This window comes from Protobothrops mucrosquamatus, unplaced genomic scaffold (genome assembly GCF_001527695.2).
Source record: "Protobothrops mucrosquamatus isolate PMUCROS unplaced genomic scaffold, P.Mucros_1.0 scaffold1156, whole genome shotgun sequence".
NCBI lineage: Eukaryota > Metazoa > Chordata > Lepidosauria > Squamata > Viperidae > Protobothrops > Protobothrops mucrosquamatus.
This window is the reverse complement of record NW_015387371.1, coordinates 513,518-566,439: the sequence shown is the minus strand read 5'-3', so window position 1 is coordinate 566,439 and position 52,922 is coordinate 513,518. Positions and strand designations below refer to the sequence as shown.

The 52,922-nt window shown below is 37.8% G+C and overlaps 1 protein-coding gene across 1 annotated transcript; it reads right to left on the bottom strand.

The window, feature by feature from the left end:
- Positions 1 to 680: 680 nt before the first annotated feature.
- Positions 681 to 26,843, bottom strand: LOC107291630 (acyl-CoA (8-3)-desaturase-like). Its single transcript, XM_029284975.1, has 13 exons — positions 26,837 to 26,843; positions 26,060 to 26,556; positions 24,264 to 24,374; positions 22,926 to 23,123; positions 20,402 to 20,503; positions 16,916 to 17,044; positions 14,328 to 14,376; positions 13,169 to 13,242; positions 5,768 to 5,865; positions 3,860 to 3,956; positions 2,964 to 3,043; positions 2,669 to 2,794; positions 681 to 914 (listed from the first exon to the last, which is right to left on the bottom strand). Exons 1-13 carry the CDS (start codon positions 26,841 to 26,843, stop codon positions 806 to 808), a joined length of 1,677 nt encoding a protein of 558 aa, XP_029140808.1. The 3' UTR covers positions 681 to 805.
- Between the last annotated feature and the right edge of the window lie 26,079 nt (positions 26,844 to 52,922).

Here is a 52,922-nt window from a genome sequence, read left to right as displayed (position 1 = left end):
TAATCCTTACTAATTGAGAAGAAGTGATAGAGGGAGTTGAAGTTGCCGGAACCTGGGTGAAAGTGACCATGTCATGCTGAAATTCAATATAATGCAAACACAAACAATAGAAAATAATCCAACCAGAGTCTTAAACTTCAAAAGAGCTGATTTTAACAAACTCAGAGAGAACCTAGGAAAGAGTCCATGGATGAAAATCCTAAAGGGGAAAACAACCCAAGAAGCATGGGAAACATTGAGGAGTATGATCATAGAGGCCCAGTCCAGGGCAATACCACTGAAAAAGAGAAACAAGAAATTCAAGAGGAAACCAGCATGGCTGCACAAAGCTCTCTCTGACAAACTGAAAGACAAAAAGGACAAGTACAAAAAATGGAAAGAGGGACACATAACTAAGGCTGATTATCACCAGACAGCCAGAAAATGAAGACAAAATATGGAGTGGTTTCTTAGCATCTTAGGTATGTTTTGTATCTGTTGATGTGGCCTAGTCTCATTCTCTAATCCAAGATCCATTATAACAGCTATTAGGTTTATTTTCCTGACCATTGCAAAAGAGGCATAAAGTGTAAAAACAGCAACAAAGCAATTCAATGAACATTTTTGAGAAGCCTGCATCTTTATGATGCATTCAAGACCCAAAAGCAGGAAAGAAAAAAAATGTGTTGCTTGCAATGTTTATATTTATTAGGAAACATGCCAAAAGTTCAGCTGAGACCCAAAGTCTCTCCAAGCTTTCTGTTTTATCCACAAATTACTTTAGATTTTCTATCCCTGAAGCCTGTCAGGTCCATCTCAGATCCATTCATGTCTCTTCACCCTCCTTCCCTTGTTGAAGGCAGATTTTAGAATTTGGTATTTTCTGTTCACAATGATATGCTTTGAACCAGATTTCACCTGCAACCTTCAAGGAACTGAAAAAAACAGAAAGTAAGTCCTGCTTCATTGCTATGAGAATTAAGACCTATTCAGAAAAATCATGCTTGAATTCAGAACAAGTGCAGTACATTGAGGACAGAGTGAGCAGCACAAAAATCTCTCAGTGATTGCTACATCTTCTTTTAGGTATTTGACAAGTCTTGACAGTTATCTCTAGTTTGCATTGATGCTTTATGGACTTATATAGCATTATCATAAAGTAGCACTTTATCCAAGCACCCAAATTGAAAGGTCATGGTGATAGGGAGAAGGCAGACTCTGCCCATCTTCAGGAGGCCACCTGGGTATGTAATTTTCATGCTAGCCATGTGGAAATAGTTTGCCGTTGCCTGCTTCTACAGTTTTTTTTTTGTTGCAACTTTACAGTCTATCTCAGCTTCTCCTAACCTTTTGGGCACCAGGGACTGGTTCCACAGTGAAAGGTTTTTCCGTGGATTGGAGGTGTGTGGTTTCGCATGCTACCTGCATCTCGTGGATGGGGCTTTGCTTGTTTGTGCAGACTGGTTGTTGGCATGGTCCAACCAGGTGTGGTCTGTGGACTGGGGGTTGGGGACCCCTGGTCTAGCTTACATCTTTTTCTTGATGGCTCCTATCAAAATACTACCAACTTAGATGCTGCTTATCTTTTTTCAAGATCACCCAAGTATTGTTGAGAGCTACCACATACAGTATGAAAGACTCTTTGATGTTAACTGATAACTAATTTTTAATTATAACTAATTTTATGAAACAAGAGTGTAATAGAGCACATGCTTAATGATTAACATTTCTCTCTTTCTGATACTAGAGTTGTTGTTTTTTCTTAAAGGATCTACATCCAAAATCTTTATTCTCATTAACAGTTTAATACTTTGCACAGCAGATCGCTTTTGAAGCCTCTACCCAATGGACTTAGTGTTCAATTGACATCTTCACACATATATCAAGCTATTTTCCAAAGCGTCTGAAGACAGGACAAGAAGCAATGGATAGAAACTAAGCAAGGAGAGAAGCAACCTAGAACTAAGGAGAAACTTCCTGACAGTTAGAACAATTAACCAATGGAACAACCTGCTCCAGAAGCAGTGAATGATCCAACACTGGAAGTTTTTAAGAAGAGATTGGATAGCCATTTGTCCGAAATGGTATAGGGTTTCCTGACTGAGCAGGGGGTTGGATTAGATGACCTCCAAGGTCCCTTCCAACTTTATTATTTTTATTATTATTATTTTTATTATTTTTATTATTTTTATTTATTATTTTTATTTATTATTTTTATTTATTATTATTATTATTATTATTATTATTATTATTATTATTATTATTATTATTATTATTATTATTATTATTATTATATGTCTATATCATTGCAAGTTCACCTTTCTCATGTCCTTAAGAGCAAAACCATGCAGATTTGTCTAAAGAGATTCTCAGTCATCCAAATCATGGTTATCCCAAAGGTGCTTTTTCAAAAGGCAACTGGACTTTCTTGTTTTTCTTTGAAAATGTTTCACTTCTCATCTAAGAAGCTTCTTCACCTGTGACTGGATGGTGGGGAATGGAATGGATGAGAAGCGAAACGACTTCAAAAACAAACAAGAAAGTCCAGTTGCCTCCTGAAAAAGCACTTTTAGGACAACCATGCAGATTCTTCATTTGATTTGCTGTTTGGCTAACCTTTATATATTGAATGTTTCCTAGATGCCCAAATCTTCTTCTGAGCTGATAGTCTTTGCAGTCTGATACTTACTGCACAATGTCAGCAAAGCCAGTGAAGAGGGGTTTTGATTGATATTCAATACCATGTTTGGCACACATGGATTTCACCAAAGGAGTCGCCTTCCAAAAGTTGTGCCGAGGCATCGTAGGGAAGAGACTATAGGCAGAAAGGAAGGCAAAGAATTATGATCTCTTTACTTCTTCTTCTTCTTGTGCCATATCCGTTATCGGACGTTCGCGATCATGTTGGCAATCCTATATGAACTATGAAGCAATTTTTCACTGATACCTTAAAATGTTTCTCATTGCCCTAAATCTGTACTCACTGGTGCTCAATTTGACAATTCAGGTGCCCCGTTACCCAGTCATTGAAAAAAGATTGATTCACATTGCATGTTGCCTGAAGCTGGGAGAAGAGAGAAAGAGAGGTTTTAGTCCAGACATACTCTGAATGATAGAAGAACAATTTTCAGGCAAATGTCCATGATTTATATTCATGTATGTTTGTATGTATGTATCGGTATATAATTTGTATTTCTAGACAAATATATTTAATTTTGGAAAGCTTAAATTATATTAGTTTAAATACTCATTTGGTATCAAATCTGATAGTCCCCACTGTACAGTTTTGAAAATATGGAGAATTAAAATGTAATTCTACTAATATGTTTATTTTCATTTTGTGAAACATTTTTTTTCAACAGTTACTTTCAAATCTTCTCATTACTTATTCCAGACTGAACCAGGTTGTCTGGTAAGATTCGAACTCACAAGCCTCCTTTTCTAAAAAGAATGTCCTGATCTTGATGAAAACCTGATGCTGAGAATGGAAAAGAGAGAAATGATTTCTGCACTGGCCAGTTTCTCTTTGGTGCTATTATCTTAAAATGAGCCCAAACAAGTTATTTATTCTGCTCATCTCATTTCTATTTTTATAAAGTCCAAACAAAAATGAGGGCAATCATAACCTTTAAGAAAAGGCATGGTATTTCTAAACACACTTCAAACTTTACCATTACATAGAAAAAGTACTGTCAAAATAAATAAATGAAAATAACTTTCGAAAATGAATATAGCTTTCACATGTGCAAATTATAGTTTGAAGCTGTGGTAATTGGATTATTATGGTTCTCTGAGTTATTGTGCATATAATAAAATCACACAGACAAGCTAAAGTTTAATCATGTGCAGCCATCAATTTTATCTTTGAGATCTTTCTTACCTGTGTAGAGAACCAATCCATGTTTTTATCGTGATCAATGTGCATAGGAAGATGACTCATCTGCGATATCCATGTAAATACGATACTCTCAAGCACCCTGAGAGACAGAAATGAGGCAAAGTCAGAAAGTGAAACTATATCTACACAAATCAACCATTAAATAGAACAGTGGGACAATTTGTTGGCATTCACTAGACCAGGGGTCCCTATCCCCTGGGCTGTGGGCCGATACTAGTTCATGGCCCGGTTGGGAACCAGACCAAGCAAGTGGCGTGTGAGAGTGCGAAGCTTCATTTGCACATGTGCAGGATTACGTTGAGCGCACGAACCCATCCCCTCTCCCCCCACTGCCACTACAGTATTGCCATGCACAGCCTCCAGGCACCACCACTGGTCTGTACAGCCAAAGAGGTTGGGGACTGCTGCACTAGACCTCATGATGCCTTTCTGTGGAAACCAATTCCTGTCCAACTGAAACAATCCGAATGACAATACAAGGTTTTAAGAAGACTTTTGTTAAATTCCAGTTGGTTTGTCATTTGCATTTCATTTTTAAATTTTAAAACCTCAACCAGTTTCTTTTGAAGATCCAGTGAAACATCCTTTTCTAACTAATTCTTTTGGTCTATCAGTTGTAAATCCAGTTTCAATACTATCTCCATCTTATCAAAATTTGTTCTAAAAATGATATTTCTTTGATAACATCCTTTGGACATTGTTTAAACATTAAAGCATCATCATTATGACATTATTGATATGGCTACTATTTTCTAATTCAGTTCTTTTCCTTCAGTGTTTTTATTTTCATAACATTTTGTACTATCTTGCAGGCCTGTATATCTTTCCTCTACTTAAAATCTTTAGTCCCCTCTTGTGTTCAGTTTTTGAAATCATGAAATTATTTATCTGTATTACGTTCTATAAAAACCAAAACAGGATCTATTTCCCATAAGCTCTTTGTACTTTATAATTAATTCCAAAATCTTATTATAAAAATTTTACTATTCCAATTTTATGTGGACCTTTAGCCTATGTGTTACTTTCTAAGATCAAAATCATATTTAACTTTTTGCTGATTATTTCAGATTCTTAAGCTTAATAATCAAAACTTTCTTCTGTTCTAGGTTGAAAGGCAAATTTATCCTGCATTTTCAAACTTGTCATTCTAATAGCTTAGAAGTAGTTAATCAACAATTTCTGAAAGTGATTAGAAAGTGCTGTTTGCAAACTTAGTATTCTTTGAAAATTCTGCTGCTATTGGGAGACAGGTGGCTAGTCCTGTTGTCTCCGGGTACTCAAGCCTGTGGAAAATCACTGTCCTGTGAGGTAGACAATTTAATATGGCACTTAGAATTGAGGACTGCTTCACCTCATGGAGTTACATCAAAATGGCACTTCATCTAAGGTTCAGTCAAAATAAAGAACTGCTTTGATTGATTCACATATGCAGATTGTAAAAAAATGTATGCTGCAGTCAGAAAGTGATGAATGCATGTGCACCAGTCTTCAACAGGAAGAAAATGTGTGTGTGTGTCCTAAAAATAGGGGGGACTTTTTGGGATAACTTCAGAACAGCCTTCCACAGCCTGGGCACTCAACTCAACTCCCAGAATTCCCCAGCCAACAAAGCCATTACTGCCAATGGTAGAACTGAAGCCCACACATATGGAAGTTGGCAAGTTTGGGAAAGGATAATCTAGAGCAGGGGTCTTCAGACTTGGCCCTTTTATGACTTGTGGACTTCAACTCCCAGAATTCATCAGCCAGGCATGCTGGCTGAGGAATTCTGGGAGTTGAAGTCCACAAGTCATAAAGGGCCAAATTTGAAGACCCATGATCTAGAGAATAGTCAGGGTCTGTGAAGGAATGGTGAAACACAAAGAAAATAGTACATATGATGAACAGTACCTCAAAAGAACGAGGTATCCCAGAACACCCTTGAATCCCAGTATGGGGTTGAAGGCAATAAAGAATTGGATAAAATATGCAAATGTCCATGCCATTTCCTGCAGAAGAGAAGAAAAGGAACAGACATTAGAATAGCATCTTCCCTTGTTCCAAGTAGGCACCCTACATTGAATCGTAATGTGTTCTAGATATGTATCTTCTGGAAACTCTGCTCTGTTTACTGCCACTTTGACAGAGCCATTTTCTACCCTGGCTGCTTTTTTAATGGATTGACAGATTTAACAGATTGAAAAGGCCCATAGAAAAATTCACTAGACAAGATTGAGTACGCTTGTTTTTTANAGAAGCTGTGTCCAGACCCTCTTCAGAAGAGCCAGGACACACTGCAGTACCACAACACTAAGAAAAGCAGAAGAGAAATGGCTGCCTGACATCTTTCTCCGCAACGGCTATCTAAAAAACTTCATATTCCGACACACAGCAGCCAAACCACAATGCACCATACAGCCAATCACCACGCAAAAACAAATCCTACTATACAGAAAAGGGGTGTCAGAAATGACAGCCAGAATTCTCCAGCCTCTAGGAATAGCAATAGCCCACAAACCCACAGCCACATCTCGCCAGGAATTATCCAGAGCCAAAGAAAAGATACAGAAGGATGAAAGAAATAATGTGCTTTACAAAACCAACTGTAACAATTGCAACTAATTCTATGTGGGACAAACATCATGTCAATTGAAAACCAGGCTCCATGAATATCAGCTGGCAGTCAAACGCACCAATCCCAAATCCCTAATCTCTACCCACATTGACACCAAACAGCACCAATTTGATTGGAGCAATACAGGAATCATTGACCATGCTACCACCCACCTCGATCGCGGGTTTATCAAAGCCTGGCACTCCACAAACAATTCCATCAACAGACACATCAATCTACAACCAGCCTATGAAACCTGAGAATTCAAATCAACCGCACAACCAACCAGCAACAGCACTGACTGTGCTGGACCGGATTGTAGCCAGCTAGAACTGTGTTAGAGTATTTAGCATTTACAGGGTTAATGTTGTATCCTTGAGAGAACTGTACGTAAGAACAGGTAGCATTTAAAGGGTTAAATGCCATTTCCTTATGAGATGGCTTCTGGGTAACGTAGTTCAGTAGATAGCTAATCCTATAGCTTATCTAGACAGTGGGAGGAGTTAAAAAGTTATTGCAGGACATCCTGTTACGTGTCAGGGTTGTAAAATCCCTTTATGTAATCAAGCATGTGCATGCATGGATGGCATCTGTAACTATGCTCAGCTGATATGGAGAATTACCGCCTTTTTACCTATAAAAATGGACAAATATGCAAAGACCAGACGTATCTACAGCATAGTAAGTCTCTGCTTAGAATTCCTGGACAATAAATATTTGTTTTAAAATCATTTTCGTTGAGTTTATGCTATCTGAACCAGAACTACAAGGCATCTTAGTTCAGGTTCCAGAATACTGACCTTCAACCAACCCATGAAACCCCCTCCCCAACCAGCACTTCACCTCCCAATGACTCTGACCTGATGTGACCTCCCCATTACAGGACTCATCATAATTGTGACCACACCTGACCCGTCACAAGACCCTGATGTGACCCTCACTTGACATGAGCTCACAATCACAAGATCTACTGACCACCTGAAACCCTTACAAGCAGAAGAACACCAACAATGCCATCCCTAAACTGTGCTGAAGATGTTACCTAGCCTGGTAATGAAACGTTCAGAAACTAGCCCACAAGCTCGGAGAATGAACCTCCACCCTTGTTATTTTCAGTAACTGACATGTTTACATGATATCAGGTGAAAATGTAGAGATTTTATTTTTAGCTTTGGTTATCCCACAAAATTTCAGCCATTTTTAATTAGTGTGCTTGTCAATAGTGCATGGCAAATAAGGCTGGAAAAGTCTCTTTTGCCATCATCTCTATTAGCAAAAAATAAGTCCACCCCAATTTCCAATCCCCCTAGATCAGTCGTGGCAAACCTTTTAGAGACCAAGTGCCCAAACTGCAACCCAAACCCCACTTATTTATCGTCGGGTGCTGGATGGGCATGGCCACTGGGTTGGCATGCCCTACTGGGTGGGCATGGCCTAATGGGTGGGCATGGCTGGCATGGACATGGCCAGCTCGACGTCACTCGTGTCAGGGGCACTTGTGCAGGCCTGGGCTGGACTGGGGCAGATCTGAAGGTCTCCGGCAGAGGGGTGGGTGGGACTGGGACGAGTGCCAGGGCATGGTCCACTGGAGGAGCCTCACTGAGCCTCAGGCCATGCAGGGGGCCCCTGGACGGTGGCATGGACTGCCTGGAGCCCTGGGCAGCGAAGGTCAAGTGTCCAGCCCAGCCCTTGAGCTCCTATGACACCAGACTCCACAGCCCTGCCTACTTCCCTGAGGGGGTGCCCAGCTGCATTTACCTCCTCCTCAAGGTTACTGCTTCTGTGCTCGCTCTCCTTGGCCAGGTTGCTCATGATGGGTGCAGGAGGGCAAAGTGCGTAGGTCAGAGGGAGGCCCACTCCCTCTCCATGTGAGGAGACCTGGCTTTGTAACCAAAGCATCCTCAGCAATAGGATGGGAGACCACTAGGGGATGGCAAAAGGGCAACAGGGCTGCTGGTGGCCAAGTGCTAAGGCAGGACTTTCCTCAGACCCTCCTTCCCTCTTATTCCAATCTCCTTCCTTCCTTCCTTCCTTCCTTCCTTCCTTCCTTCCTTCCTTCCTTCCTTCCTTCCTTCCTTCCTTCCTTCCTTCCTTCTTCCCTCCCTCCCTCCTTTTCATGCCCATCTCCTTCCTTTCTTCTTTCCTTCTCTTTCTTTCTTCCTGTTTCCCTCCCCTCCTTCCTTCCCTCCCTCCCTCCCTCTGTGCCCAGAAAGGGATGAGGGGAGGGGGAGAGGTTGGCAGTGCTTGTCTCAAAGAATAAGAGAGTTGGAAGAGACCTTTGAAATCTTTAGTCCAAGCCCCTGCTCAAGCAGGGGACGTATACCATTCCAGACAATGGAATATCCAATCTCTACTTAAAAGCTCCAGTGATGAAGCATCCACAACTTCTGAAGGCAAGCCTTTTCACTGGTTGTTTTCACAAGTCCTTAGTTCTAGGCTGGTTTTCTTCTTGATTAGTTTCCATCTATCATTGCCTTCTGATGCTTTGGAAAATAGGTTGACCCTTTCTTCTCTGTGGCAGCCATCAAATATTAGAACATTGCTATCATGTCACCACCCCTAGTCCTTTTCACTAAGCTAGACATACCCAATTCCCACAAACATTTGTCATATGTTTTAGCCTCCAGCTCCCTAATCATCTATGTTTACCATCCATTTAGACCAGATGGTCCCCCTGGTTTGGTTTATAGAACAGTGGCCATGAGCAGAGCCTTCTCAGAGACAGCACCCCAATTATAGAACTTTCTTCAAGGAAAATATGAACAGTGCATCCCTCACCCATTAGAGGCAACTCCAAACACTGTTCAGCTAGGCATATGTAGAACAACACCACATTTTATGGTCAAACAGCACTAAGTAAATTACTACTAATATTTTTCTTTCTTAAAATACACACTTTTAATATTGTTTTAAGCAGTGCTGGTGATGCTTTACAATAGCTGTTTTTGAGAGTTTTTTTTGTAAACATCCTGGATTTCTCAGAAACATTTAATTTTGAATTAGATGTTGATTTAATTAGGCAGAAGAAATAAATGTTTAAATACATCTAAATCCCACAGACCTATTGCCTCCTAGGTGCATACTGCAGAGAAAATAAGGCATTGCATTTCTAGCCAGCATAGCCACAGGATTATGGGAACTGTGGTCCATGACACCCAAAAGACATTAGTTTGGGTAAGGCTGGATTAAATTATAAAAGAGCAGATGAGAGGAAGTAGAAGCAAGAAACTTTCCACGCCTCTGACAAAATAATTGGGAGGGGGTAGTTGACTTTTAACTTCCCATTCAATCCAAAGAGTTCTATGATTTTAGGGAGGGGAGGTGGCAAGAATAGACCACAAAGCCAATCTGCGAGTTTGCTCTCTCGCCTGCCTGCACACCACCTCCCCGACACAGCACATGGCTCCAAGACATCTCCCCAGAAGTCCTTTGCAGATAATTCCATATATTTCTTTCGGGCTTCTCACTTTTCTGAGAATCGCAATGCGACTAACCCGACCCCCCAAATGGCCTCACCTTCTTGCTGGCCTTCTGCAAACTGCCTGGCATCTAGTCTTGTCATCTTACTTCTCTTTGTTGCCAGTGGCCGTGCACAGGGGTGGGGAAAGAGAAGCGCTCACAGGCTGTGATACTAGGCAGTGGGCCATGGAGGTGCTGGTGGCAGGGGTGGCGCTGATCTAAACTTCGTGTTGGCCATCCAGAATGTGGTCAGTTTTAGATCCTCAGGGCTGCCCTGGAGGGGGATCAAAAGAAGGGGCCCAGCCCGCCCGCTGCCTGGCCTGTGAGATGAAAGGCAGGAAGATGAAAGAGCATGGAGGCACAAGTCGAGCATCGCCCTCTCCACCATGTGGTAAGACTGGAGAGGGGAGCACAGCATTCCCGCTGGATAAAGAGACAGCCTGGAACTGCCAGGGGATCCCCTTTTTGTAAGTTTGCTTACGCTTTCCCCACACTTTTCGCTTCCCTGCTAGCTCAATCTCTTTTTATCTTTCTCCCTCACAAACAAAAACTCCCCCTGCTTTCTCCCCCTTCTCACTCTTTTGCTCCAGCTGCACCTGAATGGAGTGGGAGGAGGTTAAAAAAAAAGAGAAGGGGGGAAGAAAGGGAGAGGCTACCCTTTTTTGTAACACCTCGACTTCCTCCTTCTCCCCTCCTCTCTCTCTCTCTCTCTCTCTCTCTCTCTCTCTCTCTCTCTCTCTCTCTCTCTCTCTCTCTCTCTCTCTCTCTCTCTCTCTCTCTCTCTCTTTCACACACACACTCACACACACACACACACACACACACACACACAGAGAGAGAGAGAGAGAGAGAGAGAGAGAGAGAGAGAGAAACCCTTCCTGCTTTCTCTCCTCCTTCTCACCCTTTCTCTCCAGCCACCAAACGTTGCCGGCTGCCAGCAGTTCCGATGGAGAGGGTGAATGGTGGAGAGGGTGAATGGGAGCTGGCCGATGCTCAGCTTGTGCCACTGCACGCTCCCATCTCTGCACCTTTCATCACACAGGCCAGGCATGCCCTGAGGCACTAGGCTAACAGAACGCCAAGGCCCAAGGGAGGAAAGATGCGGTGTAGCAAAACCAAATGAGGAGAGGTCCGGCAAAGTGGGGAATGGCTGGGTGTGACAGGCGAGGCTGGGAGGGGTGGGGCAGGGCAGGGTGAGGCAAATGAGCTGCAGCTGCTGCTGCAAATCACCCAGCCCCTGAGTGCTTGCCGTTTCCTGTGCATGCATCAGCCGGGTTTGGGTGGGCCAGGGCTCTGGCAGTGGAGGTCGGTCCCTTGCCATTTCTGGGACAGACCCAGGGAGCCAAATTTGGGGCCTTCCCAGCCCAGCTCCGGCACCTGCTGCTTTGGTGACTCTGTAGGCAGAGCTTCTCTGTCAGAGAAGAGAACTTTGCAGCTCTGCCTACAGAGCCACCAAAGCAGCAGGTGGAGCTCAGAGGCTCAGGGAAGGAGGACGCTGAACTGGGCGGTCGGGTCATTGGCAAAAGAGCAATGCGTCTGAGCGGAAAGTGGCCTCAGAACAAGTGGGGCATGTAAGGAAAGAAATCCTCACTCCCCCCCGAAATTGCCTTTCTTTCCTTACTTGACTCCCAGCCCCATGCCGCTTCTCCTTCGTGATCCGCTACCCCCATCATATGCAAGGAAACAAAGGAAGTTTTTTTTTGGGGGGGGGGAAGGTCAATCAATCAATTGCAACTTCTTGTGAAAGATCGCGAAGTTGGAATTGATTGACCTTTCCCCCCCAAAAAAACTTCCTTTGTTTCCTTGCATATGATGGGGGTGGATCGCGAAGGAGAAGCGGCATGGGGCTGGAAGTCAAGTAAGGAAAGAAAGGCAATTTCTGGGGGGAGTGAGGATTTCTTTCCTTACCTGCTCCACTTGTTCCGAGGCCACTTTCCGCTCAGACTCGTTGCTCTTTTGCCAATGGCCCGACTGCCCACTTCAGCGCCCTCCCTCCTAGAGCCTCCGATCTCCACCTGCTGCTTTGGTCAGCCTGCCAGCCCCCACCTCAATGCCCTGCCCACCGCTGCCTAGCAAGGCCGCCCTGGGGCTGCAGGGGCTGGTCTGGCATGGGAAGGGCACGCATCCCACTCTCTGGTCACCATGCAGGGTAAAGTTGCTGGGCCTGCCCCCACCCAGATGCCCTTGCTTCCCCCAAGCATTTTTTTTTTTTTTACTAACCTGGCTTTCAGCTGCATTCCATTTCTCCGTTTGCTTCTCAGCCTTCACCGTGTGTTTGTGGGACTATCCGTTAAAAAAAAAGTTCCATTAGAATAACTTCTTGAGATCTCGCAAGAAGTTAGAAAGTCTCATGGAACTTTTTTTTCGTCCCACAAACACATGGCAAAGGCTGAGAAGCGAATGGAGAAACAGAATGCAGCTGAAAGCCAGGTTAGTAAAAAAAAAAAAAACCCGCTTGTGAGAGGCGGGGGTATCTGAGCGGGGGTGGGGGTGGCAACCTACCCTGCGTGGCTTTGGCAGATGTCTGGCAGGGGGAGGGAAGCAACAGGCCCCACCCCACCCCTCACATGGAGCGCCCTGTTGTCGCCGCTCTCCCCCACGCAGCACCTTTCCAGCTCGACGCGTCACTTCCTCTGTTGCTAAAAGTTCAATCAAGTAATTCCAACTTTTTTTTTTTTGCACACAGCGGCGGAGGCCTAGGACTGGGGCGATGGCATGTGTGCCCACCGAGAGGGCTCTGTGTGCCACCTATGGCACGCATGCCATGGATTCGCCACCACTGCCCTAGATCTTTTTTTAAAAAGAAAGATGAACCATAACTTTACCTTTGTGTTCAAGCCACCATAAATAATTCCTGAATCAAAGGCCTCAAAATCACTACTTGAGAAAACTGGATTGTAATTCTTGTACATTCTTAGTTCAGCCGATGTCATTGTCCAACTCTATGCCTCCAACTTTCCCTATGCCTTCTACATGTTTGTTTCCTTAGACAAAAATTTAATGTCTTCTTTATAAAAGGCCTTTTGATAGCCAGCAATAGTTCATCTGGAAGCACTTTAGAATTGGGTGGCATTGACTTTCCTATTAACAATATCCCCATGCCAATTTTTATATGGTTCTAAAATAGTCTAGCTTTTTCATTCCCTCTTAAGGAAATAAAATTCTAAACCTAGAAACTTACCAAGGGGGTGGGGAATCTCAGTATTTTAATATTTGATATGGATTATTTGTATACTCACCCTCCAGAGTTTGCGCTGGAATATAAAGTACAATGAGTAAAATTGTATAGTTGTCGCTATAAGCAGTGGCAATGCTGTAGAAGGAAACAAGATGCATATAGCCATTAATTGTCCTTTTTAAACACAGAGGAGATATATAGAAACAGGAAGTATCAACCACACTCCTCAAATGTTTTGTATTTAACATTTTGGAAACATTATAATTGTACTTGGGAATCTCATTATAAACCAAACCCCAAAACGTATACATGGCAGACACTGCCTGAATTGTGCCACTCAAATTGTGTTGACTCCATTAGAACCAATTGACTAAAATACACTTGAACAAGTTAAAATAATCTCTCTTATTCCTGGTGATAAGTGGACAATACTGTCTTAATCTATTCAGGTTTATTTAGAAGAAAGCCCTGGTAAATCCAGTGAGATCTGCTTTTAAGTTTATGTATTCATTTATAAAGGGCACAGCTGTCCATCTTGTAAAACACAGCTCTGGGCAACTTACAAAAATATAAAACCTAAAGCAAGAGACAGGGCAAGCCACTGAGCACCAAATAATTGAGCAGTTGCAAGAGAAAGCACGGTAGCCCCTCTGGCTCCCTTTGCACTGCTTAGGCCTAGCCTGCTTTTGAAGACGTGGACTTAGACGCCTCCATCCACCTTAAATGTACAGGGGTGTCTGTTTGCTCTGAGAAAGAAAAGAATTCCTCCTCATTCTCTGCAATGTTCTGCAGTTGCTGCCACTGCTCTTGTTCTCCCCTCCTCCTCCTCTTTATCTTATTACTAATAAGACTGCAAGGAATATAAATTCTTCCATTCTCCACCATTCAGTCAGAACGGAAAAAGCTTCTTGGGTGAGAAGCGAAATGAATTCAGGGAAAAACAAAGTCCAGTTGCCTCTTGAAACCTTTGTGACAACCATGAGCTGCATGACTGAGAATCGCCATAGACACTTATCACTAATACGTAATAAGAGTTGTTATTAATCTGCACTGGGCTGGGCATTATGTAGAATGCATATATAATCTGTCCATGAGCTCATGGTGGAAAAGATAAGAGTCCAAAGATGATCCACAGCTTTTTTGTGAAAGTTGTTTTTTTACACAAAAAAAAACTTCATTTACACTTAGCTAGAGGTAGGGGGAAAAAATCAGATACTCACTGAAGAAAAAATATTTGTGCTGATAGTTATAAGGCATGTATTTCTTTTTCTGCAAACCCAACTGTAAAAGAAAGAAAGTCATGAAAAACAAATATCCTTCATTAGATAATTATACTATATATATATATAGTATTTTTATTTATATAGATTATATATATATATATATAATCTATATAAATAAAAATGTAACCGTTCGTTTGTTCAAAATCTTAAATCTCCGAAAGTTCTTCACCGATTGCTTTGAAATTTTGACACAATGTTGCATTCGAATACGTGCGTGTTTTTATATACCTACTATTATATAGATGTTACACCTGTGACAGGTAAAAACATGTTTTGAAAAACAGCGCCATCTGTTGGACGTAAAAGCAACACACGCTACGATTTTACGATTCCAACAAGCATTGTGAAATTAAACATATTACAAACGTGCACTTTCTCTTTTCTTTCTTTTCCATTTAACCAGACTGAGCCACAGCAACGCGTGGCCGGGTACAGCTAGTATATATATATTTATTAATTTTTATAATTATAAGTGCTTAATATTTTATCAGCAACATATCCTCAGGGTTCCAACATTTAACTTACTAATACATATTAAGTTCCTTTCTCTCTACCTCATTTTTCTACCCAATGATAAGGTATCCCATGTTCTAAAATAAACTGAATCTTCTTTCTCTTTCATTTTCAATGTCAATCTATCCATTTCTGCACACTCTAAGATTTATTTAATTAATTCTTCCTCCATTGGTAAATCTTCATTTTTCCAATGTTGAGTGAATTCAATTCTTGCTGCAGTTAATATACATAAAATTAAATATATACACTCTTTCTCATAATTTCCTACAATTATGCCTAACAAAAATAATTCTGGCTTAAAATCTATATGTTTTTTAATCATTTTCTCTAACCATGTATGTATTCTTAACCAGAATCTTTTAGCTTTAGAGCATGTCCACCAAAGATGATAATAAGTGCCTGTTTTTTGTTTACATTTCCAACAATTGCTTGATATATTTTTAAACATTTTTTCTAACCTCACTGGTATTAAATGCCATCTATAAAACATTTTATATAAATTTTCCTTGTATGCCACCACTTTTGTTATTTTAAAATTACTTTCCCAAAGACTTTGCCATTTAGATAATTATACTTTAAGTCTCCATTTTTATAACGTCTTTTTCCGCTGCTCTGTGAAATAAATACTCAGGCAAGAAAAAGGGAAGAAAAGTGAGATGCACACAACTGTCACATTAATAGACTGTAATTGTGGTAGTTATCTTTATTTTCAAAGTTTCCAGATGCAGAAACACATGGCAGAGTGAGGTAGCTTTTGAACTAAGTCCTACAATATACAGTAAATACGGAAAAAGCATTCTTAATTTTAGATTTTTTAGCCAGGACAGGAAGAGGTCAATTTTGGTAGCAGAAACACTAGATAAACTCTTGCTAATCTTTCCATTAGTAGAAGACCCCAAAGGAAAGCATTACTGATGGACCAGGATCTTCTGAATCCAAAGATCTCTATTGTCCCAATATCAGCTCTTCAGCCACACCATCCTATCACTGGAACAATCAATGTGCTGACTGGTGTCAGTAGGGGTGAATTAACAACAAAAAGGGAACCCAGAATTTTAGCTAAAGAGGCAGCTTCTTCATTTTGAGATTTTTATCCTCAGAGATAAAAAAATTTCTATTTCTGCCTGTGAGGCATAAGTAATTCTATATTTTCTTTGTTTTAGAACCATGGTAGCGCAGTGGTTAGAATGTAGTAGAATGCAGGCTACTTCTGGTGACTGCTGGATGCTGTCAGTTTGATTCTCACCGGCTCAGGATTGTCTCAGCCTTCCATCCTTCCAAGGTCAGTAAAAGGAGGACCCAGATTGTTGGGGGCAATATGCTGACTCTGAAAACCGCTTAGAGAGGTCTGTGAAGCACTGTGACACAGTATATACGTCTAAGTGCTATTGCTACTGTTATTTTAAGAAAGAGCCAAGGCAGAATATGCTTATCAAATCTGAAACAACCCACTGAGATAATTCACACAATAGTCAGCCCAATTCATAACATTAACCAGAGAAGGAGCAAACGGGAACAAATAAATAGATGCTTTAGCTCCATAGCACCCTCCATATTCTTTCCTACCTGAGCTGCTAGGGTTTTGGACAAGGAGACAATCTGCTACTTCCCTAAAACACCTTCTTAGGATTGCACTCATGGCCATAAAAGCTTGCTGTTTTCCTCAGAATCCTTTTGTACACACTTATAAAGTCACTCCAATGAGATAATTACCCAGTAGTCCAATTCATAATATTTATCTATAGCTGTGAGCTATAACAGAAGAATCGGTCTGGTGTAGTAGTTAAGCTATCAGGCTAGAAACTGCAAGATTTTGAGTTCTAGTCTCTCCTTGGGCAAAGCCAATTGGGTGACCTTGGCCAGTCACTTTCTCTCAGTCTTAAAAGGTGTATGGAAATTCACTTTTGTTGTGGCCACCTTATCCACACCTTATACTGTGTTCAACTCTAAACAGTACAATCTGTTCTGATCTGAAAGGCCAGGGTTCAGTAAAATCTGTTGCTTCTTACCTCCAAAGAAAGAGGTTTCCCTAATGAAAAAATAACGGGATGAAATGAAACATCTGGGTCCTTCTGGAAACAGTTGGGTTTAGCATGATGCTGGGAATGGTACAAAGACCACCAATGAGCTGAAAGTCCCTGTAGAAGAAGAGTGAAAGAAAGCATTTAGGCGCTTTTAAAAGATTAGTTGACTACTTACTACAGCAGTATTTTGCTTTGAAGAGGCAATATACTGTATTATAGAGGAGATTCCACTGAACCTTTGAATCAGATTTTGAAATAAGTTTGAGAGGTTGAATCAGCTGACTCTGAATTATCTTGGAGAGGTTCAAAAACAGTTTGAAGATTAAATGCCCTTTCCAGCTTTGAAGAATCTCAAGCATTCACTGCATATATGGACAAAGCTGGGGGAATTTGAATATTTACTGAGTTCTCTGATATTAAATTTAAGTAGGTGGCAAAGGAGTTTTATCACCTTTTCAAACCCTGTCTATCAAAGCACTGGAAGATGTGCTGCTCTGCCATTTATGTATTTAGAGAGATTTGTCTGGGGGGGGGGACAGAATACAAAATCGAGGACTAAGTTTATTCCGCTTGTCTCGCTTTTAATGAATCTTGCTCTTCCTTGCCTCCACACCATTTTATCATTATTCTTCTTTGACTCACCTGTAGATTTGTGTCCCTGTTAGATTTGTGTCCAGTATTTTCCTTCCTTATTTATCACTGGCATTTAATCAGGCTTATTGATCAGGGAATGTTATCACCAGGATTTAATCAGGGTTATCTTACAGTTGTACCAAAAGCAGGTGAAGATAACACCTGGTATGCTAATTCTCATCTGATTTCATTGCTAATGTTGATACAAAGATTTTAATAGCAGTGTTGGCAAATAGATTACAAATAGTTTGTTATTAAAATTGATCAAGCAGGGTTAATAAAAATTAGGCACGCAGCAGATAATATAGGATTAGTTATAGATATAATGGAACTAAAATAAAGATCAACTTGTAATCTCATTATTAGATGCTGAAAAGCTTTTGATAAAATACACAAACAATAAATATTTATTGTATTAAATAAATTTGAAAATCCCTTAGAATTCATAAAATGAATTAAGATATTATATCTACATCTAAAGTAAAATTTAATTTATTTAGAGAAACTAGGCAAGCTTGTGTCTATGGAGATTCTCAGTCCTCCAGGTCATGGTTGTCTCAAAGGTGCTTTTTCAAGAGGCAACTGGACTTTCTGTTTTTTCTTTGAAGATGTTTCGCTTCCCATCCAGTCAGAGCTGAAGAAACTTCTTGGATGAGAAAAGAAATATCTTCAAAGAAAAAACAGAAAATCCAATTGCCTCTTAAAAAAGCACCTTTGGGATAGACAAGGATGTTCACTTTCACCCTTGCTTTTTAATATCTACATTATTATTTAAAATAATATTTAATAATCAATTTATTTATGTATATTTAATAACTTTTCACTTGTGCTATTAGACAACATAGAATTATCTATGCAGTACTATATAACTCAGTTGAATACAAATCCCCATATTCTTTTATTTATTTCTAAACCTCATACAATTATTTTAGTATTGATGCAAAACAGCAGAATATTCTATTAACTTACACAAATCAGAACTGATTCCAATAGGTGAAAATTGGGTTACCCATCTGCTAAATATCAGTTTCATATTTGCACCAAAGCCATTAAATATATGTATCAAAGAATACAACATGTAATATAAATAAAATTGGGGGGGGGGTATTTCTTCAGATATCAATAGATGGGCGTCATTAAACCTTACCCTTTGGGAGAAAGGTGAATGCTCTCAAAATGTATGTTATTCCAAGATTAATTTATATTCTGAGAAGAATTCCAGTTTAAAAATCTGGAAAATATTTTCAGAAAATAAATTCCTTTTGTAGAAAATTTTGACAGGGTTCTTTGATTCTGAGAATCTCATTACAAAAAGGCCAATTAATGAGAGAGGATTCAGTTTTTAGAATCTGGAACTATCATGCTTACTTATTGTCAAGCATTAAATCCTGAAAGCTAATAATTGGGGTTAATTTTCCAATTTGGGCAACCTTGGAATATACATATACAGCACCTTTGGTTGGATCGTCAGTATTAGGATCTAAATATACTCAAACTCTGGTACCTCTGAAAGCAATTACATTACTTAGAAAGTTATGTAATGGAATGTCTACTTTAAAAAACGGACTGTTTTTCCCATGCCAAATTGACCTTATGGGGAAAGCCATCTTTAAAAATTGGGAGAAAGATGATGATATGGAAAAATTGGATGGAAACTGTCACACGCAAAGAATCAGGACCACACGTTAAATTCCAGTGAAGCTGTTTTACTGCTCATGCCTATACACAAACTATTCAACTAATGGTCCGCACTAAATTGTCACTGGGTAAGAGTTAATGGACTCAAGAACTTGGGTTACTTGTGGGCACATAACGACTCCAGGATGATTCCTCTCTTGACTCTGCTCCCCAAACTCTGACTCTGCTTCTCATACAGAAACATTCTTCAGTCTTTTTTTAAAAAAAACATTGTTGCCATAGCACATAGCCTGCTTTTTCTAGTTTATTAAATTTGACTAGAGTGTTTTCTGTTTTACTTCAGTATGGCTGCTCTATAGACTCTTTGTTTTGGAGAACTAAGAGACTGTGCTGCTCTTTTTCTTTCCTATTATTTCTGCCTTAAAAGAGTAGAAGAGGAATGTTTCAAAATTTATGTCAGAATTCTATAGAACCCTTTCAATCTACTCATCTCAAACTTTTCAGTTTGTCCTCAAAGGTATCTACTATCTCTGTTATTTTCATTTTATTCTGCACCCCAAATAAAACAGATATAGGCATTTTGATGCTTTTCTATTCAAGTAAAAAAACAAACAAACAACTTTCTTGAATTTATTTGACATGGATATTGATCTCAGATCTCCTATACTAGGGTTCCCCAACCCATAGGCCATGGACTGGTACTGGACTGCGGCCTGTTGGGAATTTGGCCACATAAGTGGTGGCAAGCTCACAAAGCTTCATTTGTGCATGTGGGGGATTAGTTTGCACATGTTAAACCATCCCCTCCCTCCCCACCACCCTGGCCACCGATGCCAGTCTGTGGAGCCAGGAAGGTTGGGAACCACTGTCCTATATGAATCAAGTCTTGCCACCTTCAGATCTTAAATTTGGATTGGCTCTCAGTTAATTTTGCACATTCATATTGTTTAAGTGAAATTCCATTCTTAATCTGCAGTTAGTAATGAGATAGATGAACAAATAGTTTGATTTAATGTAAGAGAGCTTTCTATGTTCTTTAAGTGGGAATGGGAAAATGGGAATCCCATTTGACACATCTGTTATAAATAACACAACACATTTGATACTTACTGATGAAACTTTTTCAGGTGTATTTGCAATATTCCATATTCCTTTCCTTCAATTCTGTGGAACATTCTAAGAATAATATAACTTACTTACCTTTAAATAGCACATCACAAATTCATGAAAAAGGTGGTTCCATTTTGGATTGCTGAAGACTGAAAGATGCCCCAAATCATGTTGTAACCAGCTTGCTTGAGACTAAAAGGAAAGGGTGATACACAACAGAAGGGCCACCTTTTGTCTCACTCCTACATCTCCTGCATGGAGCTTTCCCACTATATCCAATGGTGTTTGTAATAGCTATGAAACAATTGCTAGGATAGCTAAAATAAAAGTTCATTCTAGGATTTTTGTTTATTTAGTCAAAGGGGCAGCCCCCCAGAGAAACATTCCAAACAGGATGTGCACAAGAAAGCTTTTCTACAATATAATCGTAGATATAAACCATCTTCTACAAACGTGGTAGACAATGGTTGGTTTTTTTAATGATCTATTCCTATTCGTGTTCCATCAAGAGCCATGGTGGCGCAGTAATTAGAATACAGTACTGCAGGCTACTTCTGCTGATTGCCAGCTGCCAGCAGTTTTGCAGTTCAATTCCCACAGGCTCAAGGTTGACTCAGCCTTCCATCCTTCCGAGGTCAGTAAAATGAGGACCCAGATTGTTGGGGGCAATATGCTGACTCAGTAAACAGCTTAGAGAAGGCTGTAAAGCACTGTGAAGCGGTATATAAGTCTACGTGCTATGGCTAATGCTATTACTGTTCTTCAGAATGGGAGATTTGAGATATAAGATGAGATGGACCCAATATCCTTCTTTTCTAATGAATCATTTGTTGAGCAGGCCCATCCCCCATGATGGCATGCTTAACACATGAAATTCTTTTTCTCCCACCAACAAACAGCTGATTTTGACATCACAGCTGTTTTTTTTTTTTGGTAGCTTTGCCCTCCATTCTTTCAACGCGAGACTAGGAAGGACCCAAGAAGAACTTAGGACAATTATGCACCGATGGAGAACAGGGAGACTGGATGTCTTCAATTCTTGGTAAGGTGTGATCGGAAGGTCTGGTCTCTTCCCACATTTTCCCTTCAGTTGCTCATTTTTCTTAAGTATGCCTGGGTTTAATTGCAATTTTTGAAACTTCACAACCTCTTGATTTATGACTAGTTGACTTTGACCTATTTTATAACTCCTTGTTGGACTTTTACAAGGTTTTTTTTCCTGTTCTTTCATTGCTTATTATCAAATTTTAAACTATTTGTTTTTAACCATAAAGAAGTTGTGGTGGGACTTACATTTACACAGGATGATACTATAAATTTTGTTCCTTCTAGCATTTTTCTTTTCCTTTTCTTTTTCTTTTTTAAAATAGTGATATCTATCTCTTAAATTTTGATGGGAAAATTTCCCTTTCTTTAAGGGGGAGGGGGGAGAGAGATCCTTTCCCTGTGAAAGCTGTTATCATTTATTTGCTTCTCCTGTCCTTGAAAATAAAAGTGTTTCTCATGCCTCTAAAAGGAGACAAAATAGTTTGGGATGCAACTGAAAAAGAATGTTCTCCAACTTACAGGCTTTATTTGAAAATATAAACAAAAAGATTGATGAGTCAGTAACAGTTTGGCAAAGTCAAGATGATATCCAAAGGCAGGAAATAACAGCTGAACCCAATTTCCAATTTGAGGAATTGGAATCTGATCTGTTGCTGTGTGTGAAAAAGGAAGTGTTTTGTTTGAAAAATATAGAATTGCCAGAAAAGATTGAAAATAATAGGAATATAAGAAATTCTGAGATAATGGATATGATGAAAGATGGACTGGACTTTCTTGGCAAGAAGAATGTTGTGTTGTCAAAGAGAATTATTCAACAATGGATGTTGCAGAATTATTTACAATTATTAACTTTGAAAGTGAGATGTATTTGTTGGGATGTTGGGAAAGATGTTGGGAAAGTTCCCAATTAATAACCCAAGCAAAGGTTTCACCAAAGAAAGGTATTTGATCCTGGGCTCAGAGATAATGATTGGGGCAATTTATGATAAATAAGAAACTGTGTAGACTTTCTATGAGTAAATTACAACAATAGACTGTTAATAGAGTGCTTTGAACATTAATTTTGCTTTACCTGTTTACTATTTTTTCTTTCATATATGTAAGGTATGACAGGTCAACTGGGTTGCAAATAGATGTACAAGCTCATAAATTTTGGACCTGCTTTGCAAGTGGGGGAAGCTATTATTGTTGCAATAGTTTTGTCAGTGTTTAACCATAATATGTGTTTTTATCCTTTTTAAAAAAAAAATCCCATTTTTTCAATGTTTTTGTTTAGTTTTGTCACTGTTTATTTTTGTATTTTAACCTTTTGAATAAAATAAAATTGTTGGCAGAATCATTTGTTGGGCAAAATAAAAGTAGTTTTTTTCTCTAACTGAATTGCTTAGTCTTTTTCAACCTTCGTTCTTCCAAACAGTTCAGAGCAAACTTCAAACTGAAAATAACTGGTGTTATTTTCCTTACAGAGAAATTATTTTCTTTTAATTTAGTTAAAATATCTTGTGCTGTACGAATCCTATCTAATGGGAAGTTTAATTTTGTCTAAAAATAAAATCAAGCAAATTACCTGTGCAAGGGTCAAACAAAATGTCGCAAGAAGAAAAGGTGTAATAGATGTCCCAAAATACCACATCACAAACCAGCCAGCAGCATCCAGCAGTAAAATATGCAGAAGGATCAGGAAAAAGAAGAATTGGTTTGGCTTGAAGAGTCCCATCTTTTCAACAGTGGACACCAGCTCCCGAAAATCTTCTACTAGTAATTTCTATGGGGAAAAAAACGCAACAAATTTGCAGGTATTTTGACTCCATGAATCCTGTATAACTAGCCAGTGGCCCCAACAGTTAACATCAAGAACTCTTAAATGTAGTATTTTTTTACTGTTATAAAATATGTAGTTAATATGGATTATTAATTAATATTAAATATTTATTATTAAATATGTATAGAACTGTTACTGGTGGATGGTACCATCTATGAAACCACCTATATTATTTTTTTTCCTATATTACTGCTTTCATCACAATTACATCATTTGATGCCCATTGGCCAGAAGTCCCACCACAGGCCATCCACAGGCATGATCAGTGTTGTTTCATTGCTGTGCCCAGGCCTGAAACCTGACTGAAAAGGATCCAGATAAACCATTTTCTCCAGATTCTCTGAGGCTGCATTGCAACCACCTGCTTAATAATTTTAAGGCTGGGATTGATTATGTGGAGGCTGAGGAAGGCAACCTGAAAGAACTGGGTTTACTTGCCCAATCTTATTGCCCAGCTGCATTGCCAGATTTGGCAAAATCTGATGGGACATGAAATGAGTTTGCTCTGCATCCGGAACATGAACAGGATAAAACTATGTACATTGAATGCTACCTGGATATGACATGTTGAGATGACAGAAGCCTCATCTTGTGGGGTTATTTGGGTTCAGGTTGAATCTGTGGAGCCTAAAGAAGCAAACTGGGTTCTCTCCGTGTTATTCTCACGGATGGATCTGAGTCCTGCTTGCTTAGTGGAAGCAGACAGGGGGATGAGAGGAAGCTGAGTGTGAGTGGTAGTGAAGATATCCTTCCAATGTATTTGGGGAGGATCAAGTGGGGCTTCAGGGCAATGAGGTGGAGAGTGGAAGGGACTGAAATGGCAGGTACTAAGATAACTTCATAATTAAAAGTCTGCTGAAGGAAATGGACTTTTACTGTTTTTATAAATGCCAAGAGATTGGGGTGAAGTACAAGGGCAATGCAGAAAGATTGAGGAATACCTTATAAAAATCTCTTTTGTTGACCTTAATAGCAGATCAGTTTTAATGACCAAAGTGATCTTTGAGTCAAGCCTTATAATATTTAAGGCTTTGCATTTTAACACTATAGGCCACTACCTCAATTTTCTGTCTCCAAACTTACATTTTTACTAGGTTCAAAGCTGGGCTGATCAGGTGCTAATTCCCCAATCAAAAGTGACGCCATGTGCTTCCTTACTAGAGTCTTGTCAACATGAAAGGCTGTGAAAGGATCCTAAAGCCAAAGCATAAAGAAAAAAGAAAGATAAAAGAAAAAAATATTATAATAAAGAATCAGTTTAAAGGCAACCTGGAAGAAACATGTTTACGCTAAGTGATTATACTTGATTTTTACCTTTCTTCTTTCCAATTCAAGGCATCACAGGCATAATTCCCAGGAGGTGTTTGACCCAGGATGAAATTATTTTCCTTCAAGAAAACAGTTCAAAGTAAAGCCACTTGCATGCAGCTGTTCTGATCTCTGTCTTAGAACTGGCAAGAAATTACAGCCTTTGTCAGATCCACTAGATGGATCAGACCAAGAAATCAACTCTACAGGAAGGCTAAAACTACTTTGATTATGACTGGCCATAATAACAGATGATTCATCGACCATATGCCAGTCCCAAGTCTGAAAAAATGAGAAGAGTTAGGGAAAGCAGTGGTGAATTACCCTGCAAAAAATCTCACCAAAATCTCACTTTATGGCAATAACTTAGTATGACTCAGATTGGATACCAAAAGTGGACCCTCCAGGCTGGATGGTAGCCTGCAAGCTACTGGAGAAGAGCAAGGGCTAGCTTTTAGTAGTCAGATTTTTTGTGATGTTGTTGGAGGAAAGCCTTCAGGAAGCCCAACAATTGACAATGCCCATGATGAAAGAAGTTGCCTACACAGTACAAAGTTATTTCAAATTGGATCATGGAATGTTAGCGGCATGTCCCTTGGGAAGCTTAAAATTGTAAAAAGAGAAATGATTGGAGTGAATATAGACATCCTTGGTATCAGTGAGTTATACTGGACAGAGAAGTGATCAGTTCAAATTAGACAAGTTTATGGTTTATTTTTCTGGAAACATCAGACGTAAGCAAACAAGCGGCTAAATGTGTTGAGAATTGCATAGTACACAGTGATCACATACTATCTATCCAAATTCGAATCAAGCCATTCAACATCACCATACTACAAATCTACGCTCCAACTGTAGGCTCAAATGATGAAATGGAAGTTTTTTAAAGTAAGCTTCAATGTGCTTTCAAGCAAATGCCAAAAAGGATCTTTTGTATATTATGGGCAATTTCAACACAAAAGTAGGCCAAGGAGAAGTTGCAAGAATAGTAGACAAGAATGGAATGAAGCTGATGATTGCCTAGTGCAATTTTGTCAGGAACACTATCTCAGCACAATGAACGCACGGTTTATTCAACACAAGCAACATTATATAAATGGACAGCACCAAATGGACAACATTCGAAATCATTGTATGCCAACAACACTGGAAAAGTTCAGTTGCATCTGTTAAAACACTTCCTGGGGCTGATTGTAGTTCAGACCATCAGCTATTAGTGGCTAAACTGAAGTTCAAATTCTGCAAAAAAAAAAAAAAAGGTATCCCCCCCCCCCAAGTCAATCTTGTCATGGAGAAAATCAGTGATTATATTAAATTGGATTAGAGTATGTTAGAAAGAAGGAATTGGGGGGGGGAGTCTGTTTCCAAAAGGAAAGGAAAAATTCCATATCTGGCATCATAGATGGATTTATCCTTACATATATCTTAGTGCAATATAAATGAAATAAGCTAAAAAAGAAGTAACAACAGCAAGGAAAGGAATCCAGCGCTGACACGAAGAGTGAAAAATTCGTGCTGCAAAAAATTGGCAACACCCGACTCTCCGTCTCGCCCCCTGCCGCGCGCCTTACCGTGGCGTCCTGCCCTGCGAAGCTTGTGATGATCCGAGAACCCCCTGGGTGCCTCCTGTAGAAGCGGCTGACGTCATAGACTTTCCTGTCGATCACCAGCCAGCGCTCCTGTGGCGGGTCTCCCTGGCCAGTGCGCAGCCCGATCTCGTCCCAGGTAAACCACCGCGANCCACCGCGAAGGGCCGGACAGATCGGCCGCGGGATCAGCCTCCCTCCTCTGCCTGACCCCGGTTTCTCCTTGCTGGGAAGCCATCTCCCCCCCGACTGAGGCTTCGGGGAACCTGGCACTGTCCTTTTCAGCACCACCGGGAGGGCGGACTGGGCGGGTCCTGGCGAGGGAGATTCCCCCCTTCTCCGTCTCCGATTGGTCGACAGAGTTTCATTGCCGCTGCTCTCGTGGAGAACAAACGCGGAGAGGGAGGTGCCGCAAAAGCCAACTCGGCCGAGCCTGGGATGTTCCGAATTTCGAGTACGAAAGAGGAGTTGGCGGCTGGCAGCTTTTTTTGCAGTAAAAGGAGCAAACTCCTTTTATTGGTTTCATAGAAATCCCATTTCTCCGCAAGCAAAACGATAAGAATTAAGGTCCCTTCGGTTGATTTCAGTAACCTGGGAAACAAGTTTTGGAGTCTCTCTGGGGAGCCTCTATTTTGATTGATTTCACCAAGAAGCAAGATCTCCCCGCTTCTTTAGCCCCGCAGTCACGGGAGGCAATTCGATCACGTGCCAGCCTGCGATTCAGTCTGAAGTTAAGCTCTTCCCGAATGTCTTCGTGCTTACTTTGCATGCTCGCACCACGGATGGAGGATGCGCATACTTCTTAGAAAAGTATTTGAAAAGTTTGGGACGGAGAAGAGGGACAGAAATCCCCTGCAGTCCAGATCCATGGGGGGGGGGACTTCCCCAACTGGTAGTGATGGGGCCGAAATCAGCTGTGCCAGTATTGATTCATTTTGGAGAATAGGCTGACTTGTGATTCAAAAGATTCAGAGTTGGTTCTTCTCTTTCTGCCTCCTCTTCATCCCTGGAATGTCACAGGTTGAGAATTTCTACCTGCTGCAGAAAATCTGGCACAATCTGATAAAAGCTTTTCATTTGTCAAAGCATTACAGTGACAAATCTCACATCCTACTGGTAGCGTTAGTCTGTCATGGGAAACTGGCGGGGACTGGATCACTAATAAGTAGATTGAACTTAATAGCTTTACACATTCCAAACAGATTTTTAATCACATTATACAAGGAAGATGCTTTTTTTTGGTGCCATTCAAATCCCGGTGCCTGACTGGACAAATTTTATTGGCAATATTTCAGAAATGATTTCCCATTGCTTGTTTCCTAGCACTGGGGTAGAGTGACTGTCCCAAGGTTACTCAGCTGGCTTTGTACCTAAGGCAGAACTAGAACTCAAAGTCTCCTGGTTTCTTTTTTCTTTTTGTAAAAGTTTTATTGATTTTTTACAATAACAACCTTAGTGCCTGGTGTATAGCATGTTGTCTTGGTTCATAAATGTTTTAGGATAGATATACAATCAATAATAGTTAATTAACAATCAATAATAATTAATTTTTATATTTCCATAATTAGTATATCAATTAATAATTTATTTCCTTGATCTTCTCTTCTCCCAGTAGTATTTTCCTTCTTCAATATTAAACAAATCTAATTTTTGATATTTGATATTTTCCATATATAAATGATTAAAATAAACATTTTCTTCTATATTTATACCAACAATAACAGCGTCCATACAAAGCATTCTTTTTCTTATCAACTTATATTATTTTCGTAAAAGTCATCTTATTGATTCACCATGCATCTTATTTTCATAAATCTTGTTTATGCTCAATTTCCCCTTAATATTCAAACAATTCTTATCAATCATAATTTTCTTCGTAATTAACATTTAAATATCCAAATTTTCCATTTAAATATATCATCCCAGTATTTTCATATTTCATATATTATAAAAATACTATACTACTTATCTATTATAACATCTACCTATAACATCTTTTCTAATCAATTTACATTTCACTTCTATTTATAAAAGTTGATTTGTTAAATCACTATATATCATTTTTAAAGTTCTTATTAAGCCTAATTTCCCCTCAATATTTCAATCATTCCTTAATGCTAAATCTTTTCAAACTTAATTTATCTTTAAAATTCAAACTTTTCCTTTACTTACATCATCCCAGTATTTTTACATTTTGTATCTTATCAAAAATATTATATTACTTATATCTCTTATCCCACTTATTCTATAGCCCCTTTATAGTCAAAGTTATTTGTTTATTTAGCCATATTCAAACAAGTGTTTGCTTGTATAATATTCCATCTGGGGGCAGATCAAATCTGTTAAGGCCATCTCTGGCCTTCTTCTTTTGCCAAATAGTTTTCCAAAATAATATTTTCAACTTGTCAAACAATTCTTGTATTTTTGTAGTTGTTGTTAGGAGTAGAGGATATATAGTACATAAGATGTATGCTTTTTGTCTCCCAAACAGTGATTCTCCTAGCAGTGTCCATTTTGTTAAGTCTTCTTTCTTCTCAGGTTTATTTTGATGTTCTAATGCATAAGGTTTCTTTTCCATATTTATTGTTGTATCCAAATCTTGTAAGTTTTTTTCTTGTTTGTATTAAGTTATAATTCTAATATTTCTATTGAAAACTTCCAAAGTTAAAATAAATAACAATGGGGATAGTGCACATGCTTGTCTTGTGCCTTTTCTTATATCAAAATTCTCTGTATAGCCTCCATTTACAATCACTTTTGCTGTTTGTTTATGATATATTGTCTTATATTTCTAAATTTTGTTCAAAATCCATTGTTTTTAGTTGCTGAATCATAAATTGCCAAGAAACATTGTCAAATGCCTTTTGGGCATCTAGAAATACTAATGCCAGTTGTTTCCCTGGATGCATTTCATAATATTCCAATATGTCCATTATAACTCTTAAATTATTTGTTATTTGTCTCTTTGCTAGAAATCCGTTTTGGTCTGAATGTATAAATTCAGTCAGAATTTTTTTCAGTCTCTCAGCTATTATTGAAATAAAGATTTTATAGTCCACATTTAATAATGTGGTCTGTAGCTTTTTATCTGTGTCAGATCTGAATCTTCTTTTGGTATCAGAGTAATATTTGCTTCTATCCATGTATTTGGGAGTTTGGTCTCCAATAAAAGTTCATTACAGACATCTTTCAACAGTAAATAAAAGTTCATTACAGACATCTTTCAACGGTAGTGTATTTTGTAGCATTTCTAAAACTATGCTGGGAGCCTGTCTGGTCCCGGCGTTTTTTTTTATTTTTTTGTCTTTTTATAGCCTCTATCAATTCCATCATTGTTATTTTCTCATTTAACATGGTCTTAAAGTTTTCTGGAATTTTTGGTAGGTTATTTTTTTCCCCATATATTGAATTGTTTTCTCCCATGGAATTTCTTCCATATCATACAGTTTCTCATAATATTCTTTAATTATCTTTTTATTGCTTCATTTTTAAATTGTAGACAGCCTTTTTCATCTACTAATTTGCTTATCAGTTTTTTCTCCTCCTGTTTTTTAAGTTTGTAAGCTAGCCATCTTCCTGATTTATTTGCATTTTCAAAAAAAATGTTTTGCTCTTTTAATTTGTGCCAATTTTTCTGATTTTATTAAATTTAAGTTATGCTTTATTATTTCCATTTGTCTTTTCAGTACTTTCTTTTGTAGATTTATGTGTAGTTCTAATTCTAATTTTTTTAATTCTTCTCTTAACAGCACATATTGTTGTCTTTTTTCTTTATTCTTTTTCGTCATGTATGTTATAGCTATACCTCGAAAATATGCTTTGGCCATGTCCCATACGTTTTGTAGTGTTGTATCTTTTTTAAAATTTTCTTTGAAAAAAAAAATCCATTTCTTTTGTTGCTAATTCTGCAAATTCTTTCTCTTTTAATATGGATTGGTTCAAAGTCCATCTTAATTTTTTCTGTATTCCTTTCCATGTTATTTTTAAAGGAAACTACCTTTAAAAACTACCATGAGGCTTATGGATCTGTTTAAACAAGTGTGATTTGATTAGATGTGTTACTATTTGTAATTTCCACAAGCAAAACTAAAGCTTGGCGATTGCTCTCTTTCTCACACACACACACTCATCCCACAGTGCGTGCATTCATCTCTGTTGGAATATTCATGAGCAGGAAGAGTCATGTGGTAACTCAGTCAGCCAATGTGAAGAAAGTGCTACTGAGTCTGTGCAAAAGGTATTGAGTTAGAAGCTGGAATTGTTATCCAGTCTCAGGTCTGTCTCTGCTGTAAGAAGTCTTCATTGTGCTATGTTGCTGTAAAGAAGAATGTATGGTATTGTAAATATTTTGCTATGAATATAAAGAGTTTATTTGAATCAGCTAAATGCAGTCAACTGTGAGAGCTTCTGATTTATTTTTCACCAATAGAGAAATTAAAATTCTCTAACAGGTTATGTGCCCAGAACTTACTAAGGACTGCATTGTAATTTAAAGCTGGAAGAAATTGCCTGTGTTTAGAAGTATAAGAACAAGGCAGAATTAGCAGAATGGCTGTAATAGAATTTAAGGAAAGCTCTGTGCCTCGTTTAGGCCAAAAGAATTACATTATATGGGCTGCTAAGATGGAATGTTTGCTGAAAGCAAAATTGCTGTGGTATATCGTAGAAAATCCCCCACAAGTGTTTGCAGCTGCTGATCATAAAAGTCATGTTCAAGCAATGGCTTATCTCATCTTAAATTTAGATGATGAACAGTTTCTAAATGTTGCAAATCTAAAGACTGCAAAGGAAATTTGGTTGAAGTTGAGAGCTGTGCACGTGAATGTTTCTGCATGCAATATAGTGCAATTGTCAAGAAATCTTTACAGGGCCTGTTTGCAACCAGGTAAATCTGTGGAACAGCATTTAAATAAAATGCAAAGTTTATTTTTGGACTTAGAACAACGTGGGATTAAATTCCCTGTGTTCCAGAAGGTTTTATTGGTGTTGAACAGTTTAGATAAAACCTGGGACACAGTTTCTGCAATATCTGAGTGTAAAGAAAAGCAAGACTTAAATTTTGAGGCTTTAAAGGCATGTTTGCTTAATGAAGAAGAAAAGCACCATTTTAGGAACAGCCACGAGGAGGTCAAATTCCTGAGGAGGGGGTCCAGACTGCAAGTCTCCGGAGAAGCAAGGAGCAGATGGAACCAAGTTGCAACAAAAGAGAGATTTTGCAAGCAGAGAGCTCAGCAAGAAAAGAATTGCTACATTTGTGGTGCAAATACACATCTAAAAAGGAACTGTTTGCAGAGGAACAATTTGCAGCAAAGGACATTTGTGCAAGCAAAGGAACATTTTGGTGTTGCAAAAGTTTGCTATAGCAACAACAGAGACAAGTGGCTAATAGATAGTGGGGCAAGTCAAACAATTGTTAATGACTCTGAATTATTTTGCAGGTTTGTTCCAGTAGCACAAGAAGCTGTGGCTTTGGCAAATGGCCAGAAAGCAAAAGTCATCGGAAGAGGCGATGTAAAAACTCCATATTTGGAATCAAAGTTTACCAATGTGCTTTGTGTACCTGAGATGGAACATAATTTGTTAAGTGTGTCTAATTTAGACAAACAAGGTTTTGAGATAATTTTTGTAAATGGGAAGTGTCTCATCAAAAGGAATGGGAATAGTTGTGCAGAAGGTATAAAGGAAGATAATCTATATGTATTGCAGGGACAAAAGGTTCAATGTTCCCATATATTTAAGAATGTTGCAGAGCATGATTCGTGCGTTCATCTTCTACATAGAAGACTTGGCCATGCAAGCTTTAAAGTTTTGCAGCAAATGCAAGAGTTTGCAGAAGGGCTAAATTTGAAGGGATGCAAAACATATTTGGACTGTGCAGTATGCAAAGCATCAAAGTCAAAGGCATTCCCAGTTAGTAAATATAGCACAAGACAAACAAAAAGAGCTCTAGAGCTGGTCCATGCAGATCTGGTGGGACCTATGCAAGCCAGTTTGGGAGGAGCAAAATATGCACTGGTAATTGTTGATGATTATAGCAAATATTCATTTTGCTACTTGCTTAGAGGTAAGACAGAGGTACTACAACAATTCAAATAGTGGGTAAGTTTTGTAGAGAGAAGGTACAGACAACAAGTATGTCAATTGCAACATTTGTGCAAAAGGAACATTTTGGTGTTGCAAAAGTTTGCTATAGCAACAACAGAGACAAGTGGCTAATAGATAGTGGGGCAAGTCAAACAATTGTTAATGACTCTGAATTATTTTGCAGGTTTGTTCCAGTAGCACAAGAAGCTGTGGCTTTGGCAAATGGCCAGAAGCGGAGGAGCAAAATATGCACTGGTAATTGTTGATGATTATAGCAAATATTCATTTTGCTACTTGCTTAGAGGTAAGACAGAGGTACTACAACAATTCAAATAGTGGGTAAGTTTTGTAGAGAGAAGGTACAGACAACAAGTATGTCAATTGCAAACTGACAGAGGTACTGAATTTATGTCAACTAAATTCCAACAATGGTTGGGGCAGTTGGGGATAAGACACAGACGTACAAATCCTTACACAGCAGCAGAGAACGGTGAAGCTGAAAGAAGGAATGGTGTTTTGCAAACAATGAAAGATTCATTATTAGAGGATTCTGGTATGAGCAGGTCATATTGGGGAGAAGCCATATTGACTGCCAATTATATAGTTAACAGGCGGTGGAGTTCCTCCATTAATAATACTCCATATGCCATTCTATGGCACAGTGATGTGCCATCACTGGCACATTTGAGAATTTTTGGAAGTACTGCATGGGTACATATTCCGAAGACAATCAGAAGAAAGGGACAGCAAAAGGCAAGAAAGCTCAGATTTGTGGGCTATGAGCGAGGGTCAAAAGGATATCGCTTTAGCAATGGAAGTAAAAGAATTGTAATTTCAAGGTCTGCTAATTTTGCAGAACAAAATCGGGGCAGAATTAATGCAAATTCTGGGTATGTCTCACTTAATGACGGTGATCTGTTTAGTGACAATAACTCATCTAATGATGGAAAAATGATTATTGAAGATGTCAATGTTCAGGGAGGAGAGGCTGAACAAGACATGAAGCCAGAAAGACTTGAGACACAGGAGCAGTTAATATCACGTAGGTCAGAGCAATGTAACAAAGGAATTCCGCCTGACAGGTATTCTGCCAGCAAGGTAAAGGTTTGTAATGTGTGGTATGAGCCAAGAAGTTATAAAGAGGTGTTGGCATTACCAAAAGCTGAACAAGAAAGATGGAAGGAGGCCATGGATAAAGAGATGAAATTCAAGGGAGACCATGAAGTATTTAAATCAGTGACTTTGCCACAGGGAACCAAAGCTGTGGGTTGTAAGTGGGTATATAAGAAAAAGGTATTGCCAAATAATGATGTACAGTATAAGGCCAGGTTAGTGGCACAAGATTTTTTCACAATTAAAGAATGTGCACTAGGATGAAGTATTTGCGCCAACTGTGAAAAGTGAGAGTATAAGATTAGCACTGGCGTTGGCAGTGGCATATAAACATAAAATCTGGCACTTTGATATCACAGCTGCATTCCTTAATTCTGAGTTAGAGGAAGAAATTTATATGATCCAAGCACCAGTGTATGAAATTGCAAAGCCTAACATGGTGTATAAATTAAACAAGGCTAATTATGGGCTGAAGCAGTCAGCCAGAAACTGGAATATTTGTTTAGATACTGCTTTAAAGGGTCTTGGATTTAAGAGTTGCAAAGCTGATAATTGTATATATACTGGACAGTTACAAGGAGGGAATTGTCTACTGTTATCATTTGTGGATGATTTTTGCTTCATCGCAAAGGATGCCTTACAAGTCAAGGAATTTGCTGATAAATTAGGAAAGAAATTCGAATTAAAGAATTTGGGAGAAATAAAAAATTATCTCGGTGTAGAGATACAGAAAAATGAAAAAGGTGGTTATATTCTCAGTCAAAGGAGAAAAATTGAACAGTTATTGTAGAAATATAATATGAAAGATTGCAATACTGCTCCCACACCCATGAGTATGGATTTTTATAATAGTTTAAGTGCGGACAAAGGTGAAACCTGTGATCAAGAGATATATCACTCAGCAATAGGGAGTTTGTTATATCTATCACAGTGGTCCAGACCAGACATGGCTTGCGCAGTAAGCATTTTGAGTCGTTTTACTGCTGCACCTACAAAGTTACATTGGATGGGTGTAAAAAGGGTTCTCAGATATTTAAAGGGAACCATAAATTTGGGTCTTCAAATACAGATTACTGAGGAATTGAAATTAAAGTGTTATGTCGATAGTGACTATGCAAATGACATAAACACAAGGAAATCAAATTCTGNGTTCTTCTGAGGATAATTTGGCAGACATGATGACTAAACCATTGGGTGGTGTTCACTATGGAAAATGTATTGAGTCAATAGGTCTGATGTCTCTTCCTGTCATGAAGGGAGGAGTGTTGGAATATTCATGAGCAGGAAGAGTCATGTGGTAACTCAGTCAGCCAATGTGAAGAAAGTGCTACTGAGTCTGTGCAAAAGGTATTGAGTTAGAAGCTGGAATTGTTACCCAGTCTCAGGTCTGTCTCTGCTATAAGAAGTCTTCATTGTGCTATGTTGCTGTAAAGAAGAATGTATGGTATTGTAAATATTTTGCTATGAATATAAAGAGTTTATTTGAATCAGCTAAATGCAGTCAACTGTGAGAGCTTCTGATTTATTTTTCACCAATAGAGAAATTAAAATTCTCTAACAATCTCTATAGAGTAATATAAATATGCTTTGCATCAAAGTCCAATTTCAACTTCATTATTTTCAAGTCCAAGACCAGATTAGGCACAAACTATCTTGGAAGGCCCCAACCTATCCCTGTCCCAGAGAACCACAACCTGCAACATATTTGCGGCCTCCAGCACCCATTTTGCAACTGTAGGGGGGAAAGCAGGTATTTTTTCTCTTTAATCTACAAGAATTTATTTTATTTGGAACAATAACATCTGGAAGAATAAAGACATCAGACTCTCAGCCAAATGCATATTAGTTAAGAAAATAATTTTTCCAATTGCTATTTATGTCTGTGAAACTTCGATTCTGAAAAAAGCAGATAGGAGAAGAGTAGACACATTTGAACTGTGGTGCTGGAGATGACTATTACACAAAAATAATAAACAAAGAAATTCTAGATTGAACCTCACTAGAAACATCACTTGAAGCCAAGATCGCCAAACAGAGGCTTTCATACTTTGGTCATGTCATGAGAGCTGATTCATTTGAAAAGTCAATCATGCTAGGAGTGATCAGTGGAAAAAGGAGAAGGGATCGCCCTAATACCTGCTGGCTTGACACTATAAAAAATTACACTGGGATGACCATGGCAGATCTGAAGGAGGCAGTGTGAGACAGAATGGCAGAGAGAGTGGTGATCCATAGAATGGCTGAGGGTCAGACACGACTGAATGGTTGATGATGATGATGGAATAAGCAGGTGTACAGAAAAGAAGCAGTTTAGAGATTAACTCTTTAGACAATTTTGTTAGAGAAAATGGAGGATTGAACTTTTGGGCTCTAGATCATTCATTTCTCCTTGGCTTAAGAGGGTTAATAGCACAGACTAAGTAGATGTTTAAGTAGAATGTCAAATTGCTGGTCTTGGGAACTCTGGAAGTAGAACAAGCAACAAAGGAAGCAAATTTGAACACATTTTTATATATTTTAATTCATAATAATCAATTATGAATTAAATAATGTGGAGAGGGAGACATTGGGTATCCATATGTACAAACATCTTGGAAAAGGAAAGAATGGGGTTTGCTCTAGTGAGAAAGGAATAAACCCTGAAAAAACAGGCAGCTCTGAAAAACCCATCATCATAGATGCCAGCCAAAACTGATTTCTTTGGATGTTTCCTCCTCTTCAATTCCAGTCCACCTTAAGGAAAAAGGTAATCCATATCCAATGATCAGATGGGGATATTTGATAAAACAGGGAACAAAACCAGCAAAATCCAGTAATTATATGCAATTTATCTGCATTCAACCACTTGCAGGCTTCATTCCTCAGCAGAAAAGGACTCATCTGTTGGAACAGCACAAATTATGCTGGAAGAGAAGATATTTGGCAGGAGAAAAAGTTGTGGTAATGATGGAAAAAGCTCTGGAACATCAACCCACAGTCAATAAAAAAAACAATTTGCTGTACTTCCTTCCGTTGCCTCCCCTCAGAACAAAAGGATGATTGAGAAGTTAACTGGAGATTAAGCTGAGAAGACCATCCCCTCCATCCCCATTATGTTGAATTACAAGTCTCCACAGCCCTTGTCAGCAGAGGTGACTGCAAGGGAGGGTGGGATTAAAAAAGGCAGGATGGTAGCAGTGCCTGCACTGAAGCCTGTGCAATTATCAGAGCATGTGATTATGAGCATCATCTTTACTGTTTTCACACTAACACCATCCGTTGTGTACACCTCTGCCAGCCACCATGCTCTCTAAGGTGGATTTTGAGTCTCAGCAAGGCCTCATCTCTTTTCTTTTAAAGTGCCAGGGAGAAGTAAAGCTTACCCATTTTGGTTGTTCTAAGATTCTAGAATGTTGTCTCTTGATATGTGTCTCTTGGAGACAAATTATGTCCATTTTTAACATTTGTAGTCTAGTAAAAGTTTTTCTTCTCTTTGAGGGAGAATTCAAACAATTTATATTTATTGAAAAAGTTCCAACCTCCTCCATGACTTCAATTATATCTGGACCTCAGTCTTCTAGGGGAGCTTATCTGCCTCTGGTCTCTCGGTCTTGCTCCTTCCTCTGGATGGGTCTTTTTAGGTTCTTCCTCCTCCACTTGTTTAGGCACTCCTATAATGCTCGTTTCCTCTTGTTTCTTGGGTTTGGGATTGCCTTTTTCCAAAACGGCTCTGTGATTGTTGAAAGATTCCACTGCTTTTGCAACCTTGGCAGATATCAGCTGTGAGAAGCCCAGCTATGTTCTATACTCAGTGACAAAATTATTTTCATTCTCTGGTTGTAAAGCTTTTAATTTAACATACCACTAAGAGAACATGGATGAAGATCAGGAACAGATTCTCTTCATGTTGAAAGCAATTTACGAAACTATTCTTATAGCTTCTGATGAAATAAGAAGCTACAGAAAAGAACAAGATGTCAGCCTAGATATACAAACCCAAACTAAAGAATCAATTACACAGAATATAATAGAAGAAGTGGAACAATCAAATACTATGATAGCAGATTCAACTGATCAACAAACAGTTAACGGAAAACCTAGAAAAGGGACTGACAACACTGAAAATGGAAAACACTTTCTATATAAACCAGAAGAAACTTGAGGATCAAGAAGAAGAACAGACTGAAGGGAAGATAAACATTTCAGGACAACTACGTCGAGATGGAAAATAGAGAGACGATTTGTTACCCCTTCCAAAAAATGGTGACTTGATGGCCTCTTTTATCTCAAATAATATATATAATAACAGAGAGAGATCTATTTGATGACTTAAATGCACGGATATGGTAGGCGAGTTGGCAAAGAAAGAAAGGTAGAATAAGGCTGAAGAAAATTGGGGTTTTGACTTATTAGTGAGGATTAAAATAGAATATACTCAAATAGACAAGATGTATACTTTGAATACTAGATTTTGTTATGAACTGAAATAAAGAAAACTTTGGTCATTTAAAACTTGGAAGTATAAATATTAAAAGTTAAATTTAAATATTGATTGTTTATAAAGGTTGAATGTAAAAGTAATTAAGATATATATAAGCTAAAAATCTATTGATAAATATAATAAACATGTTTTACTTAGCTGATATAATAAGAACTGTACTAGCTTAAATATGAGATAGTAGACATTAAGAGAAAAAGAGAGGAAGTATTTGATGTTGAAACAAGAGAAATTTTGGTTACTAATTTTAAGACATTTGGACATTAATAGAAAATAAGAATGTTATACTGTATTATTAATTCAATGATGTAAAATGGTGAGAAATAGAATATATTCAAATAGATAATATGTGTATCCTGAATATTAGACTTTGTGATGAATTGTGATAAAGGGAACTTTGGATACTTAACACTTGGAAATTATAAATATTAAATGTTAAATGTAAATATTAATGGGAAACTAAAAATTGGGAAAAATTAATTAGGACATTGATTGTTTATAAAGACTGAATGTTAAAATATGTATATGTATAAGCTAAAATTATTGATAAATGTAAGGATGTTGTTTTTATTTAATTGATATAATAAGAATTGTATTAGTTTAAACATGAGACAGTAAATACTAAAGGGAAAAGAGAGGAATTTTTTAATGTGGTAGTTTGAGACTTGTATCAAAGATACTTGTATGTCATCGAATTATTGATTAACTCAGCCGCCACATTGCTTTATAAATAGTTAAATGTAAAATTAGAAAATCAATAAAACATTCTAAAAAATATTCACATAAATAGTAGAAGTACTGAATACTATCCATGTTCAAGTTTCAACAGGAATTGTCAAATGTGTTCTCAAAATTGTAAGAAAACAGAAGTTTTGCTTGGAAACCGAGGGGGAGAAAGAGAAAGGGAGCCCATTTCTGGTAGCATCACAGGAAGAAGATGGTCCTGACTTTACATCTAATGGAAAAGCTTCTGGAGGAAGGTCCCCACCAGTCTTTACTTCTTCAAATGAATAAGGGCAGGCAGTCATGAGAACTCAATGAACCACTGTCAAGAAATGAAAAAAGACTCATTAAAGAAATTCAGATTAGAAAGTGCTTCATAATGATTGCTGATCATTACACAAAGTTGGATCTTGCAAAGTATAATTATTTCTAACACCAAATTAGAGTCGTGGTATCCCACTGGAATGACCTGGGTGGGTGTATGACAGGTGCAGTCAAATAGGGCCCCTAAAGAGATGGGAACAGTAGGCAAGCCAAAAGAGTAATTGAATGCTTATCAGCTCCTTTGTTAATGTTCCCACCTACTTAAACAAAACACTCTTTGTGTCATTTCCCTTTCCCTTTTGCAATCAATCAACACAAAGTGAGAGTTCCCAAGAGGTTCACCAAAACATCTTTCCACTCAGGCCCCTGCTTGTCTCCCATTCATAAATGGTGATACACATAGGTGATCAAATCTTGATGTCTCTGCTAAAGAAGGGGAACAGAGAGGTGATCAATTCACTATTAGAAATATCCCATAGTTACTGCAATACATCTGCAAAAGCTGTGAGGATGGGCTTGCACACATAGTGAATACCATGCTTGGCACACAGAGATTTCACCAGAGGAGCCACCTTGTAATAATTGTGTCGAGGCATGGTGGGGAAAAGGCTGCAAGATGAGAAGAGAAGAGAAGAGAAGAGAAGAAAGAGAAGAGAAGAGAAGAGAAGAGGGTGTCAGGTGACTATCCCAGAACTTTTGGTAGCTTCATAACATGGCAGCCCTGCTTAAATTGGCCACTTTCCGGTCTTATTTTTTAAAATGTTCTCTTCCTTTTTTCTTTTTCTTCTATCAAATTGTGTTAACAATTGTTCTTGGACCCTCAAAATGTGCATGTCTGGCCTGTAAGATTGCAGTGCCAGTCTCTTAGCCATGAGGTTACTGTACAACGTACATTGTCTATTAGAGCTGGCCTGAGTTGACCGGAAAGTAGGCATTTATCTTTAGTTTTAAGAAACATAAATGAAAGTGAGCGCCAGTTTGACGTAGTGCTTAAGGCATCAGATTAGAAACCAGAAGACTGTGTTCTAGTCCTGCTTTAGCCACAAACCTAGCTGGATGAGCTTGGATGATCATTTTCTCTCAGCCTTAGGAAGCAGGCAAGGCCAAACTACTTTAAAAAATACCTAACCAAGAAAACTGTGGGGAATTATCCAAGTAATTGCCAGGAGTCAAAAGTGACACAAAGGCACCCACAGACACACACATATACAGAAACACAAATGGAATGAAATAAATTGTAGGTTTTGTCCTGATTCCTGCCTACAGTTTTTGAGGTGGCATTCAGAGGCAAGTGTGAATATCAGCCCATTCAACAATGTTATTGGCAACTGTACTCTCTATTTCCACCTAACAGCTTGTTGACCACTAGGACAAATGGCTATAGATAAGAAGAACGTTTTTCACCTGCTGCCTCTGTGTCTCTTTCTTTCTCTTTTTTAACTTTTTATTAATTTTCCAATGTTACAATTATATCTTTGAAAAGCAACGTGGTGTCTGAGTTACAATAATTCCATTACATACAGGTATTATTAATACAAATCTCCAACTATTACAGCCAATATTTCCTCTCTCTTTTCCCTTAATACATACTGTCTCTTGTTTAAATTAGTATACTTCTTATTCTATCCATCAGTTACTTAATAGCTTTCTTACATTTATCAATAATTTTATATGTCTTATTTATTTTAACATTCCATCTTTTGGACCATCAATAACCTTATGAATTTTCCCAGCTTTAATTTTGCATTGATATTTAAATTAAACATTTAATATTTATCATTTCCAAATTTTTAAATGACCCCAATTCCCGTTGTCACATTCCCCCCAACATCTAGTATTCCGAATATATATTTTATCTATCTCACTTCTATATCAACAAATTAGTAATACAATGTAACATTCTTATTTTCATTATAATTTCCAAATATTATAAATTCAATAACCAAAATTTCTCCCATTTCAGCATTCTTCCTCATATCCACTTTCTCATATTTAAGCTTATAATTTTTATTCTTATCACTATATCAAAACATGTTAATTATGTTACATCACTCTTAACATATATATGTCTTAATCATCTTTATCTAACCTTTATAAACAACTCAATATTTCAATTTAACTGTTGATATTTATGCATCTAGGTTTTAATTAGCCAACATTTTCCTTTATCTTCACATCATAACAATATCTCGTATTCAAAATATGGGTCTTGTCTACTTAAATATATTCTATTTTAAACCTCCTAAATATGCCCACACTCCATTCTTCTTTAATCTTATTCTGGCTTTTTTTCTTTGCCAAATCATCTTCCATGTTCTTGCTTCAGGCTCCTCAAAGGTTTCTTGTATTATTGTATATATCATGTCATATTGAGATGACCATCGAGCTGCCATTTTTGGAAGGCTGAGGGATCTGGCAGGACTACCAGATCGTCTCTTTATTTTCTCCTCTTGATGTAGTTGTCCTGAATTGTTTATCTTTTCTTCCATCTGTTTCTCTTCTTGATCTTCAAATTCCTTCTGATTTATAGAGCAGGTTTTTTCCTCCATCCATGTTGTCAGATTTTTTTCTGAATTTTCTATTGTCTGTATTTGTTGGACAGTTAGGTCTTCTGTCATAGTATTTAATTGTTCGATTTTTCCTATTGTATTCTGTATAGATACGTTTTTAGTTATAATCAAGTTTGAGTTTGCGTATCTAAAATGCTTTCTGGTTTCCCCCCAAAAGCTCTTATTTCATTGCCAGCTTTAAGAAGACTTTAGTAAGTTTGGTAAGTTATTTTCAACATAACAAAAATTTGTTTTTGCATTTCTTCCATAGGAAAGATCTGTTCCTGGACTTCCATAGTGATGAGTTGAATTGAAAATGTTCACAATTCCCCCCCACCCAGTAAATAAGAAACAGAACTAAAATTCTCACAGCTGGTGTTCAAGGTTACTAGATAAATCTTATCTTGTTTTCTAAACTGTCAGCCAGGTCTCTTTTCTTTAAGAATAATAAATTGCAATTTCAGGTTTAGCCACAAGGTGTCACCCCATTGTTTAAGGAATTCCTTTAAATCTCAGTTATTGTAATCCTTTTGGGGGGATTCTTCTATTTTAAGAGGAAAAACTCAGACTTTTGAATAAAAATTAAAAGTAAAAAGTAGATAATCAAAAATCTTTTAATGCACAAGCTTTAGGAAATAAAGTTCCAATTGGGATCCATTTATTTTTTCAACATTTTCCAAAAAAAAAAAGCTCCCCTGTGTATTCAATTGCTGCTGTTTCTGGAGAGAGGGCTAAAATCCCCCTTCCCTCTCCACAGGGGGGAAAGTACTTTAGCAGCTTATGCAGGTAATTAAGTAATTAGGATGTAAGAGAGGTAGTTCACACCCAGTCCTTCCCATGCTGCTTTGAAGTTGCTAGATGGTAAGTGTGACTTCGGCTGTTAGCAGCCTAGGGATGAGCCATATTTCTATGGCCGGTCCTTTCGTCCGCCGGTTTGGAGGGATCACCTGCTCTAATGGGAGAGTTGCTGCTCTCCCGCGATCCAGCAAAAGCCCCTCCTTGCTAGTCGCCTCTTTGGGGCGACTTTCCGCCCTTTTCATGGCCTCCCAGCGATGCAAAACTGAATGGGGGAGAGAAAGCAAGTCTCCCAGCTGTCCATGGCAGCTGCCTGGCAAACCAGAAGCCCTCTGTGTCTGTTTCTTATGTAGCCTATGGCTAATTAAAGAAGGGTGCTCTCTCTCTCTCTCTCTCTCTCTCTCTCTCTCTCTCTCTCTCTCTCTCTCTCTCTCTCTTCACCCCCCCCAATGTCCCTCTCTTCAAGGTGTAGTTCAAATAGAAGTGAGGGTTTCTTTTACCATGAACTGAACTTTGAACTGCTTGCATACATTGATAGCTGGGCTGAAGTTATACGCTACTGTGAACAATTTTTATTTGGAGCTGTCTGTTACTTATTACTTTGCATATGCTCAGCACATCATTTAACATGGATCTTGCTCAACCCAAACTCCAACAATGTGAATGCCTGCTATATACAGTATTGCTATCTGCCAATTCGCACAAAACTTAAGTTCTTGTTTTTTCCCAAAGGTTATGATGACTAGAGTACTTTAGTGGGGGTCATGAAAGCCCTCTGTTCAAAGTCCATTTCCCCTAAAGCCCCCTTAGAAATATTAATATATATGAAGTCATCATTCTTCCCTATTTTCTAGTGGTCAGATGGCATCTAGAATATTGCATTCAGCTCTGGTCCTTTAGGAAGGACAGAGACCATTTTGTGGTAAAATGCATGGATTCCATCTGAAGTTAGCAATGGGCATGTAGGCAATTGTCTGAGAAAAACAGAACAAACCAAGAAAGACAACAAACAAACAAATAAAAGCAACAAAGCTTAGGAAGGATATTGAAAAACTAGAGTGGATCCACACAGGAGACCAACCAAAATGATAAGGGTTCTGGAAGGAAAAATATATGACAAATAGTATTAATAAACATGGAGAAATCATGATAGGTATTTTCACATATCTGAACACCCATTTTAAGAAAAGATCTGGTAGAATTGTTCAAAAGATCAGATGGAAAATAAAGTGTTTCACTTGCAAAGAAAGTGAATTTAATTGGACAGAAGGAAAAATTTCCCAACCCAACTAAACTTTAAATTATGTTTAGTAGTGCAATAGTTTATCTTGGGAAATGTCCTTTACTTGAGGTGATTAAACAGAGACTGGATGGCTGCCTGCCAGGAATGCAGTATATGGGGACTCAGATTGCACACCAGGTCTATATGCAGCCCATCCATAATCAAATAAAACATTATTATTAAGAAAACACATATTCATGTTGAGTTAAATTAAGAGCAGGACCTGGCATTATTTTCTTATACTGAAAGATGCAATCCCTGAAAACTTTTTAATGGGGTTAATATGAGCACCCCACTTTGTCCTTACTGCTGAGCAAACTGTACTAAGAGATTATCTGTTGACTCTGAATAAATTGTTAATAAGATTTATATGTTCTTCCATATTCCAGCTATCTGATGGAAAGCATTTTGTGATTTTGTTGATTTGGAACAACAACTTCTCAACACAAGCAAAACCCATCGACTTTGATGCCTACAATGGACAAGGGAATGAAGATTCTCACAAGAATTGGCCTCAGCAGCAGTTCTTGTGTCCTTTGATTATGCTTTTAATTAAATTTAACTCTAATTGTTTCACAATCTCTTCTCTCTAGTCAAAACCTAATAGAAGCTATTTAAAAAAGCACTTAGATGATGGTTTATTGTCATAAAAATGAGATAATTGACAAAAATTGATGAAAAGACAAAATGCAGAATTTTATTGAGCCACAAGTGTATTAGCAACTCTACCTGAAATATGTCCATCTGACATTGTTTCAGTTAACTTGATGAATGGGTGATGGAGTCATGGGAAAACATCTCAGTAAACTACATGTATTCGCATAATATAAATTGCTAAATAAGATCTCTTTTGGAAAGAGATGGAACAATTTCTAGTTTGTAACTACAAAACTGCAGAATCCATGAAACAATCACCTGATGTATTACTACGTGTAAACAAATACCATGCAAACAAAATAACACATGGGACAGAAAGGGGGACAAATGGACATAGGCCTTATTATGATTAGGCTTGCCAAGCAACATGGGTTATATTATACTTTATTTTACTTTTCTTTTCTTTTCTTTTTACTTACTTTTACTTTTTACATTTGATCATAATCTTGTAAGAATGGAACACAGTTTTCTTCCTTTGCAACAAAGTTGCAAACTTTCTTTCGCCCCCTTTTTTAATTATAAGTTTTATTAGTTTATAGTATACAATACAGTGAAAATACAAAAGTAAATAGCATGAAAAATAGAAAAGGGAAAAGGGAATAGAAAAGGGAGAGAAGGGAGAAAAAAGAAAAAAGGCATTGACTTCTGACTTTCTTTTAGTGCAGTAAAATAGAATTTCAACATCAGACTTCAACTTTTTACTTTTACATAAACTAGCCATTTCAATAATACCAAATCTATCTAATTGGTATAACCCAAAATCAAAGTTTCATTTTTTTCCACCTCAAGCACAAAGTCCAATAGTGGTTTCCACGTAGCAATAAAACTATTCCTGTTCTTTTCTTTAATCAGTACAGTCAATTTAGCCATCTCTGCTAGCTCCATCAGATTTTGCAACCATTCCTCTGTTATGGGAATCAATGTAGTCTTCCATTTCTGAGCATAGAGTACTCTTGCTGCTGTCAACATATATAACATCAAAGTTCCATATATTTTTTCCAGATCTTTGTCCATTAGCCCTGAAAGAAAAGTCTCTGGTTTTCTTTCTATGTTCACATCAAGAATTTTCTGTGTTAGCATATGAATCCTGCTCCAATATTTTTTTGCTTTATCACACATCCACCATAAGCGGTAGAAGGACCCCTCTTTACATTTACATTTCCAACATTCATTTGAAATGCCTTTATACATTATTAATAACTTATCTGGTGTTAAATACCAATGGTATATCATCTTATAGAAATTTTCTTTTAAGTTATAGCTTAATGTAAATTTTAATCCTTTATTCCACATATTCTCCCATTGTTCAAGCATTATATTATACCCCAAATTCCTTGCCCACTGAATCATACAATGTTTTACTTATTCATTTTCCAGATTTAACTTCAATAACATTTTATAAACTTTAGCAATAATATGTTCATCACTACCACACAGTAGGATTTCTAATTAATTTTTAACAAAGCTAATGATTCTTTTGTAACAAATTTTTTATTGGTTTTCCAGTTTTACATTTGAGTATTTGGAAAGCAATGTGGTGATTGGGTTAGTCAATAGTTCAATAACAAAATCTTTAATACATATCTCAGGTTACATCATCAAAAAATTCTTCTCTATTTCCCTTAACATTTGCTATATCATATTTAAGCTAGTAAATTTCTAATTATATCAAACTCAGTTGAAACATTTATCAATATGTTTTTTGCTTATACATATCCATATCCTGTTTTTAAGTTTTACCTAATTTTAAATTACAATATTCCAATTTAACCTTTAATATCCATAGTATTTAAGTTTCGGGTAACCCAAATTTCTTTTATTTCACTACATAAAAGTTATAATTTCTAAAATACACATATTACTTACTTAAATATATTTTATTTCATAAACATTTTCTATTTCTTATCCTAGTATGTCACCACTTAATAATGGAGTATCCTTTATTATCTCAAATCCATCATCTGTATTATCTGGGCTAAACAATAATTCAAAGCTATTTTCTAATAGTTAATTTTCATTTCCCTTATAAGTCTAAATCCTCAATATTAAGCCAATTAATCCCTTATTTTTTATTATTTTCCAACAATATTTAAGTCTAATAATCAAATTTCCCTTCATCTCAAAATCTCCCTTTAGCCCATTAGTTAAGACTTTAGGATCCTCTCTAATAAATCAAAAGACCCCATTTTTAAAACCTAACTCTAGCTTTCTTTTTATGCCAACCAGGCTTCCATACCAATGCTTTGAGATCATCAGATAGATCTCCATTCTTGTGCATGTTACTTGAATTAAAGGAGACCATCTAGTTGTCAATTTTCTAGAGGAACTGGCCCATTTATAATCATTAAGTTGTCACCCTGGTGGCTCAGATCCCCATATTTGCTCTAGTATAGTTGTCTTCAATTCAATCTGGTCTTCTTCTTCCTCAGATTTCTTCTGGTTTAGGTAGAAAGTCATGTCCAATTTTATAGCTGTTTGTTGATTGTCTAAGTTTTCAATAAGCTGTACTTGTTGATCTTTAATGCCCTCCATCTTGGTATTACTTTCTTCTACTTCTGTTTTTTTTTTGAGTTATAGGTTCTTTAGTTGCAATCAGGGTTTCACTTTGTAGATTTAAGCTGGCACCTTGGTCTTTCAGTCTAGATTTAATTATCTCGGTGGCTTCCAGAATTTTTTCAATTATAAGTTTATAATTAGGCGACATTTGTTGCTGGTCCTCCTCCATTTCTGACATAGTTATAGATGGTCCTTTGGTGGAGGCTATTTATTAGACAAGAGTCAGTGAGTGTTCACCTCCACAGTTCCTAGAAATCGATTTCACTGCCCAGCTGCTTTCTCAGCTTATAATCTCTCTTAGATAATACCAAGGTCAAATATGGGCTGTGAGCAAGTCACTTGTCAAGAATAATAAAAATAATAGATTGCTGTACCGAGCTTCACCACAAGATGTCCCCGATAGCATTGAAAGTCTTTTCCAAATCCCGGGCTAGGTTTTTATCCAATTTAAGTTCTTTTTCTTCTTTTTTACAAGTAAATAAAATAGCAAATCCCCATAAAAGTAGGAACTTTTTGGGTCCCCAAATTCCAAAAAGAAATGTAAATCCAATTATATTAAGTTGTTCTTTTCAATGCTTTGTTTCCCCAGGTAGTTAAATGCTGCCATTTTATAGGGCGGGGAAAAAAATTCCCTTTCCTCTCTTCTCACAGGGGGAAGAGTTTCAAAAAGCTTTTGACAGGAAAGTTACTTGGGGTATAGAGAAGATAAAATCTCACCCAATTCCTCCATGTTGCTTTCAAAGTACTTGTTAGTAATTTTGGCCTCGGCTGGTAGCAGTTTAGTGATGGGCCATGTTGATGGCCGATCTTTTCCCTGTTGGTTAGAAGAACTGCCCTGGATCAAACAGAAGGGCTGCCACCCTTCCAAGATCACTTGGGGGTCCTCTTCACACTCGTCGCCCCTCCAGGGTGACTTCCGATCCTCTTCAGGGTCTCCCGCTGGGAGAAAACCGGGCGGCAAAGAGAGCGATCGCCCCACACGTCTGCCTGCGCCATGATCGAAATCTTTCTTTCAATTGTATCTATGTAAACCAATGGCAGACGTGACCTTCTGATTCTAGTTCCTCTTTAGATTTGAGGGTAGGCTCACCCAAGTTAAAAGATAATATTTTACCATAGGTCCACCAATTTGCCCTCGTCATCATCTCTTTTTTAAAAAAGGCTTCTTGTGGGGAAATCCAAAGTGGTACCTTCATAGAGAACCTTGCTTTGTATTTATTTTAAACTTTCAAAATGGCACACCTAATAAAATGATTATTAAAATCAACGTTTACTTTAACTTTATCATACCACAAATAACAATGCCAACCAAACCTTAATTCAGGGTCTTCTAGGTCCAATAACCTCTTATTTTGAAGGTTCACCCATTCTTTTAGTCAAGCCAAGCAACAAGCATCAAAGTTGCTTGTTTCAAATCAGGTAACCCCAAACTCCTTCTTTCCTTAGCATCTTTCAGTAATTTATATCTAATTCTCGATTTTCTCCCCTGCCATATAAACTTTGAAATATCTCTCTGCCATTGTTTAAATGGAATGTTAGTTGCAACTATGGTAATGTTTGAAACTGGAAAAGCATCTTTGGTAAAACATTCATCTTGATGACAGAAATTCTACCCAATAATGATAAATGCAGTTTGTCCCATCTTAATAAATCTTTTTTAATACCATTCTAGAGAGGCACTTAATTATTTTCAACAAGTTTGTATTTGAGTTTGTTAATGTAATCCTCAAATATTTCACTTTTTTCTCAACCCTAAAACCAGACTTTTTAGTCAGTATATCACAATCCTGTGAGGTCATATTCTTAATCAACATTGATGTTTTCTGCTTGTTAATTTTAAAACTGGCCAAGGACACAAACTCGTTTAGTTTCCTCGTCAAATGTTCTATATTATTTTTTGGTTCTTGCAGGAAAAATCACCAAATCAGCAAAGGCTCTCAATTTATTAAACTTCCTTCTTAACATTTATTTTCTCATCTTGCCTGATATCTCTGTTCAGGACTTCCAATACCAGGATAAACAGCAGTGGAGATAGCGGACATCCTTGTCTTGTACCCTTTCTAATTTCACATGGATTAGTTAGATCATCATTAATAACAATTTTTGCTTGCTGTGTTGTATAAACAGCTTTGACCTCTTGAATAAAATTCCCACCAAAGTCCATTTCTTCCAGAACTTTAAACATAGAGACCTAATTTAAGTTGGCAAAGGCCTTCTCAGCATCTAAGAATATTAGATGTTGTTCATTATGACATTGTAAATATTCAGTAATGTTCAAAACCATTCTCATATTGTTCCTTAGCTGTCTTTTTGGCAGAAAGCCAGCTTGATCATAATGAATATATATATTGAGAAAAATAGTTGAACACCGGGATAAATATGAAAACAACTGTTTAATAAACTAACAACTGTTTGATAAACTTAGCTTTCGTTGGCTAACTCCCGACGTCGTCAGAGTGGAATGCCGGACGTTCAAAAGCCTGCTTATAAGACCGACAGTTTGTGCACTCTGCTCATAGAGTGCATTACCAGTCTACCCGCCCCAGTTGACTGTATTGCTTCTAATAGTCTCGCATCTGTCTGTATACTCGTACATTCGGGGATCATCGCCTCTCTTATTGTCGCTCTCTCTTTGCTAGTACAGTTCTTATTATATCAGCTAAGTAAAAACATGTTTATTACATTTATCAATAGATTTTTAGTTTATATATATCTTAATTACTTTTACATTCAACCTTTATAAACAAATCAATATTCAAATTTAACTTTTAATATTTATACTTCCAAGTTTTAAATGACCAAAGCTTTCTTTATCCTTATAACAAAATCTAGTATTCAAAGTGTACATCTTGTCTATTTGAGTATATTCTATTTTAATCCTCACTAATAAGTCAAAACCCCAATTTTCTTCAGCCTTATTCTATCTTTCTTTCTTTGCCAACTCGCCTACCATATCCGTGCTTTTAAGTCATCAAATAGATCTCTCTCTGTTATTATATATATTGTTTGAAATAAAAGAGGCCATCCAGTCACCATTTTTTTGGAAGGGCTAACAAATCGTCTCTCTATTTTCCATCTCAATGTAGTTGTCCTGAAATGTTTATCTTCCCTTCAGTCTGTTCTTCTTCTTGATCCTCAGGTTTCTTCTGGTTTATATAGAAAGTGTTTTCCATTTTCAGTGTTGTCAGTCCCTTTTCTGGGTTTTCTGTTAACTGTGTTTGTTGATCAGTTGAATCTTCTATCATAGTATTTGATTGTTCCACTTCTTCTATTATATTCTGAGTAATTGATTCTTTAGTTGTAATCAAAGTTTGGGTTCGTATATCTAAGCTGACATCTTGTTATTTTCTGTAGCTTCTTATTTCATCAGAAGCTGTAAGAATAGTTTCATAAATTCCTTTCAACATAAAGAGAATCTGTTCCTGATCTTCATCCATGTTCTCTTAGTGGTGTGTTAAATTAAAAGCTTTACAATCAAAGAATGAAAATAATTTTGTCACTGAATATAGAACACAACTGGGCTTCTCACAGCTGATATCTGCCAAGGTTGCAAAAGTCTTATTTATAGTCTGTGCTTCAAGCCAAGTCTCTTTTAGATGATACAATTTGTAATATCAGGTTTAGCCACAAGATGTCGCCCATACCATTTAAGATTTTTTAAAAGTCCAATATTTTTATAATCCTTTTTCCAATTTTACTTCTTTTTTGTAAGTAAAAACCCAAATCTTCAATAAGAATAAGAAATCTTTTAGTCCTCAAATTTTAGAAAGATAGAAATCCAGTTAGAATCAGGTTATTCTTTCAGCGTTTTAAACTCCCCTGGATAGTCAGTCATCGCTGTTTTTAGAGGGTGGGATAGAATTTCCCTTCCCTCTCCCCACAGGGGGGAAAATACTTTGGGCAGCTTGTACAGGTGGAAAAAATAGTTAGGATTGAAGAGAGGTTCAGACCTCACCCAATGTCATCTGCGCTGCTTTATAGGTGCCTGATAACCTGCCTTATGCTTTATTCAGAGAGCTCCTGGACTGATATCATCAGGGACTTTCAGGAGGACTGTGTTGCTGCTTCTTCACACTTCTAAGATGTTACCTACCATGTACTGACAAAGGCTGAGTAGAGAACTGTCTGGTCCTTTACAGGGAACCTCAGTCTGAGTGCAGCCAGTTCCTGCACATAGATTTTGATAGGTGCTAGAGAGCGCCCACCTCCATTTAATACTTTGGAAAAAAAAAAGATAAACAGTTTGGAGGAACCAGACCAAATCAGCTAAATAACTATCAAGAGAGGCTTGGGAATCTCTTTCTCTGGATGTATTTAAGCAGAGGATAAGTCTTTCAGAGGATGCAGGTCTGGAGAGAAAATATCTGAGATCAACCCCTTAAGACTATATCTGACATTTCCCAAGGGAAGGCAGTCAGTTCTGGTGAATTTCTTGTAAATAGGTGTTTGACAATAAAGGAATTATCACCTACGTGAATTATGAATTATAAATCATTCATTACCTATATGAAGGGCTTCTGGCAAGGGATGGGTTGCACCTCACAAAAATCACGACAAATGTATTTGGAAAATGACTGGCTCAGCTTATCTACAGGGCTTTAAACTCAAACTGAGGGGGGAAGATGATGAATCTTTAGGATCTGTAGGACCTAATACCAAGCATAAACCCCAAGACAACCAATCTAAGAAGGAGGTAGGGAGGTAGGGAGGACGTGGAAAGAAAGAAAAACTCAGATATAAAGCAGGAGAGTTAAGAATCATACCCAGGGTCAGTCATAAAGGGCTCAGATGTCTATACACTAATACTCAAAGTTTAAGGAACAAACAGGATGAACTTGAGTGTGTATGAGTTAATATAAAGGGGAAAAAAGAATGGCATTGCAATAGGTGTATACCAACCAAGCAGAAGAAATAGATGATTTTTTTCCACAATCAGTTAACTAATGGGTGCAGGAAATACACTACAGTAGTAATGGGGAACTTTAACTACCTGGCATCAATTGGGAGATCAAACAGGTTCCTGACAAGTTTAGCTAACAATTTTATCATTCAAAAGGTAGAGAAAGAAACTAGAGGGTTAGCTATACTGGACTTAATTCTTACTAACATAGAGAAATGATAGAGAGGATTGAAGTTGTAGGAACTTTGGAGGAGAGTGATTATATCACATTGGAATGCAATATAATGCAGACATAAGCAATAGAACATAATCAAACCAGTGTCTTAAACTTTAAAAGAGCTTTGTCATGGTTCCGGCTAATGGAACACTTCAAAGAACTTCCAGGCATTATTTATCCTAAAAAGTCTTTAATCATGTAAATACATGGTCAGCATGGCATGGAGGATGCCAAGATCTGAATTCCCCTCCCCTGCACATAACATTCCTGCCTATTCCGCTCCTCTATTTTGCAGTCATAAATCACATTCTCCAATCAGCCCGAAGGACAAAGGTTCACTTCCGTTCTGTAGCCCACGTATTCCTTATCTTAACTACTCCCTACACACATTCTTTTTCCTCCCCTCCCAGCATCATCTAAGTTAACACTAAAAATACCAGACAGTTCTGCATATTTTGTCAAAGCAAGAATATCCAATATTAGCAGTGTCGACAAGCTTATTTTAACAAACCCAGAGAGAGCTTGGGAAAGATTCCATGGATAAAAATCTCAAAGAAAAAAACAACTCAACAAGTTTGAGAAACTCTGAAAAGTATGATTATGAAAGCCCTGTCCAGCACAATACCAGTGAAAAAGAAAAAGATAAGAAATCCAAGAAGAAACCAGCATGGTTGTATAAAGATAAAGTTTTATACAAAAAGGATAAGTATAAAAAATGGAAAGAAGGACATGTAACTAAGGCAGAGTATTAGTATATAGCCAGAAAGGCAAAATTCCAGCATATAGCCTGAATCTGCAAAGAAGAAGCCAAGAAAGCTAAGGCTCAAAATGAACTAAGACTTACAACAAATGTCAAGGTGGCAAGGAAGAGATGATCCTGTTTTCCACTGTAGCTTGCTCAAACTGGAGATTATATCTAACCTTAGGTCACCTACACCTCTGGTGCCTACACCCATATTAATCAAGGGTGAATACACTTTGAAGTGTGGGATATCCTGGACTGCAGTAGACACCATGGATCCACCAGTACTTGGTTGCTTGGAAGAACCTTCCATCTTCCCAGAACAAATGGGTATATAAAAGATGAATTAGGGCTCCTAGGTTTCTCAAATGTTTTTATTCTAAGTATCCTAATACACCTGATTGATATGCCTTTCTCTATTTATCTTTC